At 39.8% G+C, this 72089-nt stretch overlaps 1 protein-coding gene across 1 annotated transcript; it reads right to left on the bottom strand.

Moving 5' to 3' along the window:
* Positions 1-22822: 22822 nt before the first annotated feature.
* CCL20 (C-C motif chemokine ligand 20) lies at positions 22823-26409 on the bottom strand. Its single transcript, XM_064585800.1, has 4 exons — positions 26271-26409; positions 25045-25156; positions 24260-24337; positions 22823-23227 (listed from the first exon to the last, which is right to left on the bottom strand). Exons 1-4 carry the CDS (start codon positions 26347-26349, stop codon positions 23206-23208), a joined length of 291 nt encoding a protein of 96 aa, XP_064441870.1. The 5' UTR covers positions 26350-26409; the 3' UTR covers positions 22823-23205.
* Between the last annotated feature and the right edge of the window lie 45680 nt (positions 26410-72089).

Below are 72089 nucleotides of genomic sequence, written 5' to 3'. Positions count from 1 at the left end.
CCCCTTTCCAACTATTTTACACAGGGCTTGGTTATAATTTTGCCACTAGGTTATAGTAAAACAACCGAAGCTGAGATTGAACTGAAAGAGGACAGACACTCACCCGGAGACGACTGCTGACACTGGGTAACATTGGAGGTCTCCATTTTGCGGAATGGTTTCATGACAATAATGAGGGCATTTTTTGTTGCCGTTGTTGTGGTTTGAAAGTTTACGTGTGGGAAGAAGGGTATCTGTGGGTGTTGAGTAGCTAAGGGTGTGGTCTGCAAGCACTGGCTATGGGGTCCTTCTAGTCCATTCCAAACCCCTTGGGTTGGATCAGGCCTTAGCAAGCTGGAGGCTGTTCTAGAAACCAAGACTGCACCTCCCAGACATCCTTCTTGCACACATTTTCCATGTGATCTCGCCACCCTAGCCCTCTCTCAGAAAGACTAGGAGGAGGGGTGTTTAAACCCTGACGTGGGCTATGTTCTCAGCTGCAATGGAAAGGTGGGAGGTGTTAGAGTCAGAGGACTGGGAGCTTGAATCCCTGCTCGACTCCCCAAACCTGACCTTCCCAGAGCTGAGCCTCAGCATCCCGTGTATATAATGATAACCCCTCCCTGGAAGGATTATTGTGAGAAGTGAGATCATGTGTGTAAACCACCTAATATAGTACCTGGCACACATCATCGACTATGGTTCCTCATCCCTTAACAATTGACAGATCTGTTTGGCGGTTTGGCAACTGGTCGTATCTTTTCCAGAAATACAATGAGTAAAAAAATGTACAACACTGTAGGAACAGTAAGCAAAGAATTCATGATATTATCTAACAGGGCATGGAGCCAGGGGAAATATCACACCAATCTGATTTCTTTTTAGAGGTAGAAAGTTATCTGGGCACAAGCCCCTTTTAGAATGCAGGGTTAATATCCCATCAAAACTTCTGGACTACGTCACAGCTTCCACCAGAGATGTTCATTAAGTAGTTTACAGATGGTAGAACTGTGTTCTTGTGCGGCCCCCTGCTTCCTCTACCATCTTGATTTATTTCCCTCTTGGAGCAGAATGTGCTATTTAATACGTGGCAGTTGTCGAGAGTGATCTTTTTTTAGTCCTTTCCAAGTGAAAGTTCCTAAAATATGTTGTTACGTGCTCTCCACTTTCATGTTAAAGCAGAACTATTTGAAATGCTTGTTCTCAGAATTCACTCACAATGTTAACCTCCAGAAGTGAAAAGAATAAAAATTCAAGCTGCGTTTCTTCATAGTGGAAACCACCACTTTTGAAACAATGAAGTGAAATTAGCTTTCAGGGCTGGTTGTCCTGTTGTTCTAGAAATGTGGGTACTTGATAAACCAGAGCAGAACAAGAAAGCTATTCATTGTTGAGTAACAAAACATACAATATATGATACATTGATGGTATAACGTATTTAGTACTTCCCATACCCAAGGCGGAGAAAAGTTCACCTTTAAGAACTGGCTTAGAGGAGAGAACAAATCTATTTACTCTTTTATTTAAATATTTCTATTCTTCTAACTTAACCAAAAATACAAAAACGATGAGCAGATATTTCGATTTATGCCTACATAAATATAGTACTTAGATATTGTTTAATATAGGTACTAATTTCACCCATTTATTAGTGGGTGATAGGAAGGAGGTAAAAGGGAAGAACAGGGGATAAAAGAGAGAGAAAAGTCACAGAAACAGATAGTTAATGACAAGGAAAGAGGAGACATTAAAAATAGACAGAGGGAGGGAAATATATCGGGCATATGAGAAAGGGGAGGAAAAGAAAGAAACGGAGAGAGAGAGGTTGGCTCTAAAATATAAAAGGAAACATCATGCTAAGTAATCTGAATCCAAATTCTAGGTCCCAGGAACAAGTGATCATGAGTTAGGCATGAAGCTGTCCATTTCTCTTTCCCTCCTACTTGCCAGGTCTGTGGGTTCACCACCATGTCCCTCATGCCTAGCCTGAGGACAGTAAACCCTTGTTCACTAATTGAATGAGGATCAGGAATCGTCACAGAAGGTCACTTGCAAAGACCTTGAAAGGTACCCCCCTCCCCAGGCATGGTTCAGCCTATCTTGGTTCTTTCCAGGAATAAAGAATTCACTTCTCAAAGCAGAGAGTGTTCTGATGGGATAAACCCTCAGTCTGTATCCACCCGCAGTCCAGCCCTGGAAACAAGACTCAGAGGGTCTAATCAATCTTCTACAAGACAGCACACTGCAGCTGATTCTCTGTGCCCTACAAGGTCACCTTGAAACCCTGCGGGTTCCTCACGCCCTCTTCTCATCTCCTTTTCCAAGTACGGCTCATTCTCTGCGTGTGGTGTGAACAACACAAAGGAAAGGGGCTGCTACCTCCCTCATTCTAGAGAATGATCTAGAATGAATCATTCAATTCAAATGATTTTCTGTGGGCAGCCATGTGGTAATAGGAAGAGCTCACCATGGAAGAGCAGTCTAGTTCGCCTGCCTTACACAACATAACAGTTTCCTTCCCCTTCTGTGGGTACAAAGCTCAGGGAAATTATTCAAACAGGATAAGGACATTTGTCTTTGTCTCAGCTTCAGCTGCCTTCATGCACCAATTCTCTTTCCCTCCAGGGATGCTCCAGAGCATTCTTTTCCTTCCTTGCCTGCCTTTCACAAGGGTCCCCCTGGACTCATGCCAATTGCCAAGGTGTTACAAGCTTTTACAATAGCTGCCCTCTTTAACCATCTTCCCCCCAACCATTTCCCTGCTGAGCTTCCTCCTCCTTCAGAGCATTCTGGGGACGAGGGCAAGTGCGGAGCCACACTGCCTAATGACTCAGCTGCATGAATCCAGGCAACTGAATTAACCCTTATTCTCCCTCTTGTAAAACAAGGAAAATACTAGTGCCAACCTCCTGGTACCCTTGTGAGATACAGTAATACATGTAAACCCCTAGAACAGGACTAGGCATTCAGGAAGTATTCAGAAAGCACTGCTTTTATTACAAGGCTTACTCTGGTTCTGCCTCCTAAAAAAAGCCCACGTAATTTATAAAGTCACACCAAGGAATAGTTGACTATTGGCTACAAGTGTCATGTGTGGGATTCGTTAATATTGGGCTCATGAAATGGTATGCAAAATTTTGTGGATACAAGCATTTTTTCCCTGTTATTCTCAACTCTGGCAGCACATTAGAATCTTCTGGAAAGCTTTTAAAACTATGGATGTCAGGGCTCCCTCCTGCACCAGATATTCTGATATAAGTAGTCTGGGGTAGGGCTCAGGCATTTCTCCCTAAGTAAATATACTTATGGGAATCAGTGAGAACCACCGAGGCATATAGTAAGGTCCTTAATTAGAATGGGCACCAGATCATTTTGTGGTTTAAAAATCAACAACAAAACAAAACCATATGTCAAACATATCCTTTCCAAAACCAAACCAAGTGCCTGAACATTTCTAAAACCGTAGAGGTGATTCTGATACGCTCTGGAGAACCACTGGCCAGAAAATTTTCCTCACATTTCCAAATGTCATGAAGAAAGGCTGGCTCCCAAACAGACGTCTGAGATGTGGTTTCTGTCGGGGATGAGGTTTTCCCCTGTCCAGGCCTCTATCTGGATCCAGATGCTTACATTCAGCTCCCTGGCAGCCAGCCCTGGGTGGAAGTGGTCACCAGGAAGGGAGGGATCCCTGGAGCCTCTGGCTCTTTCTTTCCCAATGGGGCAAATCACCAAGCAGAACCACTTCCATCACTGAGGATGAGAAAAATCAGGAGAAACGGCTGGAGCCATGAGGTCCTTTCTTTATCTTTATGCAGGATATTTTAAATGGAGAGAAATCGCCTGAAGAAAGTTGTTTCTATTTCTGTCAACATACGCATCTGAGAACAGATTTTCAGCAATAACTGATAAACATTACATCCAGGAAGAAATAGGACATTGTCACCTCATTTCACACCACTTCAAATATAAATGTGCAAATTGACAAGCTTGTATAAAGGAAAAATACACTAAAATACAATAAAATGCTATGTTGTTCTTTATTTTTACGTATCTACATGCTTTAATATATTCTCTTTTCAAAAAGACATTCAGGTGTCATCAGAACTTTACTTCCTGTGCTTTCTTACAGGAGTTTCCACTACTCTGAAATTATTCCTCCCATATTAATGATGTGAAAATGTCCTTTTTTAATGAAATGATGCCATGTTTACTTGTTCGTTAGTCTAATGATTTTGCTTTGAAAAATAAAGAATTGGTAACTCTGTTAGTCAACAACCCTTCAGTGTGAATCCCCCACATCTTTTTTAAGACCATTCTGTGAAATCCCAGAGTCTGGGAAACCAGTGGTTTCTACAAAGTGCTCCTCAAAGTACTTAAACAGTATTCAAATATACAAAGAATACAGAGTACTGAAACAATATACAAATAGTAGGTGTGGGGTGGAGCTCTTAACAAGTGTCCCAGATGGGTTTTGCCTATGGAAATCTGACAACCAAACTAGAGATATTGCATTTTTTTATAAGATTTATTCATTTATTTTAGAGAGAGACAGAGAGTGCCTGTGAGCTGGGGCTGAGGAGAGAGAGAGAATCTCAAGGAAACTCCCACTGAACATGGAGCTCGATTCCCCCAACCCTGAGATCATGACCTGAGCCAAAATCAAGACTCAGACACTTAAGCCACTCAGGCTCCCTTGAGATATTGCGTTTTTAAAAAGGAAATTTCTTTATCCAAATAGATCTATACCTAGTGACACACCATAATGAAAGGAGGGACAAAATGATTAAATTGAGAGGGGGGAGTGAGGACTAGTGAATCTCAAAAGTGTTCCTTTGGAATAATTAACGAAAAAAACAGGGAAGACTATGTTAGATAAATGATGGATGGATGGATGGGTGGGTGGATGGATGATTGATGGATGGAAGATGGAGAAAAGAATGGGGGCTAGAAACAGGAAGACTAGAAAGATTTTGGAAGAAGGAGACAAGGAGATGAAGAGGAGGAGGAAGAAGACGAGAAATATAAGAGAGTATATAAATAGCGTGGAGGAAAGAACACAGAGCTACTCTCTAAGTGACATTCCTCATGTCCTCAGTTTCCTCATCTGAAAACAAGCAAATTAGTTCCAATTATCACTAATATCCTCTCCGGTGTTGGCATTCTGTGTGTCTAAGGGATAAACAAGGAAGGCAGAAAAGGAAGAAAAACAGAGGAAAAGAGGTTCAGTAGTTCCAAAGTGTTAGGCTACATATTAATTCCTGTAACAAATTACCACAACCCTAGTGACTTAAAACATAAATTTACTTCCTTACTGTTCTGGAAGCCAGAGTCCTAAAAGCAAGGCAGCCCTCCTGTGCAGTTCTCACGCAAGCTTTGATTCAGAGACATGGGCTCCTTTCATGTTTCGGCTCTACCTTGTTCTGTTTGTGACCCCCAAAACTGCCTTGGGGGTACGGTGGTCAGATTTAGCAAATAAAAATACAAGATGTTTTATTAGTTTTGAATATCAGATAAACAGCACATAATATTTTTAGTGTAAGTATGTCCCAAATATTGCATGGAACATAATAATGCTAAAAAACATATGTTGCTTATCCAAAATTCAAAATTAAGTGGTTGGTCTCTATTTTATCTGGCAACCTTCCTCGGGCGATTATACCCGTTTCGACCAGGCAGACCGGGAAACGAGCAGATAGTCATGCTCCCAGGGGAGTTTATGGATGATGAAGTTTGTTCATCAGTGAGCAGCTTCCCATGCTAGACCTACACTCAGACCAGTTTCTTCCCCATCATTCTGCCAGAGGCTCTGGTCCCTTCTAACCTGCTTCAAATGTCGAATCTGAGCATATTACCAATCTTTATAATCCCCACAAACTCCGTCATGTTGCCTGGGAGTCCCTGCCCCCAACCTCCTCTGCAGCTTCAGTTAGTACTCACTCCTCCTCAATTACCTAACTCCCAACACACGGTCTTCCTTCAGCCCCTCATAGAAATCTCTGAGCCCAAATGGGGTTTATCCGCACTTCCATGATCACTCAGAGAAGAAGAAATGTCACAATCAAAAGGCTGAATGTCTTCTCTAAGTTAACACCCAGGACCAGGCCAGAAGGGGCTGCGAGTAAGTCTTCTTACTATCTTGTGAATTTCCACTTTCTTTCCAATTCTCTGTGGATTCAGAGTCCGGGGTCTCCGGCTGGCTCAAGCAGTTTTCATGAGCATCTCCAAAAAGTTAGAAAAGAAACTGAATATGAAAAATAGTGCAAAATATGAATTTGTTTAAGGGAGGATGGTTTTTTAGGCTTCCTCTTTAAAAAAAAAAAAAAGGTCTGACCCAGTTTTCAACTAGGTCAAGATGTGGTAGACTGAGTTAAATCATGAAAGGCACAAATTACCCTAGAGCAGAGGAAGATTTTTGTGAGGTCACTTCCTAGCTGTTCCTTTAGTTTGAGTGGAACTTGCTTTTCCAGTTGAGGGAGTGTCATGCCCCCAGGAAAAGTGAACTCATGATTTTCCCACCCTCCTTCCAGGGTGAGGAGAATCTCCATTCCTTCCGGTTTTAATGACTTCAAGTGACCCCAAATGCTTGGCTTTGTGTTGTTTCAACTTCCTTCTTTTCTGTCCCCTTTTTTCTTTTTTCTTAGCAAAGTAGGAAGTAAGGACACCAGAAACTTGGAAAAATCTAACCATTTTCATCCTTTTTTCCTTCTATTTTTTTCTAGTATTATAACTAGTAAATATTTTTTGTCCCGTTTCCCTGATCGTTTCCCTCAGCATCTGCAAATGAGTAAATTAATCAGACTTTTATGACCATTCTTGTTTTTTTTTTCCTAAAGGCTTTTCCATTACTTGGTTTTTTTGATCTTTGAAATATGAGCCCCCTTGATTTCCTGTAAATGTTTGTTCTTTAAAAAATAAGCCTCATTTTATTCTTGCTCCACGAACTTTTAATTTTCTCAGTCCCATTAGACATGTCTGATCAATTTCTCTTCTTTTCTGTTAAAACTTTCTCAATTCTCTTTCATGTATCTTTCCCCTTCCTGCAGCTGAGAGCAAATGGAGTTTATCAACCCTCCTCTCTCTCTCACTGTAGCCCTTCCTTATACTTTTAGATTTTATTCCTTTCATATATTTTCCCTCAGATTTCCTCCTGACTCATTCCCTACCCTCTTTTCTCCTTTGTGTCTATGCCTCAATTTTCCCTTCTAAGTTTTCCTTGGTTTCCTCTTTTTTTCTTTAGGTCTTTCTGTTCTTGCTTCATAACAAGAATGCCCTTAATTTAAAAACAAAACAAAAACAAAAAAAAACCTCCAGTAGATCTCCTAAACACAAGCGGGACATCTGGCCTCTGACCTGCCTTGCCAGCCCCTTTCTTATGCTCTCACACACAAACCTGGAGTCCTGGCCCATCACTTACTCTCCAGGAGCAGTCTTACCTCTGCCCAGAATGTTTTCCTCTTTTCTCTAAGTATCTCCTGCTGCCCTTCTAAGACACCTTCCCCCAACCTTCCTAGCATGGTTAGTCAAATGTCATCTCTGCTTCTATCACCCCGTGGGTTTAACCTCCTTATCAGTAAAAATTCAAGGTGGGATTATAAATTGATCTGTTTTTAAAAATGTCAGATATAACAACATATGAAAAGAGTGAGTAAAACAAATATACAGTATATTGAGTACTTATTTTTAAAAAACCTGGGTCAGCACTCCCCAAAACTTCATGTATCCTTTTTTATCACACACGGCTTCCTCCCTCCTGAAAATAACTGTTATTCTTGCCCTAAATGTTAATCACTTCCTCACTCTTCGTTAGAGTTTTCCCACCTTTGTATGCCTCCTTAAACAACAAAGTTTCATTTTTCCTGATTTCAAATTTTATAGAAAGGGGATCTTCCCATGGACAGAGCATAAAGATCGCTCTCTTTTGTCTTCTTTCTTGCATTCAGGGTTGTGTTTAAGATTCCAGGCTACGGCGTTGAGCTATAGCTGACTTATTTTCCCTTCTCTCCAGATTTCTATCGCATGAGGCATTCTGCAATTTATTCATTATAAAGTTGATGAACCAGTTTGGAGCTACTGTAAACATTGCTGTTGAATACATTCTTGTACAAGCATCATGGCACATGTGTTGCATGCATTTCTCCAGGTCAGGAATGAGAAAAAATTGCTGAGTCACAGAGCATGCTTGTGCTCAGCTTTGGTAGGAAAGGCCAAACTCTCCCTCAAAGAGGTGGTAGCAATTGACATTCCCACTGGCAATCTATGGAAATTCCTTTTGATTCAAAGCCTCGCCTTCTTTGCCCATCTGATGGGTAGGGATGGGCATTTTCATCTCTAAATGCCCAGAGCTACCCAAATGACTGGTTTATAGAATGTGTTCTCATGCATGTATTAATTCATAAAACTCCCTTATGCTTATGATTCATTACAGATTTATTCTGTGTCTGAAAACTTTCCAAGGATCTACCTTAGGAGAACTTGGGTCAAGTGTGCATGGATGACACATCCTCTGAAAATTTCTTTTTTTTTTTTAACATGTAACAAGGTTTGCTTCATCAATACTGCTGGTATATGGGATAAAGTTTGTATAAGCCTTTGTCTGGAGCAGGGTGAAGGAAGCTGTGGTATACATCCCATGCCAATGCCTTCAGCCCTAAGATAAAGGACGGACAGCACCCATTGAATCTCCACATTCCTGAGCTCAAGAGGGGCCTTTCCATCCTGCCTTTCCATTCCAGCAGTTCTGAGATCAAGAGATCTGGGCTTTCCAGGGACTTTCTGTGGAGTTCTGCTACCTCTTGAGGCAGGATGCAAGCAGAATAGCTCGTTTCTACTTATGTCATGGGACCCCTCCTGAAACTGCCCCCCTCCTGTCAATTAATAGATGCCCACCAGTAAATTTTCTACAATTACAAGGTTTTTTTTTTTTAATTTAAATTCAATTAGCCAACATATAGTACAAGTCTTTATGGATTGATTTCTTTAATTAAAAGATGCAAACGGAGACACGGGACCAGACCTAACATTGTGTCTTCATACTTCTTTGGAGATCATTTACTGGAGAGACGGTAGAAGCGAGACGGAGTGAAGTTTAAACATGTTAAAGAACTGCCATCCTAAACATATGTTCAGGGATTGTATTTTAATGCCAACAAAGTATTGCTAGTAAAAATTTCCCCGTTTAAAAACAAACGTCTCCCTTAATTTAGATGTTAATTGAATGTATGAGTTAATGCTTTATAGCTTTTTATTTTTTTTATTTATTTATTGTTTTAAGAATTTTTATTTATTTATTTTGACAGAGAGACAGCAAGAGAGGGAACACAAGCAGGGAGAGTGGGAGAGAGAGAAGCAGACTTCCCTCCGAGCAGGGAGCCCGATGTGGGGCTCGATCCCAGGACACTGGGATCATGACCCGAGCTGAAGGCAGACGCTCAATGACTGAGCCACCCAGGCGCCCCTGCTCTATAGCTTTTTAAATGACTTTTGGTTAGGGCATCTGTGAGAAGCCAGTTTAAAATTCTCATTTTCAAATCTCTCCCACCTTTAATATTTCCTCTATTGGACAATGAGGGTTTGAAAAGTTTCTTCAAGTTGAAGGCTAAGTACATACCTATCAGAGAAGTTATGTCAGAGCTTCCTCAAAAGTTGATAGGAAAAGAGAATGTTTGTCATTAGAAAATCTTTGTGAATTGTTATAACACTCTCAGAAAATGATGTTTGAGATACATGAAAAGAAGGACTCTACAGGCTTCCACCCATCCCATTATCTGCCCCTCCACTTTCATCAAATTCCTTCCTAATTAATGAATAAGTCCTTTGTAGTTAATTATAGTTATGAATTAATGGAACATAAAAGAGATTAAAACTTCAAGCAAAATGATTGCATTTGTCCTTACAGTCAGCCATACTGTTTTTTTAAAGTCAAGAATAAGCAACTTTTGCAAGAAGGGGAAGTCATCACTAAAGGGGAAAAGCACATGATCAAGTGGAAGGGGCATTGTAGAAAAGAAAGCATTGGGATGGAAATCTCATAGTTCACACTCTAGAATCTTCTTGGTATATACTTGGACAAGCTCCCTGAGCCTCATTTTCTATACTTACAAAAACTGCTAAATTAAATAATACCTAAAATCACATGCAGGCTTTAATTTCCTTGATGGGTTGAGGCCCCAGCATTAATAAAGAAATAAAACTTTTTAAAAAATCAGGAAAAGATCATAATATTTTACACACTCAAAAGATAAAACTACACAACAATAACAAAATCCACTGCACACTTACTGGAATAGCTAAAAAAATTTTTTTTTAATGACAACATTTAATACTGACAAGGATGTGGAATTCTCCTACATGGTTGGAGGGAGTTTAAAATGTTATAATCATTTCAGAAAAAAATATGGCACTTCCTTATAAGGCTAAATAAACATTTAGCCTCTGATCCAGAATTCCACCCCTACTTAACTTATCCAATAGAAATGAAAATGTATGCCCACAAAAAGACTTTACAAGAATATTTATAGCAGCTTTCTTTGTAAAAACCCCACACTGGAAACAGCTTAGATGTCCATCAATAAGTGAGTGGATAAAGAAACTGTGGTATATCTATACAAAGGAATATGACTCAGCAATAAAAAAGAAATGAAGTATTAATACATACTTCAATATGGATGAATCCCAAAACCTTTCAGAGTAAAAGAAATCAAACACAAAAGAGAATATATCTTGATAACAGTTCAGATTCTTCAAACGTATCGATTTGTCAAAACCTATGGAATGGTATGTTTAAGATTTGTGCTTTTATTTTCCCATGTAAATTGCCTTAAAAAAACTGGAGTATTGGAAACAAATATCCAAACATAGTTCTTGATATACAGGCTGGAATTGTTGGGAGTGGGGTGTACTAATGTCTGCAAGTTATTTTAAATGCATCAAAAATAGGTCAGATTGATGGATGGAGATGGACAAATAGTGTTAAATGTTAATCATGGTATCTAGTTAGTGGGTATATGGGTATTCGTTATACTTTTTTGTTTCAACTTTTCTATATGTTTGAAGAACCTTATAATAAAATGCTAGGGAAACAAATAAAAAGAAAAAGAGGGGCGCCTGGGTGGCTCAGTCGTTAAGCATCTGCCTTCGGCTCAGGTAATGATCCCAGGGTCCTGGGATCGAGCCCCGCATCGGGCTCCCTGCTCGGCGGGGAGCCTGCTTCTCCCTCTTCCACTCCCCCTGCTTGTGTTTCCTCTCTAGCTGTCTCTCTCTCTGTGTCAAATAAATAAATCTTAAAAGAAAAAGAAAAAGGAAACAATGCACCTAATTATTTGTCAAATTGATAACAACACAGAGAAAAATATTTATTTCAAGTGATTTTGAACCTAGTCTATATAAACTTAGTGGGATATATTCTATGTAGACCTAAAAAGAAATTATAAACTTCATTTATTGGTTTTATTGTTAATAACAACATTGTTACTATTTTGAAACTATTTCATATATACTGTAAGATAAAGCAAGTAAATACACTGTTATTGTCAGGAGCCAAGATTGACAGCATAAAAAGAGAGACCAAAACTAAAATCCAAGAAGTTAAGTATAAACTCTGCAATATTAATTACAATGGCAAAATGTAATATTTAACTGAAAAATATCAATGGGAACTCATATATTTTTAGAAATATATTCCCTGGTTCTTTTCCCCTGGAAGATGTTCGAAGCAGGACACCCAGTTACAATCAGTACCTTAGAACAAAGATCTTGGTTTCTGTAGACCCCTCCTACTTCCCCAAACATAACTATGATTTCTTGGAGAAATAGCAGATTCCAGTTCTGAGGGAGAGAAAGTGCAAAATAAGCCTGGGACATCTTGTTGCTGAAAGCAAGGAATGTGCAAAGATCAGTGGGTACATATCAAACACACAGGGGTCAAATTTTAGGACTATGGGTTCCATAAATACTAAGTGATTGAGACACATTGAATAAATAAAAATCCACACTATTGGCAGTATCTATCATACCAAAGCATTACTCTGAAAATTAATACCTTTTTGGGAAAATCATCCCCATGTGCTGAGGAATAGCTCTTCTTTACAGAAGAATTCCAGCCAATAATATAGAAGGAATAATACGAGATTTACAACTATCGAAGAAATAATTGATTCATGCAGGATCATCAGCGGATGTAAAACTATGTAAATTACACTGGGGATATTGACGTGACATGATGCCAAAAGTGTCACCCCACAGATTGCTTACTATTTACAAAGAGAGATAGCTCCTTTACAAGAAAGAGATGTCTGTCATCGTCTGAGCCAAGTGACCAAATTAGCATCACTAATTGTGGGACAAACTGGCATTATGTGCGTTGTGAAGGGAAGCATATGATGTTAACCTTACTTATGAAATCAGGGCAGAAAATTTTACCTGAATCTAATCAGCTTTTAGACTTCACTCCCAGTCTAAAGGGAATATGAAGTACAGAGAATAAAAGGACAGTGAAATTAAAAGAAACAATCGTCAAATGCAGAATGTGCAATTTTATGAAACAATCATTCAAACAATCAATATGACAAAAAAAAAGTAAATGGAGCAGGTCTGGCATAAATGTTTGATCGAAAGACTTAAATCCGCAAGCACAATGTGTAAACCTTTGTTGGAAATGAATTTGAAAGAAAAAAATAGCCAAAAAAGCTATGTGGAGCACAATTTGGGGGAAATATAATATGGATTAGGCACTAGGTATATTATAAAATGATTGTTAATTTTATTAAGTGTGATAATTGATCTATTGATTATGGAGGAGAATTTCACTGTTTTAGGAGATGCCTGCTAAATTCTTATGATATGATAGCATGATATCTGCAACTTACTTTGAATAATTCAACTCAATAATTCAGAGAAAGAGACAGACAGATTGAAACAGAGCAAGAGAACAATACAGCAAAATGTTTGTAAATGTCAAAACAAGTTATTCCATACATGGTGTTCATACTAGCCTTTCAACTTTTCTATAGATCTGAAATTTTTTATAATAAAAATGTTAATAAAAGGGAGGATTCTTTTTTTTTACTTTTTTTAATTAATTAATTTATTTATTTATTTTTATTCTTGTGTTAATCCCCATACATTACATCATTAGTTCTAGATGAAGTGTTCCATGATTCATTGTTTGTGCATAACACCCAGTGCTCCATGCAGAATGTGCCCTCCTCAATACCCACCACCAGGCTAACCCATCCTCCCACCCCCCTCCCCTCCAGAACCCTGTTTGTTTTTCAGAGTCCGTCGTCTCTCATGGTTCGTCTACCCCTCCGATTTCCCCCGCTTCATTCTTCCCCTCCCGCTACCTTCTTCTTCTTCTTTTTTTTTTCTTAACATATATTGCATTATTTGTTTCAGAGGTACAGATCTGAGATTCAACAGTCTTGCACAATTCACAGTGCTTACCAGAGCACATACCCTCCCCAGTGTCTATCACCCAGTCACCCCATCCCTCCCACCCCACCCCCCACTCCAACAACACTCAGTTTGTTTCCTGTGATTAAGAATTCCTCATATCAGTGAGATCATATGATACATGTCTTTCTCTGTTTGACTTATTTCACTCAACATAATACCCTCCAGTTCCATCCACGTCCTTGCAAATGGCAAGATCTCATTCCTTTTGATGGCTGCATAATATTCCATTGTATATATATACCACATCTTCTAAAAGGAAGGATTCTTAATGAATAAAATAATCTTTAAAAACTCATAATAGAGAATATCATTTAAAATAAGATAGTATCAAATATTTTTAAAATAATATTATTGAACATGCTAAACAAAGCCCGTGATTCCATCCACAGTGAGCAACACAGAGTACCTGGTGTCTAGTCCTGCTCTCCTCTGCCCTATCCCACTCCCCGCAGCCAAAAAGATCAAGTCATATTATTCACCCTTCAGTGATTAAGAGTCAAATCCCAAGTTCCCTTCCATGTCTCCTGACACCCTCCTGTTTGTATTCTGCACGATGGTCAGACAAGTGACTTTGCTCTACTTGATGGAAATGCTTTCGTACAGGCCATGTGTTCTGACGTGCTGCGTATCAGAGATGGGCCCCCTCAGCCTGCCCTCTACCTTCCTTCTTGCAATCGGAGAGGTTGGAAAGCTAAAGCCACATTTTCCAAACCCCTTTCAGCTAGGTTGCTAGGTGTGACAGGATCGGCCTAACAGATGTACTCGGTCAAGATTTGGAAAGCAGAAATAAGGCGGGGTCATCCTTATTTACATTGCCCTTCTCCGGTTTGTACTCTCCGGCAAAACCGTGAAATCACGAGGTTTGTGCGCCTTTGCCAGCATCCACATCCATCTCTAGCTTGAAGGGTAAGAAGTTATTGGTGCCCCTTGATGAGGCTTCCTATTCCCTGGGTTGCAGCCCTGGGCACCTATTTTCCAGCTTCTAGAAAGTCTAGAGGTGGTTGAAGCGGAGACAGCACAGTCACTAACAGCAGTGGGTGATTTCAGTCGATATTCTCGATTCCCACGGTGGGTCGATTCCTTTTGGTTCTCAAATTATTCCTGGAGACCCAACTTTGAATACATTCTGTCAGTCCTTCCAATAATGGTCTAAGACCTGATTTCCTGTTTTACAGCCTTTTTTGATCAAAATACCTATGGTGGTTTTTATCATCTGCACTGAACTCGGACTGATAAAGTTTTCTGATTCTGAGAAACATGCATCCTGAAATATAAGATATTTTGAAATACCAGGAACTTATGTTTGGGCAGGGATTCCAAAATCTGGAACATCAAACCACCTTGGACACTTGAGAGAAAAAAACACATTACCAGACTCCACCCTACAGTATAAGAATCTCTCTAGGTGGAGCCTAGCATGTATTTTTAAAATCTCTCCAGGTAATTATGACGCAGTCTGCCTAACACGGAAACCCAGGGCCAGGTATGTAGGATTTTAAGGTGTTAAGGTTTATAGACATCATGAGGTCAATGTTCCGTTTGGTGCAAGAATCTCCATGCTGACATTTTGATATTTCCAAACTTTCCTGTCCTACAGATTACATTATTGTCTTCAATAGTTTATCAGCCTAGCAGGAACTCTCTCTGTTAGGAGAAGCCAGCTTTGCAGAAAGAATGAAGTAACTTCTTTCAAAACCATTCAATAAAGGAAATGCCCAGGTTTAACTGTGACTTAAAAATCCACGTTTTACTTTAGAGAATATAAAGTAAACTTATAACGGCATATGATGCTCTACCAAGCTCTTAAAAAATATATATTTTTGTTAGCTGAAAGCACATTCCAGATATTGTTAATATACCAAAACAGGATCTCAAAGTAGTGCATCATAGATTCATGGAATTACAAGATATAAGATTAGAAGCAATCTTAAAGATGACTATTTTATGAGTATTTTATAGTTTTCTGAGTACAGATCCTTTGTCTCTTTGGTTAGATTTATTCCTAGGTATCTTATGGTTTTGGGTGCAATTGTAAATGGGATCGACTCCTTAATTTCTCTTTCTTCTGTCTTGTTGTTGGTGTATAGGAATGCCACTGACTTCTGTGCATTGATTTTATATCCTGCCTTTATTTTTAAGATTTTTTTTTTAATTTATTTGAGAGAGAGAGAACGAGCATGAGCGGGGGCCGTGGGGGTGGGGGCATCAGGCAGAGGGAGAATCAGACTCCCCGCTGAGCAGGGAGCCCGATGTGAGGCTCCATCCCAGGACCCTGAGATCATGACCTGAGCTGAAGGCAGAAGCTCAACTGAATGAGACACCCAGGCGCCCCTAAAAATAATTATTTTAAAACAGGGACCTAGAGTGGAAGGCACAACTTAAAAATAATGACACTTTTTGAAAGTGACCTCAGAGGCCTTTACTTTCGTCTTTTACTCAGTTGTGGCCTTAAGCAAAGAGCAATGTATTTAATTCATTCAGACCTCTTTTCAAATAAATGAGTTCATGTTCACTTCCCTACTTAATCATTCTTTCGTTTTTCCTGGGGTCTCACCTTGAGATGCTCACTAGCCTTGCCCTTCTATGGATCCGACTCCAACCTCAGCAGTTGGAGAGTTGATTAAAAATGGACAAGAAAACCGAGCAAAACAAAATAAGAGAAACTTAGCAGAAATCTGTAATTTTGGAAAAGACAAGTGATTACGGGTATGTGTATAATGAACTTAAGTCAGAAAGCAAAGGTGGAAGGGCAAGTTTCCTCTAACATCACCTTTGAAAGCCTGAGAAATAATTGAGAATGGACGCCTGTCTGCTTCCAATATTCCGACTCTGATAGTGACATGGGGGTGCTGCTGTCTGCTGAGGACAGAGGAAGACCACAGATGTGCCCAAATTCCTTGTAATTTCTTAGCCCTCTTTTGGGTATGAACTGCATTGAGTTCTCCGAAAATTAAAAACTTGATGTTAAAAAAATCACAGGTTTATGGTGTTGTAAATGAGCAGGCAAATTCATAATCACTTATTAACTTGGCAGGTATTTCCTGGGGACCTAGCATGTGACAGGCACTCTGTTGAGCTCTGGGATAGAGTGGTGAACAGGGTCCTAGTTTTCTGGATATGATACACGTGCCTGGAATGCTACCAATAATCTGATGGTCTCATTCTCTTCAGTAGCAGTCTCACCTCCTGCTGACCATGTAATCCTGGTCCCCATGGTGGACATGTCCAACATGGCACCTCCTTGAAGCAGGGAGGGACCTGACCCCACTGTGTAGGGAAAGAAAGCTCACTCATTTCCTTCAGATGAAGAAGGCCAACCCTTGGGGAAGACAGCAAAATTTTTCTTGCTTTAATCAACTTTTCCTTAATCAACCTCCCAGTTTAGAGACCTTTTAAGATAGGACTCCTCTAGGGTTGCCTGGGTGGTGCAGTCGGTTGAGTGACCAACTCTTGGTTTCAGCTCAGGTCATGGTCACGGGGTGGTGAAATTGATCCCCGTATCAGGCTCTGTGCTCAGCACGGAGCCTGCCTGGGATTCTCTGTCGTCCCTCTTCCTCTGCTCCTCCTCCCATGCTCTCTCTCTCTCTAAAATAAATAAATAAATCTTAAAAAAAAAAAAAAAGATAAGACTCCTCTGGGCTGACCCTAACCTCCACAGGGATAAACAGATCTGTTCCCTTACTCATGGACTTTTTCCAGAAGCCAAATTCACTTGATCATGAGAATCTGCTGGGCACTTGTAGAAATAGAGATTCTTGGACCTCACTCTAGACTTAATAAAGCAGAATCTCTAGAAATTTCTATTCTTAACAAGTAAGAGATAAAATCAGGTGGCTATTTCTATTCTATTTCTGTTTTTAAGTAAGTCCAGATATTTCCTGGTGAATTTTTCAAAAAGAAAATGTTAAGAAAAAACACAAAATCTACCCCTTATTTCAAAGGCTGGCATTAAGAAAAATAATCAAGGGGCGCCTGGGTGGCTCAGTCCGTTAAGCGGCTGCTTTCGGCTCAGGTCATGATCCTGGAGTCCTGGGATCAAGTCCCACATCGGGCTCCCTGCTCAGCGGAGAGCCTGTTTCTCCCTCTCCATCTGCCTGTCACTCTGCCTACTTGTGCTCTCTCTCTGTCTCTCTCTCTGTGTCAAATAAATAAATAAAATCTTTAAAGAAAAAGAATCAAATTGGTGTTTCTCTTTTCATTTTTTTTCTATGAATATGCATATATATTTTTATAACAAGAGATCATACAATAAATACTGTTTCTTTTCTTGCAGATTTTCTTTGTCCATATGCACATATACTGTGAACACATGCCTGATTAGTATTTTACAGAAATAATTTCATTTAACTATTATGTATTGAGAATCTCCTCTAAGCAGTCACTGTTTTAAGTGTTGGGGATGCAGAAGGGAGCAAGTAGAAAGAAATCTGTGAAGCAATGAGCTTCTATTACAATAGCAGAAGATGCTCAAGAAACCAGCCAACTGATACATAAATGAATAAATATTTACAGTTAGTGCCAGTGGCAGGAATGATAATATTTGGGTGTCTACGAGGTGCTAAGAATGGTTCCAAGTATAAATTCATTTAATCCTTATAGCAACTCTATAGGGCAAGCGCCAGAATTACCCCCACTTTACAAATGTGAAAACAGAAGCTCCAACAGCTTGCCAGCATATCTAAGTATTTACAAGGTGCTATGAAATAAGTAAGTAGGAAGACCAGCTTAGATCAGATGGCTAGAAGCGGGGGCGACCCATCGTGAGGTTTTGGTAGGCCCGGCCCAGAATTGAAGCCTGCTGATAGATTGAAAGAAAAGGTAGCAGGGCACCTGGATGGCTCAATCGATTAAGCAACTGCCTTCAGCTCAGGTCATGATCCCAGGGCCCTGGGATTGAACCTCACATTGGGCTCCTTGCTCCCCGGGGAGCCTGCTTCTCTCTCTCCCTCTGCCTGCCACTCCCCCTGCTTGTGCTCTCTCTCTCACTATCTCTCTCTGTGTCAAATAAATAAATAAATAAATCTTTAAATTTAAAAAAAAAAAAGAAAAAGAAAAGGTAGGAACCAAGAAATTCGAGACATGCATGAGATTAAAGCAAAGCAGGTGTCAGAAAATGGGATTAGGTAGCAAGAAGAGAGGCAGCTACACTCAGAGAAGGGGCAGCCCAGCCTGCCCAGGTCACCCCATGTTGTTGGGGGGTTTCTGGTTTGGTTTTGGGGAGACAATATTTTTACCCCGCTTTGTTGTAAAGTGGAAAACACTCCTTCACTGCAACTGCAAATGTCACTTCACTGACATTTCCACCTAGGCTGACTCACCCGCGGGCAGGTTTCGCACCTGAAGATTGTCAAGCCAATTTGTAGAGTGAAGGAGGGAGTGGGACAGGCTGGGTCAGGCCCAGACAAGGTCAGCGCCCAGCTGAGCGGCGTGCTGGGGCCAGGAAGACGCAGGTGGTGAGGGCAAACTCTGCCCAGAGAGCCTTGGGGGTGGAGACTGGGGAAATGGAATTCCTCCAAGTGGTGAAACACAGCATCTGAGCCAGGGGAGACCACACCCGCTGTGCTGAAGGCAGGGAGCCACTGGAATGATGACAAACCGCCATCTAATGAGAAAGAAAAAGCCCAGCACCGTGACCTGCATCTGGCACTGCCCACATCACAATGGGAGCTTACTGACTTCTTGAAGAAACTAACTTTTTAAGTCATTTTGATACCCCAAAAAAAGTCTAAAATGTTCTATAGTCTAACACGTTGATACTTTCTTAAAATAGCAGAGCCTATAGAGGACTATGAATCCAACAAAGAACCAGAAAAAGAACCAACATTAAGAAGCGTCAAACACAATGTGGGGGGGGGGGCGGGCCGTGCGCCAGGGTGACTCAGTCAGTTGAGCATTGGACTCCTGATTTCGGCTCAGGTCTTGATCTCAGGGTCGCGAGATCAAGCCCCGCATCTCTGCTTGAGATCCTCTCTCTCCCTCTCCCACTGTCCCTCCCCCACACTCTCTCCAAAATAAATAAATAACTCTTAAAAAAAAAGAAAGAAGCATCAAACACCACAGGTGCTGCTATCTTCATTGACACAGAAACACCTTTATATCTGATGCCTGCGCGGAATGTGAGACCAACTGATTCCATCGTATCTCACAAGACTGTATGACACTGGGTAAATTCCTTAATTCCTTTGACCCTCAGGTTCTCTATCTGCAAAATGGACACAAAAGTAGCGCCTACCTCATGTTTAAATGAGATAATACATCGGCAATCTTAGCAGGTGCCCAAACCCTTGCATTCATCTGTCCTTTCTCAGACTTCTCATGCCCCCACTCCAATACTGTTGTGTGCCTCCAACTCATCTCTATGATGTCCCCCTCTGGCCCCTTCTGGCAACTCCTTCCTGTCCTTCCATCTTTCCCTCCTCTAGCTCCTTCCCTCACATGAAACCTGAGTCTATGGCAAGAACATCATTGCCCTTTATGGTCTTCTCAAGACAAGCACAAGTTTAGGAGCAGATGGGAGACCAGCACTCTTATGCTTCCACAATGGCACTTCTCCATTCCTACCACCCTTCCCCATCACCCCCTTTGAAATACATGCATGTCATTAGCCCATGCACTCTCCCCCACCCCCAGCTGTCAGGTGAAGGTCTTGATCAATTCTTCACATTCTGTGAAGGCTTGGGCACAAGCCCAGTCTCCCCTTTCACACCTGATGCTGACGTCTGTTCAGGCAACTTTATGGCGACGTGGCACAATGTCACTTATAAAATGTCCCCCTCCTCAAATCAAGCTTCAACTCAGCCTCTATTTATAACTCAGAGTTAGGGAACATGCTAAATCACAGCATACGAATGCACATCAACAAGACCCAGAAGATGAAAAACTATAGAACACTTCCCTGGTTTCTCCAGAACATAAATCGCAAAGGTGAGGGGGGTAAGAAACATAGATTAGAAGTAAAAAGAAACAAATCAAACAAATGCAGTGTGTGGGCCTTATCTAGATTTTCTTTTTTTTAAGGACTTTATTCATTTGAGAGAAAGAGAGAGACAGAGCACGAGCAAGGGGAGAGGCAGAGGGAGAGGGAGAAGCAGATGCCCCACTGAGCTGAGAGCCCAACGTGGAGCTCGATCCAAGGACCTGGAGATCATAACCTGAGCTGAAGGCAGATGCTTAACCATTTGAGCCACCCAGGTGCCCCCTTACCTGGATTTTCATTCAAACAAATACAACTGCAAGTATATACATAAACAAGTAAAAACAACTTTTGGGGGGAAACAAACAGGGATTTTTTTTTTTTTTCAAATAGGAATATTTTAACACTGACTGGTTATTTGGTGATATTAGGGAATCAGTGCTGATCTTTAAATCTATGATAATGAAAGTGTTCTTGCATTTTAATTAAATATTTATAGACCGAGTACTTTGGTATCTGGGAATTGCTTCAAAGTAACTCAGGGGGTATGTAAGTGGGAAAAAATGAGTTGTGTGTTATAGGTGTAACAAGATGGCCATTGGTTGGTTGAAGCTATGTGATGGGGCGGCGGGGCGGGAGGGGGCGTGGGGAGGGGCTCCTTGTATGATTCTCTGCTTTTGTATTTTGGTTTTTTTCTAAAGATTTATACACCTGTCTTTCTACCCGGGCTTTCACTGAGTTCTCGCCATTTCTCATCTTACTCACTGCTGCTCTCCCTACTACTTCTACTTCAGTTTTCCTCCCCACATCCCTTTCCCCCTGCTTGGACTTTTTCACAGGTTCCCCAGTGTTCCCCTGTTCAAGTTCAAACCACTAGACTTGGTTGAGGTAACAGTTTCATTTCACCTGCAACTACTCCACCCCACTCCTACTCCCTGCATACTTTCCACCTCGTCCAGTGTGCCAAACTGATGGCACATTGACATTTTGGATGGGGCAATTCTTCATTGTGCAGGACTCTCCTGTGCATTCCGACAGGTTTAGCATCCCTGCCCCCTGCCCACTAAATACCCATAGTCCCTCACCTTCAGACATTATGAGAACTAAAAAGTACCCCCAGATATTTCCAAACACCTCCTGCTTTTCCAGCTGGGTGGTTCCTACTGGCCACTAATACCTCAGCTCAAATATGGAACTAACTATACACTATTGTCATCCCCGTAGTTCAAGAACATCGAATATTGGCTATTTAATATGATTCAACCAAGTATTCTTTCCTTCTGCAAGCCCTCACTACCGATGCCCTACAGAACTCTGTGACTCTCTTTATCCAAGTGCTTACACCATGTGTGGTAAAAGCTGATTTTCTTGTCCCCTCCCTCTCACCTCACTGTTCAGCCCTAATTACCTGGGAGCAAAGACCAAGTCCTAATTTATCTCTTGGTATCACAAGCTTCACTTGGCTCAGTACCTGGCACATAATAGGTACGAAACCCGTGTTCGATGAATAAACAAACAGGTTATTGAGAATACTTTCCCTGATGACTCGGTGTTATTATTCCTGGGCATAGAGCTGACTTCTGGGCTGATTGGGCCATTTACGGCTCTTGGCTCTACACCGATGACCCATCATTGCCCTGCTTTATGGGTTTGTGTGTCTGGATTTTGCATCATATCATCAGTGTTCCTGCCTCCAGCGATCCTTCATGGCCTTTGGAGTCTAGGGCAGATAGTCCTGAGTGCTGTGTCAAGCCACGGACTTTGCTACTTGAAGCCTGTAATAGTAACTCCCCTGGTTCAGTACCCTTTCTTCTTATGTCTGGGTTCTTGCTAAGTTTCACACACCTCAGGTCTCTCCTCCCCTTAGTGAGGAATCAGTTCCTAGAACCCTCTGCATTGTCATTTCTTTTTGGAATCTGCTTAAGGATGACTCTGGAGGACTTTTGAAATAGAGAAATGTTTCTGTGCTGAGATGTCCATTGCTAGGTCCTTCGCTGGGTGACAATGATGGACAAAGGGATTTCTCAAGGTATTTTCCCAGTGGTTATTATGTCCCTGTAATCACAAAGTAGATAGATACCCTTTATTTTGAAAAGTTTTATATCAATAAACACTGAGCTATGGATCTCTAATGGAGCTATGGATTTTCTATTTTTTGGTTTTGATGACTGAATTTAAAAAAAAAAAACAACAAAAAACCCTTTCCATTATAATTCATATAGAATGAAAACCAGGACCATGAGGAACAGGGATAAGGGGAACAGCTAGGCAGAAGCGAATAGGGAAATACGATTCCCACCCCCCACCACCAATTTTAAGATTTACTATACCTTTAAATATTTAAAAAATGTTAACATGTATCTTAAAAAGTGCTATATAACTCCATCAATGAGCAATTTTTAGTTCATTCCTTTATTTTCAATACTTATTTTTATCATCATGTTTCTCTTTTACAGGATAATTACAATGGTTTAGGAAACAAAACTATGTAGAAGAAGAATGTTAAATAGTTTTTTACAAATAGCTTGTTGCTTACAAGAAAGTCCATATAACCTCATTCCTCCAAACATAGCGTTATATCTCGTACTAAATCAAATAGCTTGTAGGAAATTAGTATTAAATAGCAAAAACAGACACACAAAAAAACATATATATATATAAATAACATAAAATAGAGTTTGACTCTAATGTGATGCTTAACAAAGCAAACTATGATGCAATATGTATCAACTTCATTAATTGGACAAATCCAATGAAGCACAAATCGAAATTGGGCATGTGCTACACTCTCAACCACCAACTCCAGCTAGATTCTTTTTGTTCATGGGCTCTGTCCAATTCCATTCCAGAGAGCATTCGTTTTACATCTTCTTGACTCTGTGGCTGTAAAGAGAAAAAGAAAAAAAAATTAAGCAAAGACAGGGCAACCAGCAGGGAGGAATGGCTTTTGTACCTAAAGATTGTCCCTAATCTCATCTCAGGATGCTGGCAGCCCAAGAGTCCAGAGGAGCAAATCAAGATTCAGAGAGGAAGGGCCTTGCCCAACATAACTCAGCTAGTTAATGACAGAAACAGGACCAAACCCTTGGGTTGCGTCTTTAAATTCAGTGTCTACAACACCTTTGTGTTAGGTGACCTCTGTTCATATTAATAAAATACAATGTTACATCACTGTGAATCATAACCATCGATTTCTTTTTGACTTTATTTTTCAGTTTTTAACAAACCGATGTCATGTAGTCTGTAAATTACATAAATAGGAGGCATCTTTGCATCAAAAGCCAAGCAGCTAGCGACTATCGAATCCATAGGAGAATCTTAGACATCATGGGGAAATCACTAAACTAAAAAAAAATTTATTTTTTTTATTTTTTATTTTTTTTAAGATTTTATTTATGTATTTGACAGAGAGAGACACGGCAAGAGAGGGAACACAAGGAGAGGGTGTGGGAGAGGGAGAAGCAGGCTTCCTGCTGAGCAGGGACCTGATGCGGCGCTGGATCCCAGGACCCTGGGATCATGACCTGAGCCGAAGGCAGACGCTTAATGACTGAGCCACCCAGGCGCCCCTAAAAAAATTTTTTTAAATGATGTATAAGTGGAAAAAATGAATTTTTGCTTTCATGATCCAACTCAAATTTCCCCTTTAAAATTCTACACTGCTGGGGCGCCTGGGGTGACTCAGTTGGTGACGCAACCAACTCTGAAGTTCTGCTCAGATCATGATCCCAGGGTCCTCTCCCTCTGCTCCTACCCCCGCTCTTTCTCTCTCTAAAATAAATCTATAAAAAAATAAAATAAATAAAATTCTACAGTGCTTAGGCTAAAGGGTCCCAGCCAGCCTATGATCCACCACTCTGCACATGACCTTTGCCCCAGACATTTGAAGAGGGGCTGATGGTAAATGTTCCATACCTGAGGATATGCACAGCCTTTTTCACCCACTTCTTCTTTGGATCTGCACACACAGCCAATCTTTTCTTTGTGTAAAAGCTTAAAAAAAAATTTTGATTTGTGATTAGAGTTTTCAATTGCTATTTCACAGAACATGCAATGGAAATTTTGTATTCCAATGGACTGCTCTACCCACTAAACATTTTATTTATTTCCAAGGTGAAACAAAATACAAAAAAAGAATTGTTTCTGATAAATCTTAATGCAGGAAATGAAAGTGATTCTCTCCTACTTTCTCTGTATTTTAACAAATAGCTGTGCAATGACTGGAAAATAAGTCTCAGAATTATTATTTAATTTTGTTGTTGGTGGTTACACAAAATATATGTATATCCAACCAATTACCTATATCATTCTGAAGTATAATATCCTAGAAGGATCAAGATTATTACATGTGAAAGTATAATAACTCTGAGTTTTTACTTACAGCCCCAACCATTCTCTGGTAGAAGATGCTCATTTCAAAATTTATGTCTCCCATATTTTCCTGAGATGGCACGTTAGTAGCTTATAAGTTTATCTTAAAAAGTGATTTTGCACTCAACTTTGTTCTTTAAAAAAAAAAAAAACTAAACTTTTGCCTTATTCCAGTCCTATTTAAACTTTGGAATACATATGTACTATCAAAACAAACATATCTTTGCCCCATCAGTTATTTCTGAAACTCCAAAAAGGCAAAAATTTTTTAAACTTGAAATTCCCGTGTACTCCTGACACAATCGAATGACAGTCAATGAATAACTTACATGACAGCATTGATGTCGCAAGCTTCATTGGCCAGCTGCTGTGTGAAGCCTGTGATAAATTTGGGATGAAGGACATGTTCTGTATATCGAAGACAGCAATCAAAGTTGCTTGCTGCTGAAAAGAAATTAAAGGTATTGAGTATACATGAATGAATTTATCCTGTAATAGGTATTATGGAACTACTCAAAGCTGTAGTTGTATATGGTAAAGAAACTATTTAGAGAAACAGTCCCAATGTCTTTGAGACCTGATTTAATGTAGTTTCCAGCTCTTAAAAAAAGAGGGGGAGAGCTTATGTGCTGGGAGATTTTGGTTCAATAATAGTTTAGAAGCCCGTGACTTCTAACAAAAGGAATATCTCTAGTGAGAAACACAAACTGACAGTGCTTTATTTAAGTTCATTATAATCACTCAAGAATATGACTATCTCTCACTTGAAGAAACTCTTGTAGATAAACTTTCAAAATCAGAAAATGAATAAATATGGAGATTTTAATCTATCACTTAGTACGGAGCATTGAGAGGAGGGGAATAATAAGAAGTTACAAAGGAAAATGCAATTTATAGGAGCTTCAAAAGCACTTTGAAATTGTGATATTAGTGGAAATATTTTGGTCGTAGAAGTTCAACACATGCATTTCCAGGAATGCACCTGTTGCTAAAAGTGATGTATTCTCACAGCCATAAAACAATACTCAGACATTCCCCCAGGCTAAATTATAACCTGCTGTAAGGTAAGGGATAAATGTTATCTCTAAGTTGGCAAGAAATGGCCCAAAGCCATGTAAGGATGGAGAGGTCAGATGCCATAATCTGCCCCTAAAGGATGAGTTTTGAAGTTTACTAAAACTATTTAGGTGGGAGGTGAAAAAGTTGGAAACGTGGGAGTGTTTCCTACGTTTCAGAATGACAACCCCATTCACTAGTAACCTGACAACTTACATCACTCCCCAAAATAGCACTTTGGCCTTGTTGTGGAGCTTGGGGGGGTCTCTCAGAACCCAGCCACCCCAAATATCTGCTGGGATTGAGAGCAGAGGGAAAAAAAGCCTGATCAGCAGCAGTAACCATTTGCTCCTCACTCATCAAAGAGCTGACAACTCCCATCACTTCTGAAGACTTTCCAACAGGCTCCCATTCTTTGAGGACCCCCAGGGGAGCTCAAGGCTTAGAGGAGAATGAAAACAGTTCTTTCTCCTGTGTCAGCAGAAAGAGTGATACTTACCTTCTGACTTGCTGCAGAGATGGAGGAACAACACTGACATCAAAGCAGCCAGGAGCAAACTCTTGCTCCTGCACATCATTTTCAGCTCAAAGAATAGATCTGCTCAGAGCTGGGTACCCAGTGCTTTGGGAGTGCTGCTAGGTTCTGATAGTAGACTGTGTCTGGGATGGCCCTACTTATAGCAAATATTGGGAATGTACACAGAAGGCGTGTTCTGACATGGGTTTTCCCCCATTGATCAACCTGCCCCATCATGTCGTCACAAAGAGAAACCACAGGGAAAACTTCCTGCCTTTCCCTAATGTTGGGAAGCTGTGAAGGTCAGAGTTGGGCGGGGGGCGGGGGGGGTGGTATTTGACAAGGGGAAAATCCTGTTAAATCGTTTAGGTTTGTAAAGAGGGAAAGCAGCCCAGCCCTGTGGTTCAGAAATGGGTTTCATGCAGTTTTAACTTAATCTCTTGTCTCTGAAAAGAGAGGACAAGGATTAACAATGATACAAAGGTCAGCCCTACACAGGAACATTACAGGACTCTATTGTTACACTCTATTTGCTTTCCAGAGTCAATTGGGAGCAGGAGGATAAGATAGGATGCCAGGCATACTTGGGGATGCATTTATAATTGCACAGTTGGTGCTCAGCTATCACCAAAGACCTGGAATTTCTAGGCTACCATTCAGATTAGGTAATATGACAATGCTGTAGTAGTGTTCCCAATGTTGGTGGAAAACACCAGCCCTTAAATAAGACTCAAGCCTCAACTTCATCTTGATGTCATGTCAATTCTTCTAAGAATCTTCTACATTTGAATGACTCTAATCAATACTGTAGCCCAGAAAATAACCCCCAACTGCCCTTAACTCTGCATTCTGAGATAGTTACATAGCTCCACACAAAGCCTCAGAAGGGTTGAAGAAAAAAAGACAATCAATAAAATTAGTGTCAAATAATAGTGATAATGATCATAATGTAATATGAATCCCTAACCTATGATGGTATAATGAGAACTCTCCACAAGGGAAAATATCATTCTATGCTAGGGATTAAGTTTTCAGGAAGGGAGTTTTTGGAGTTAATGTAATTTTTTCTATCCTACCACAGGCACGGTTACATATATCTACACATATGTTAAAATCCCTAGAACTGTACATCAAGAGAAAAAAAATGACTTGTATGATTATTTAAAAATAAATTTAAAAACCATTTAGATCATTAAACAAAAACTATTCACTAAACATAAATATGTTGAAAGTAAATAGGTCAAAAAAGGTAAACCATGTAAGCAGTTAAACAAAAGAAAAGAAAACTGGAGTTGCTATATCTGGCAAAATAGATTTTAAAACAAAAACTGTTACTAGAGATAAAGAGGGAGTTCCATAATCATAAAGGAGCAATCCATCGGGAAGATACAAGAATTATGACCATACATACATACGTAACACCCAAAAATACATGAAGCAAAATTGACAGAATTGAAGGGAGGAATAAACAATTCAACAATAGTCAGATACTTCAATACCACATTTCCAATAATGAACAGAAAAAACAGACAGAAAACCCACAAACAACACTGTAAACCAACTAGACCCAATAGACATCTATAGAACACCCTACCACAGAACAGGCATCCTTCTCAAATGCATATAGAACATTCTCCAAGATAAATCATATGCTAGGTCACAGAATGAGTCTTAATAAATTTAAAAGGATTGTAATCATACCAAGTATGCTTTCAAAACCACAATGGAATTAAATTAGAATCAATAACAGAAGGAACTTTGGGAAATTTACAATAATATGTGGATATTAAATGATATATTCCTGTATAACCAATGTGTCAAAGAAGAAATCATAAAGAAAGTAGAAAATACTTTGAAATGAATGAAAACAAAAACACAGTGTACCAAAATTCATGTGGTGCAGCGAAACTACTGCTCAGAGGGAAACTTACAGCAGGGATACATGAAATAAGAAAGAGCAAAACAATAGAGGAAACCAGTGGAACTCGAAGTTGGTTCTTTGAAGAGGTCAACAACATTAACAAGCTTTAACTAGACCAACCAAAACAAAGCAGATGTGGGGGTGCAGGGAACAAAAGAGGGGTCATCACTACCAACTATAAGAAATAAAGAGGACTATGAACAACCATATGCCAACTAGTTAGATAGTATAGAGGAAAGGGACAAATTAGTCGAAAGGTACAAATTCCTGAAACTAACCAAGAAAACAGAAAGTTTAAAAAGCTCCATAACAAATAAAGATATCACATTGATAACTAAAAATATTTCCAGAAAGAAAAGCCCAGACTCATACGGCTTCATAATAAATTCTACCAAACATTGGGAGAAAAATTGAAACCAATTTCTTCAAAAACTTTCCCAGTATATAAAAGAGGAGGGAACAATTTCTAGCTCATTCTATGAGGACAGTATCACACTGATATCAAGGTAAGATAAAGACATCACAAGAAAATGAAACTACCGGCCAATATCCCTTATCAATACAGACACACACACACACACAAATACTCTATAAAACATTAGTAAATGGTATCCAGAGACATATAAAAAGGATCATGCACAGAACCAAGTGGGATTTATCCTAGAAAATGCAATACATAATATTAACTGAATAAAAAAAGTATGAAAAGCATTTGACAAAACCCAACACCCTATGATAATAAAAACACTCAACATACTAGGAAGAGGAAAGAACTTCCTCAACCTGATAAAGGTCATCTATGAAAAATCCCACAGCTAATCTCATACGTATTGCTGAATAACTGAATGCTTTCCTCCTGAGATCAAGCCCAAGACAAGGATGTCCATTCTCACCAGTTCTATCCAACATTGTACTGGAGATTATAACCAGGACAACCAGACAAGAGAAGGGGAAGGCCCACCGACTGGAAAGGAAGAAGTAGCTATCTTATTTGCAGATGACATGATCGTATATATAGAAAATCTTAAAGAATCCACTAAAAAAAACTATGAGAACTAATAAGTTCAGCAAGGTTGCTAGAGCTGAGATCAACATACAAAAATCAATTGTATTTCTATAGACTATCAATGTTCATTGATAATAATGTTCACCTGAAAATAAAATTAAGAAAACAATTACTTTTACAATAGCACCAAAAAAAAAAGAATAAAATACCCAGGCATAAATTTAACAAAAGATGTGAAAAAATGTAACTAAAGTTACAAAACATTATTAATTAAAGAATAAAGAAATTAAAGAAATTAAAGATAAAAATAAAGATGAAATTAAAGAAGACTTCTAAATAAAGGGAAAGACATCCCAGGTCATAAATTGGAAAGACAACATTGTTAAGATGGCACTACCTCCCCTCAAAAACTGATCTGCAGATTCAATACAATTCCTATCAAATAGCAGCTGGCATTGCAGAAATGGAAAAGCCAATACTCAAATTCATATGGAATTACAAGAGATCACAAATACTCAGAACAAGCCCAACACAGAAAAGGAAGAACAAAGTCAGAGGACTTACAGTTCCTGATTCCAAAACTTCCTACAAAACTACAGTAATTAAGACATGTGGTACTGGCATAAATGTACACACATAAATCAATGGAATAGAAGTAAGAGTCCAGATATAAACCCCCCTTGTATAGTCAACTGATTTTTTTTTATGGTGCCAAGACCATTCAATGGAGGAAAGAAAAGTCTTTTCAACAAATGGCACTGGGACAGCTAGATATCCACATGTAAAAGAATGATGCTAACCCCCTACCTCACAACATGCACAAAAATTAACTCAAAATGGATCACAGACCTAAATATAAGTGCTAAAAGTATGAAACTCTTAGAAGAAAACATAGGAGTAATCCTCATGCTCTTGGCAATGGTTTTTTCAAATATAATACCAAATCTCAAACAACAAAATAAAAAACAAGTAAGCTGGATTATATCAAAACTGTAAATTTTTGTGCTTCAAAGGTTACTATAAAAAATGTGAAAAAAAAAGCACAAATATATAGGAAATAATTTGCAAATCATATTCCTGATAAGGACTTTTACTTATTTCCAGAATATATGAAGAACTCTTATAAATCAGTAATAAAAAGATAAGCAACCCAATTGAAAAATGGACAAAATACCTGAATAGACATTTTCTCAAAGATATGTAAATGGTCAACAAGCACATGCAAAGATGCTCAGTGTCAATAGTCATTAGGTAAATGTAAATCCAAACCACAATAACATGTCACCTCACACCCACAAGAATGGCTATAAGGAAAAGATGGATAAGAAATGTTGACAATGATGTGGAGAAATTGGAACCCTCATACACCGTTGATGAAATGAAAAATGGTACAGTCACTTTGAAAGAAAGTTTAACAGTGCCTCAAATGGTTAATCATGGAATTACTATATGATTCTGAAATTCTACTCCCAGGTATATACCCAAGATAAGTGATAACATATGCCCACACAAAAACTTGCCCATGAGTGTTCATGGCAGCTTTATTCATAATTGCCAAAAAGAGGAAACAATCCAAATGTCATCAACTGATGAAGAGATAATTAAAATGTGATAAATTTGTACAATGGGATATTATTTGGCAATAAAAATGAATGAATGATGGATACTACAACATAGATGAATCTTGAAAACACTGTATTAAGTGAAAAAAATGAGCAAAAAGGCCATGTATTATATGATTCCATTTATATGTAATGTTCAAAAGTGGTAAATCTATAGAGCCAGGAAGTAGAATAATTATCTAGGGTAGGGTGGAGTGTCAGGGGAAAAGGAGGGGAATGGAGTATGATTGCTAATGGGTATGTGGATTCTTTTATAATCTAAAACTACGTGGTGATAAGGGTTGCATAACACTATGAGTATACTGAGACACAAATTGTGCACTTGGAAAGAGTGAATTTTATGGTATATGGATTATATCTCAACAGAGCTCATAACAACAATAAAAAATTCTCCACCTACCTAGATCTAACACCCGCACCAGCCCACAGATTCTCTCTCCTTTTCTAGGACTGCTCTTGACTGCTTGCAGTCTCTGCATTTTTCTTTCTTCCTCCATTCCTGTTGTCTCTCCTCTTCTCTTCCTTCTCTCTCTCTGAATCACATTAGTTTTTTGAACTGATTATTTGGGTACTTTTTTATATTTATTGAAATTGCATTTCCCAGTGCTTACTTTGATAGATGTCACTTAAAAATTTTTTTAAATGTGACCTTCAACTGATTTTTTTTTTTTTGGTCAATGAACATGTTAATGGGAAGTTTAACATAAAATTATTTCAAACCTAATTCAGTAGAAAGCTATTTATCACACTGGAATTTATTTTCTAGCTATTCTTTTCAAATGTCTCAGACACATTCCTAATAAGTCCTAATTCCTACATGTAGTAGAGTCTTGTGTCTTTCTCTTCCCTCCCCCCGCAACCGACAAGTGTCGTATGTGGCAAGTACTTAATGGTATATGCAGATGGCTAGAACATGATCAAATTCAAGAGAACTTGCAATAACAGAATTAAACACAACACAAGTAACTATAAAACAAGGCAATATGGGGTAAGTGTCATATTCATATTACATAAAACATTTGCATAGAAATTGTTCACAAAATGTGATCATTAAAAAGTTACTTAACTCCCCTTCCATTTCTATGACAGATAAACATGTCATCCTGACTAATGGAGTGTCCATCAAAAACTGTTTTCTTTCTAATAGGGTTCCATGAAAAGTTTTTTAGAAAATGATAGGAGTCCCCTTTAAAACAGCCTGTATTGAGTACCTACTAGGTGCCAGATATTTTAGTAGAGAATGTGCTGTGAAAGCAAAGAAGGATGATGTTTGATTCCCACAAAGAGAGGTGTACAAAAGACCAGCAACCCTGAGCCCTCTGGCTTCCACAGAATGGGACCTGACTTCAGCTGAGCTCCAGTGACAAAAATGGTTCTACCATGGTGTTTGAATAGTACAAATTATAGAACTTCTAAGCTAGAGAAGCACAGAGACCTTCTAGTTCAAGACCTAATTTTAAAGATGAGGATACAAAAGCCAAAGAGATGTTTGACTTTGTCATTGTGGAACCACAAGGGCCAGAGCTAGATCTAGAAATCACACCTTCTCTCTAAGTCAGAGAATTGTTCCTCATTTCCTCCTCAAAGATTTATTATCTAATTTCCAATGGATGATATTACATATCATTAGCCTTCACTTTCATTTCTTTCAGATAGTAATACAAGTTGTAGCTTCCATACAGGCTTAATCATACACACCAAATACTGAGGTACTATAGAGATCACTAAAAACAAGAATAACAAACCACAACTTCAATGGAGGATAGCAACAATACGAATTCTTACAATGGCTACTTAAAACAAACCAAGTATCTTGTTTCTTGGCATCTCAGTTTGGATTCCCTGAAAGCAGAGCCTCAGGTGCAGATCATTTATTTGATAAGCCCAGGAAACAAGAGTGAAGCAGGAAGGTGGAGGGAGGAAAAAGCTTTCAAGGTCATTCTGTGGGTACTGGAAAATTGATTCCACTGGAATTTCCTGAGAAACAAACAGATGTCTTGGAATTATCCCCCTGAAAGATGGTGGACAGAGGGTCTGTCAGCTGGCTCACATCCCTCATTAGTTGAAGGCTGTCCCCAGGAGTATTAATCCCCCTACATATTTAAGCTTTCCTTGGGAGGGGAAAGATTAGCCTACATGCTCCCTCAGCCCTGAGAATTTCCTAGAGCATAAAGACAAGCAGAATTTAAGGTTAAGTTGTTGTCAGTGTGATGTGATCTGAGCTCATTCCACCACAGCTGAGGCTGAAATCAATGATGGCTGAAAGCATGTGACATGGGGTCCAGAGATACATGCTACAATTGGCTTAGAAAGGATTTTTTTAGAAAAAAGAAATTTGGGGTAGGTAACTGTGAAGAACTTAGCTATCATATGTGCTAAGGTCAGATGATTCCTTCATAGACCCCAGGAAGACAGCCTCATTTTGTAAAAAGTCTTCTCCAGAACACACTGCATATCTACAGCTCTGTTTTCTTGTGTCCCATTTATCCTGGGATAAAAGCTTTGGCCTATAAATTCATTATGCTGAAAGGATACGTAGTCATACTAAGAAATACTTATTTACTGGATTCAGGAAAACCAAGGCCTAATAGTTCTGAGATTCACAAAAAGGCCTCAAAAGATCACCATTACCACTAAAGGGATAGTCAAGAGAAGAGTAGCCAAAGGGTGTCACTTTGACCTGCAGCAACAGCCAGAGACAAGGTGCTGGGGGTCAGTGCAAGCATCACAAAGCAAAACATCAAGATAAAGAAGGCTTCTACCTTCAGCTTCAGTCTCAACATTAAATAAGATACACTCATTAAATATGATAGTTTATCCAATTCTTACAGGGAATAGGTCAGATACCAGTTTTCCAAAAATATATGATGTTATTCTATAATAGCTACTGGCAGACTGACGCCACATTGCTTCTTTTCAAGAGCCAAAAGTGATACTACTGAGAGATTGTTAAAGCACTGGTTGCACATCAGTTAGAACAGGGAGCCAACTCTCGTCTGAATTCCTGCACGGTTGTTTAAACCAAAGTAAAGAGCCTATATTACTAGTCCTATGATAACTGGCACTATTATCTCAAGAGGGCAGCCTTGAGGGTCACCATGTAAATTTTTGAGTGAGCATTTGGACACCCACCTGAATCAGTGGCCAAATAAAGGGGTGTGCATTACATGTGTGAAAACAGTATACTTCTCTTTTGGCCTACTGAGAGCCCATCCAGTTGAGATTTAGTTTCTCTGTAGAAAGACGAATTAACATAAACTTCAACTAATTCCTCTTTGTATTGTTTATCCTGACCGAAAGGCTCTTTAATTGCCTCCAGATTCCCAGATCTTCAGTTTCTGTGTAGCCACAGCAGAGGAGTCCCCAATAATGACATAGGGGAAGAAATCAACAGGGTTGCTTTAGGAGTCATACATGTAACCAGCAGATGCAAACCAAGCTAAAAGTTCCTGTACAGGGCCTAGAATATCACCTTTCCCAAAGACAGCAAGGTCAGGCATCAAACAGTCTGAAGATGGTGTAATGAGGCTGGTCAAAGGAGAAGATGACAGTCCTTCTCTACGTTGACATCTTCTCTAGGAGTAAAAAAAAAAACAACTGCATTTGGTGGTCCGGCATCCAAGCCGGTGGTGGGCTGATCCAGAAACAGGACAGTTGGATCTGTAATCATTTCCGTTCCAATGCTGGTCTTCTTTTTGTCTCCTCCAGACACACTCCAAACGAACTGGTTTTCCACTTGGAGTCCACCACTTTGAGCACAACTCTTGGATAATTTTGTGAAATGTGTTCATTTTCTTGTCTGACTGCCCACATTTGCCAAAAGGCTGCTGAAAACCCCATTTGCTCTTACCATCGAAGTCCCCATCATGTTATCATCTTGGACTTTATAACCTGTGGTACTTTTGAAGTTGGCATGTTGTGGGGTTCCATTTAGCAGAATATCTCCAGAGACACACAGGGCTCCTTCTTTGCAGCCATGATGCCTCACAAGGAGGATCTGCCCCCAGTAGAGGGTCCCAGGATAGCATTAAGACCAGATTTCATCACTCCATGGACATCTTCCAATAATCTCTTCTCAATGGACTAAGAAGTCACTCTTCCCTTTCACGCAATAGCAAATATTAGGAAAACTTAGCACAGGTCAAACAGATAATATCCCAAAGCCTTTGGAGGGCCCAGAGGTTGGTGTTTGTTACTGACATTGGGAAGATGGAAACTTTCTTTGTAGACATCTAAAAAGTTATTATCTCCACTGTGCTGTTGTGGGATGGAATGAATCTTTCCCATAGAATTCTAGATAGAACTCTGACTTATGGAATTGCTGGGCCACTTCTTTCCTGCTATGGAAAATCATCCCTACTTAGTCTTGAATTTTAAAACATACACATGTATATACACACAAATACACACACACACAAGTACCTGCACCCACACATATACAAAGGGCAAAAGAAGAAGGAAGGGACAAAGAATGTGTAGTATAATCACTCAAAGGAAAGATCCAGAAGGGATACCTCATTTACATGAACCTTCCTATTCACTGAAGAGGAAGTAGAGAAATTCTTTTATTCATTCAATGAAGATTTATTGGGCATATCTAAGGAGAGTGATTAACAGGTTTCTCTGGCTGGCTCAACCAAGATCTATGCCTTGGAATCCAGGCTGAAGAAGGGTTAAAAGCTACACAAAACATCATGAGATTAAAATTCCTGTAAAAAAACAAGATAAATACCACACGAGACACCAAAATTTTCAGTGTTGATGCTGAATGCGTGTTTCTATGTGTGTAACAATGAGAAGACACTTAAATTTTCTAGGTGTATGCTGTTAAAACATGCGCACCAATTGACAAGTTATGCTACAAAAAATATTCTTGATTTTCTATATCTGCAACATATATGTTAACTTAAATTTTAGCAGGCTAATACGAGGTTTTACTCCTTAAACACACCAAAGCATTGTATTTTGATTGTATTTTCCTTAAAAGACTTTGTTGGAAAAAAAAAAAAAAAAACTTTGTTGAAATGCCGTGCTTGGTTTAGTAGAGTTTTCTTAAAACAATATTCAGTGGAAAATGCAATAAATAATACTCTAGAGTTTTATGATTGATTTCAGTATGATGGTTCCCAGGTGACAAATAGAAGTCAGCCTTTTATGAAATGTGCGAGAAGGATTCTGAGGCAGGGTGCAGGACACTGAGGGATCACAATGTAGTAGAAGAGGCTGCTGTGAGACTCGGGGATCTGACATGAGCACAGCATACCTGTGGTCCCCGGAGTCATAGCAGCTCCTGAACTGTTTGAGTGGTTTTAATGAGATGGTTGAATATTTAGTCTTTTCTTTGCAAAAAGATTTTGTCATGAAGACAAAGTATATATGTCAAGCTGAAGACATACATCTTCAAGTGACTTTTCTTGAAAGTTGAAAAAAATCTATAAGGCACAATGTAGAAAAAGCAGAGCTTTAAACATCTTCCTGCATTTTTAAAAAAATATTACCACAGGGGCACCTGGGTGGCTCAGCCAGTTAAGCATCTGCCTTCAGCTCGGGTCTTGATCCAGGGGTCCTGGGATCGAGCCCTACAGTGGGTTCCCTGCTCAGCGGGAAGTCTGTTTCTCCCTCTCCCTCTGCCCCTCCCTGCCCCCTGCTTGTATTTTCTTTCTCTCTCCTCAAATAAATAAATAAAATCTTAAAAATTTTTTAAATATAAATAATTAAAAATATTGCTATAATGCATATTTTATTGAAAGAAAAATGATATTAAAGAAGTCAAAAGAGAAATTATAGATTAATTATTTTAGATTATTAAGATTTAAGATATAGGTTAAGATTAATTATAAACTCATCATCATAGAGAATTACAGTGCTAAAAAATTTTTGTATAACTTTCTAGACTTGTGTCTATTCATATATTTAAACTTAAGTTGGAGCATAGCATACATGTATTTAAAAGCCTATTCTTTTCATTTAAGAATCCAGATATAGTCAAATGTTCATATCAAAAAATGTACTACCTGTACCATCATGTTAAATAGTAATATGGTTTCTCATTACCTTGTTGTCTGTGATTTAATTCCCTAGGTTGGTTCTAACTTTTCGGTTGTTGTAAATAGTACTATGAAGAACTTCTATAGATGAATCTTTGCACATATTCTTAATCACTTTCTTAAAATAAGTCCAAGAAATGGAATTTTAGGGTCAAGAAATGTGTACCTATTTAACAATTTTGAAATTGCAGAGCTACCTACCAGAAATCTGAGTGAATTGACCCAGTTCCTTGTACATTTCACAACATAAATAAATAGAAATAAATGCATTTGCTTAGGGCTTTGTGGAAGCAATGAGATCTACTTCTCCATTAAATATAAGTCTAAATGTGGCAAATGCCTGAATACTGTCAGCTACTGTGATATGTCCTAGCCTCTACCTCATTAACTGCTGGGGACTTTTTTTTTCTGGCACAAAGAGAACATGCTGTGAAATGTATATGCCATGCCCTGAACCCTTAAAGTAAATATTTTGCCAGGAACATCGAAGAACTGGAAGAGAACCAATGAAAAGGAGGAGGGCAGTCCCTATCAATCCCGTACTTTCCAAAGGAACCTCTGGGTACTGAGTGTATTTACTTAACAGATTAGAGGTTTTAAATATCTAACTGAGTTATTGCTCCAATGATGAAATCTTGGTTGCTCCCTACTGTAAACTTGAAAATTCCCCTGCATGCTTTCATAAAGCTGACATGAAGGAGCCAGCTATAATAATCTGAGTAGGCAGAGAATAACTTGCTAAGGAATGCTGCTTAGTTAGGGCTCAGATGGGGACCTCGGCCACATGTTTCTTTGGAGCTCACATTTTCATATTAGAGTTAGCAATTCTCATTTGGTCCTTACAAATGACATCAGCTAAACAACTAGCATGTCGACGTGTTCCAAGTTCTATTATGTGACATTTAGGTACTTCAATATTATGCAAGTTCACAACCCTTCTGCAGAGAAAGATTCAGTGTCCATTTATTAGACATTTCTGGAGTTATTCTGGGAAAGACTAAACATCATCATTTATGATGATCGTGTACGTTTGTAAAATGACATGCAGAACTGTTCATTGTAGTCCTACGTAGAGTAGAAAAGAAAATGAAAATACCCAAATTGTTAATAGAGCAGTGATTAAAATAATTATAGGATTTCCATAGGATTGAATAATATGTTGCCGTTTAAATAATTTTAAATCATTTTATGCAAGGAGGAAAATGTTAATGGCATAAAAATAGAGTAGTAGGAAACAAAATTGTGAATAGTATGTTAATCCACTACGGGATGTTGTGTATATTTGTACTCATGCATTTAAAAAAGACTGGAAGGAAATTCACCAAATGAAAACAGAAATTATCTCTGGAGTGGGAGGCTCTCCCCACATGTTTTTTTTCTGTATTTATCAATTTTTATAATAAACAAATATTGCTTTTATAATCAAAGAAGAATAAACTATTTCAAACCACATATTTAAAAAAATCCTCATTTCTGCAACTGATGAATCATTGAACACTGTATCAAAAACTAATGATGTACTGTATGTTGGCTATTGAACATAATAAAAAAACAAAAAATTTAAAAAATTTTTAAAAATTTTTAAATCCTCATTTCCTACTATAATGAACTTAGAAACATGATTTTAAAGAGCTACTTTTATTCATAGTTTTAATATTTTTAGTAAAAAATACCACTGGAAGAGAATGAACGACCTTATTTTTTAGAATACCTTGTAACAGGCTTTCATGACAATAGTACAGTAAGTCTTGCAAAATTTTCACTGCCCTCCTAACTTATAGTCCTAGAAGAAACATAAGTATTCCAGGAGAACATCAATAACATATTTTGTGCTGGAATTTGCAGGATAAAATAGGTAAAAGCTAACTAGAAATCATTTACATGAGCTAGTAGCTGTTTTGAAATTTAAATGTGAAGTTGCTTTTTTAGGTTAGGGAAATGTGTCCATAAAACAGTTTCAGAAACACAGACTACTTGGCTGGTGGGGGTCAGTTTGTTCTCTGGGTCTTAACATCTCCATCAGAAAATAAGCAATGTGCAAATAACTCCTCTCTGAATTCTCTTTTGGAAGTTATAAACTATTCAATGACATAAAATAATTATTTTATAGATCTTACTAATTAGCACATTCATTTCCATTAAATAAGAAGAAATGTCTATAAACTCTTGTAGTATTATAGCCTTATGATTTTTTTTGTGGTGAGGATATTTAAGATTTAGTCTCTTGGTAACTCTGAAGTATATAATACATCATCATTGACTATAATCACGATGCTGTGATGCATCTTCTAACTGCAAGTTTGTGCCCTTTGACCATCATCTCCCCAGTTCGCTAGCTGCTAGCCTCTGGTAACCACCATTCTACTCGGAATAGCCTTATAATTTTAACCAGCTTATAATAAGCCAGTTTAACCAATAAGCTTATAAACACTTCCTTGCATTCCACCATGGTCTGACCCTAAGCAAGCATCCATTTTGAATCTTGTTATATTTCTTGACTATGTGACATTCCATTTTAATCATCCTTCCGTTCATAGTAGAAGTTAGGCAAATCCCAAAATATCTTGTCATTTCCAACTACATACATTATCATTTATAGCACATTTCCTCAGAGCTCACAGGTGCCCATTGGGAGTGAACCCAATGAGAGAATCAGATAAGCAACTAGAATGCTCCATCATGCCCTCCAGCTCAAGCCAAGAGCTACTGATTTGCCTGGAGCCTATATGTGAGTTCAGGAAGATTAAATGAATCCATTGGCTTAGTTCAAAGATGTTTCGATTGCGGCAAGAACTAGGTAGGGTGATACGGTAGCTGGCCAGGGGATGAAACCAACAGGGCCAAAGCTTTGGACTCATTACTGAATGCGCTCATTGATTTGCTTCTGTCCTACAGACCTTAATTCAAGCCTGCCATTTGTAAGGGGGCTGGGGTGAGTGATGGTAGATGGGCCAGAACAAAATGTGGTCTATTCTGAAGTAACAACCAGTACAGCATCTCCAAAATAAACCCCAAAACTGTTATGAAGCTCAACCAAAAGGATACACCCTAATCAATATCATGACTATTGAGTTTAGGCACCTTTTGAAATGTTTCCACCCTTTCTGAGGACTGCTGTGTTCCCTAGGTAGAGACTCACAGGTGAAAACCATCAGACTTTCAAACATCTGTGTCATAAAGTTTTCTAGTAAAGAACTTTCTCCCAGAGATGAGTCAAATGCCACAGATGATTTTCACCCAAGCTGAAGGATGAGCAGGACCACTATAATATGATTTTAAGAAATTGTGAATCTCACTGTGAAAGTCACTGCAGACTTTTCCACCCTAAAACTATGTGTTGCTAATTCATAAAGATACACAATCACTTTCAGAAAGATGGTTATAAAAATAGGAATGGGGAAGTCAAAGCACCATTGTCCCTGACGAGCACATGAAACACCTTCATACAGAATCTCTGGCATATATTCCTCTTACTCTCCATTTATCTTATTTTAATGTCACATCTGCTTTCTTTAGGAATTTGAGCTTATTTTCTCTCTCCTTTTTCCTCTTTATTTTCTGTCTCCTTGTCCTTTTTCCTCATCCTTCTCATTCTCATTCCTCTTAACATATAAAATAAAAGATGTACTTTGCCCTCTCTTTCCACTTCTCTTTTCCTTTCTCATTTTCTGTGCCCAAGATCCAGGAGTATAATTTGCTTAGCCATCTCTAGAAAACATGTTGGTCCTTTTACTTATTGACAAGTGTATATATGTATGCATTTACTTCTTACCTCTGTCCCCAATAGAAAAATATATTATCTGATCCTCCCACAGACTCTGGGGAGTTTAGAGTAAGTTGGTAGCATGCACACATAATTTTAGCCATTACAAATAAGAAAGCTTTTGTTTTAGAGTGAAGGCGACTAAGAAAATAATTCAGGCTTGATGTTCTTCCTCCCTCCAACTCCAAGGAATTCGGACCCTTGTTGAATGTCATAATAAACAAGAGAATAATTACAGGAATATAAATAATTACCTTAAGCACCCAGAAAACTAAATTTAATGAGAGAGTTCATTGAATGAGGATTGCAGCGGTGGAGAGAAAGAGACCGAATGTTATGCTTCCTACAATTTTTGGCAATAAAACACATTAGAAAGACTGAAAACTTCGTCTTTTAGGAATTTCAATCATGCCAAAATATATAAATAAGAAATCAGCACCAAATGACAAAAATGGCCAAATGACTTTATAGAATGTGAAAGAAGAAACATTTTAGAGACACACATAAACACACAGGAGTAGGGGCGCCAGAGTGGCTCAGTCGGTTAAGCATCTGACTTTTGGTTTTGGCTGGGGACATGATCTCGGGGTCATGGGATCAAGGCGTGTGTGGGGCTCTCCCCCTCAGCACGGAGTCTGCTTGGGAATCTGTCCCTTCCCTCTCCCTCTGCCCCTCCCCCTACTCTCTCTCTCTCTCTCTCTCTCTCTCATGAATAAATAAAGCTTTAAAACACACACACACATGGGGGCGCCTGGGTGGCTCAGTCGTTAAGCATCTGCCTTCGGCTCAGGTCATGATCCCAGGGTCCTGGGATCGAGTCCCACATCGGGTGCCCTGCTCAGCGGGAAGCCTGCTTCTCCCTCTCCCACTCCCCCTGCTTATGTTCCCTATCTCGCTGTGTCTCTGTCTTTCATATAAATAAATAAAATCTTAAAAAAACACACACACACACACACATGAATATTGGTTGAACATGTGTGGTCAGGTTGGCTGGAGGAAGCAGGACTGGGCCAGAGTCAGAAGGACTAAGTTCTCATGTTACCTGGGGCACACAGTGGCCACGTGGCCCTGACCAAGCCACTGAGTTTTAACCTCAGTTTTGCCTCCACAAAGGGGGGATAAATGCGTGTCCAAGGATCACTGAGGGGGCTGGTGAGGCAATGCAAGGGAAAGCACTTTGTGCCGTGCAAAGTAGGAATCAAAGGCAAGCTGTTGGTTGCAGTATCGCTTTCAACCACACTAAGCAGTGTGGTCAAGACAAAGATGCAAAAGAGAGAGTCCCAGTGCTTGAGAAGTTTCTACTTCAGGTAGACAAAATGTGAATCAGTGAAAAAGTACATTTACATAGCAGCTTATTGGCAGGTACTTTTGTAAGTACTTTATGTGTATTTATTTGCTTAATCATTGCAATAACTTCCTAAGGGAGATACTACTATTACATATATGTATTTATACAATAATGACCAGTATTATTTCCATTTAACACGTAAGGAAACTACAACCAAGAAATCCAAAGCAACTTATCTAGAGTCACAGGTAGTCAGTGATGGAAATGAGTTTGGAATCCAGGAGTAGAGGGGACACAATGTGGGGGAGGGGAGAAGGAGAAGAAAGATAAGCAGAAAGAAGTAAATGAGGTTCTCAACTCGGTGTTTCAGATTCTATGCTATTAAAAGAGATTGGTTATTTAGGCAACCAATGTCCTATAACTCTAAGGAGCACTCTCAGGGAAACAAAGATATCCAAGAACTCCTGTCCTTCAAGAACATGGCAAACTGTGAAGATATTAATAAGAAGGTGGTGGGATATGGAAATCTAACGTGTGACACTCTGCAGAAAAGGAGAAATGAAGTTGTTCACTTTCTCCCTCACTATCATCTCAAAAGTTGTCTAAAATATTAGCAGATGCTAACGTTTCCTCAGCTAAGAGAGAAAATAGATACTAGAAATGGGGGGAATGCTAAAAATAAATAAATAAAAGATTCTCACTCAGTGTTGGTGTGAAAGACTTTTAAAAGATCCTCAATATGAAGAAATTACCTCCTGTCACCTGTAAAGATTTCTCATGTGCAGCTTCTCAGAAAAAAAAAAAAAAAAAAGGCAAGCCTCGCTCCTCTCCTAACCCAACATTCCAAGAGCATTTACAATCCACTCACAGTGTACGTGACACCCTCTGACAGAATTTTCCCCAGCACGTGTGCCATTCTGCCAGGAGGTTTGGCAAGGACTCCACCAACTTCCCCCTCGGCTTCAACTCTTGCAGTTTAAAGATTGCTGATCTTTTCACTCTTGCCTTTCTTGTGACCTATTTACTATTTCCTGTATGCCAGGAAGAGACTTGATTTTGGAGTACAAAGTAATCTGTCAGCAGCAAGTCATAGTAAATGCTTTAGAACTTGAAACGAATCCAGTTCCCAGGAGTGACTAAGAGCAGCTTAGCATGATCACACATGAACTACCTGATCCCCTTCTCCAGGACCGTGAGAATGATACTCACAAACTCAAACAGGGATTCAAGATGAGCTTCTTGGGATCAAGATGCAAGAGGAAAAGTTGGTGTGATCCCAAATGAGGATTTGGATATGAAAAGGGAGGGAAGACATTGCTTCAGAAAGTAAATGCAAAACCTCTTATCAGCCTCAGACACAGACAGAGCCAAGAGTTGGGGAAATGGAACTGATGGTGCTTCTGGGATTGTCCCACCCTCCTTGGAGCCAGGCCTTCAGGGATCCCACCTAGGAAGGTTGTGGCCACTAGACTGGACAACATTCACCATCATATCTACAGGCTGGGAAAGACTCTCAGAAGGTGGGAGGGTCCTCACTTTCTGGAGCCCTACCCATACCCCTCAATGTACAAGGTCCCAAGACGTCTTTAAGAAACCTAAGGTTCCTTCTGGTCTTATCTCTCACCCAACAATATGGACATATTGATTCAAGGACCTTTATCCAGTATCTTCCCATTCCTGAAATAATCCCTTTTACTCCTTTCCCATACCTGGCCCATCACTGGTGGTAGGTGGTTATATCCTATTTATCATTCAAGACCTAATTCAAAGGCTACTTTACTCAGGCAGTTTCCATAATTGGATGAAACAATTCTTTACTTTGAACTCCCATGGGACTTTGCTTTCCACACTGGTAGAGGTTCAAGAATGTGTGTCAGATAAATGAACAAATTGAAGTCACCTTGATTATCCCCACCCTTCTGTCCCATGTCTATTAGTCACTAATTCTTTTACACACTTGGCTTCCAACTCATTTTCTTCTCTCCCACCACAGCTGCCCTGGCCTCACATCCCAGAAAAACATTTCTGAATTAATACCATAGTTTCTTAAAGCAGCCTCTTCACCCATCACAGAATCAGAGACTACTGTGATAATGACATGAAGACACTTGCTCTCCATTTTGTTCCAGTTGTTGGTCCTCCAGGAGAGAAAAAGGGGATGGTGGACCCGTCTACCTTTCCTATAGGGCTGTTTTTAAAAACAAACAAACAAAAACAAAAAGGATCATTTTGTATAAGCTAGATCTTAAGAGAAGACATAAATGAGAAAGAAGAATGATCATGGAGAGAAAATATAAAGAAAATGAGGTGAAGAGATTTATTTTGGCACTGAAAAAACTCTGAGTGTGAAATTTTAGAGAAAGGAAAAAATTAAAATAGCTCCTTAATATTTGTAATTTGGAATTATGTCCTTCATAGATTTACCACTTCCTCTCAAGCTAGGATTTGAACCCAGATCAGTCCAGATCTCCAGCTCATGCTGCTTCTCCATCACTTGCTTCTTCCACATTGTCCATAGAAAGAGAAAGATGGGAATTATCACTGCATACTTTACTGTCCAGCATCATGCTAAGGCACACTTGTCCAATTTCACATACCTAGACCATAGTAGAATTGAAATTTCAACTCTGATCAACTTTATTCCAAAACCCAAACTTCTTCAGCTGTTCTGCTTGGATTTCCATTTTAGTGACCTTGCTCTTCTCTGTTCCCCTATACCCTTTCCCATCTTTTCTGGCATCGCTAGAGGTAACTCTTTTTTCATGAAAGCTTTCCTTACTATCCTCCTTTCATAATTATTTATTACTTACTGAAGTTTGTTACAATACTTCTAAAGTAAAGGATTCTTAATCTTAATTTTGTGGATTCCTAGGACCCATGGATGATCTTCAAGATATTTATCAAACCCCAGAAATGGTATGTAAAATATTAGGTCTAGCCAACACAATGTTGAAGGAGAAGAATAAAGTTGGAGGACTGACAGTACCAGATGCTAAGACTTACTCTAAAAACCACAGTAATCAAGACAGCATGTCATTGGTGGAAGAATAGACAAATAAATCAATAGAATAAAATAGAGTCCCGAAATAGACTCACATAAATATAGTGAACTGATCTTTGACAAAGAGGCAAAGGTAATATAATGGAACAAAGATAGTCTTTTCAACAAATGATGCTAAACAACTAGATATCTGTATGGGGAAAAAAGAATCCAGGCAGACACCTTATACTCTTCATAAAAATTAACTCAAAATGGATCATAGACCTAAATGCAAAACTACAAAACTTCTAGAAGATAACAGGAGAAAATCTGGATGACTTTGGGTGTGGTGATGACTTTTAGAAACAATATCAAAGACACAGAACATGAAAGAAATAATTGATGAGCTGGACTTCATTAAAATTAAAAATGTCTGCTCTGTGAAAGACAAGGTCAAGAGAGTGAGAAGACAAGCCACAGACTGGGAGAAAATATTTGCAAAAATTATATCTGATAAAAGCTGTTATCCAAAACATACACAGAACTCTTAAAACTCAACAATGAAAACACAAACAACCCAATTAAAAAATGTGTTGAAGACTAACAGATACCTCACCAAAAAAGATATACATGTGGCAAATAAGCATATGAAAAGATACGTCATCAGGAAAATGCAAAGTAAATCAATATTGAAATACCACTCCACACCCATTAGAATGACCAAAACCCAGAACACTGACAACACCATATGTTGGAGAAGATGTGAAGCAACAAAGACTCTCATTCACTGCTGGTGGGAATGCAAAATGATAAAGCCAGTTTGGAAGACAGTTGGGTGGTTTATTATAAAACTAAACATGCTCTTACTACACAATCCAGCAGTCATGCTCCTTTAGTATCTATCCAAAGGAGTTGAAAACTTATACCAAAAACTTGCACACAGATACATATAGCAGCTTTATTCATAATTGCTTAAACTTGGAAGCAACCAAGATGTCCTTCAATAAACTGTGGGGTACACTCAGACAATGGACTATTATTCAGTGCCAAAAATAAATGACCTAACAAGCCACACACACACACACACACACGGAAGAACCTTAGATATATGAACCTTAAATAAATAGTTCTAAGAGAAAGAAACCAATGTGAAAAGACTATGTACTATATGATTCCAAGTATATGACCTGGAAAAGATAAAACTATAGAAACCGTAGAAAGGTCTGTGGTTACCAAGGGTTGGAGGTGGTGGGAAGGGACAAATAGGGGAAGCATGGAGGATTTACAGAGCAGTGAAACTACTCTGTGTGAAACTAATAATGGTGGATACATGTCATTAGACATTTATCCAAACCCACAGAAAAAACAATGCCAAGAGTGAGTCCTAATGTCAACTATGGCCTTTGGATGGTAATGAGGTGTCAACGCAGGTTCACTGATTGTAACAGACATTACTCTGGTGCCAATATTGATGGCGGGGGAGGCTGTGTATGTGTGAGGACAGGGAGTATATGGGAAATTTCTGTACCTTCCTCTCAATTTTGTTATGAGTCTAAAACTGCTCTTTAAAAAAAATTGTCTTAAAAAAAAAGGTTGGGTCTATGTGTGTAGGTACGTATTTCTGAGGGGGCAGATCACAGTTTCCACCAGAGTCTTCAAGGAATCTATAATTTCAAAAAGTTAAAGAATCACTGCCTTGGAGCATTTCTGCAAACCCTTGGATTTGCTCTGAAGAAACTTGCATGTTCATTCCTTTTGATTCATTTCCCTGAGCCCACCATGCAAAGGACTTTCAACCCACCGGAGTCTTTTCTTGGACACAAAATGGGCTCCAAATTGCCTGCTCTTATTTCCTATGGGCAGAATTCCAGGATTCCTCTTATTCGAGATGGTACTTTCCTAGCCTTGGCACTGTTCTCTTTCTTTCCTTTAATCTCTTCAGATAATCACATGGTGTTACTTGCATGCTATTTGATTCCCCTTTCTTAGAAAATCTAATTGATACCCTGTTCCCAGGCTCTTTATCTCAAGCCTTCCCTACTGTGCCTGGCTGGTCAGGTAGTTTCCTGGTGCTTGGACCAGAGCCAATCAGTTCTGGTGCTTTTTCTCTTTTACTTTCTTTTTTCTTCTTAATCCCCAAAAGGAAAACTCAGACCTATTGGAAAATGTGATAAATGTGAACTGATTTTATTTCTGTCATCTATTTTCATCAATTCAGAGCTTCAAGTTAAAATATACACTTGATTTGGAGGGAAGAGAGTGGAATGTTCAAATCCACAGTAAGATTTCAGTGTTGTGAGTGACTTTAGAATTCATTCATTCACCTCAACAAATAAGTCAACTACACACCCAAGAGTTTTGTCCAAGTCTTAAAACTAGGCAGTTGCAGAGTCAAGAGGTTTTTTCCCAAACCATGCTGCACCACCAACTACAAGATATACACATGCTCTTTTCTTGCTTAAAGTAGCATTTTTTTCTAATTCTACCAAAGCTTCTTAGCCATAAAACCACGAACATGTGGACACATTGCATTGGAGTGATTTTCCTGGCTACATGCCTAAGCTGAAGAATACAGATTAGATAAGCAAACTGTGGTAGCACCCACTCTGAGAAGATTTATGCTTCAGAAAGGAAGAAAGAAAGAAAGAGAAAGAGGGAAAGAGGGAGAAAGAAGAAGAAAGAAAGAAAGAAAGAAAGAAAGAAAGAAAGAAAGAAAGAGAGAAAGATACCAGTCCTTTATCTGTAGTGTATTTGCAAATATCTTCTCCCATTCTGTGGGTTGTCTCTTTGTTTTGTTGACTGTTTCCTTTGCTGTGCAGAAGCTTTTTATCTTGATGAAGTGCCAAAAGTTCATTTTTGCTTTTGTTTCACTAGCTTTTGGAGATGTATCTTGAAAGAAGTTGCTGTGGGCGATGTCAAAGAGGTTACTGCCTATGTTCTCCTCTAGGATTTTGATGGATTCCTGTCTCACATTGAGGTCTTTCATCCATTTTGAGTTTATCTTTGTGTAGGGTGTTAGAGAATGATCGAGTTTCATTCTTCTGCATGTGGCTGTCCAATTTTCCCAGCACCATTTATTGAAGAGACTATCTTTTTTCCATTGCATGTTTTTTCCTGCTTTGTCAAAGATTATTTGACCATAGAGTTGAGGGTCCATATCTGGGTTCTCTATTCTGTTCCATTGGTCTATATGTCTGTTTTTGTGTCAGTACCATGCTGTTTTGGTGATCACGGCTTTGTAATATAGCTTGAAATTGGGCAACGTGATGCCCCAGCTTTGTTTTTCTTTTTCAACATTTCCTTGGCGATTCGGGGTCTTTTCTGATTCCATACAAATTTTAGGATTGCTTGTTACAGCACTTTGAAAAATGTCTTTGGAATTTTGATTGGGATGGCATTGAAGGTATAGATTGCTCTGGGTAGCATAGACATTTTAACAATGTTTATTCTTCCAATCCATGAACATGGAATGTTTTTCCATCTTTTTGTGTCTTCTTCAATTTCTTTCATGAGTGTTCTGTAGTTCCTAGAGTATAGATCCTTTACCTCTTTGATTAGGTTTATTCCGAGGTATCTTATGGTTTTTGGTGCTATTGTAAATGGAATCGTTTCTCTAATTTCTCTTTCTACAGTTGCGCTGTTTGTGTATAAGAAAGCAACTGATTTCTGTGCATTGATTTTGTATCCTGCCACATTACTGAATTGCTGGGTGAGTTCTAGTAATTTGGGGTTGGAGTCTTTTGGGTTTTCTACATAAAGTATCATGTTGTCTGTGAAAAGAGTTTGACCTCTTTGCCAATTTGAATATCTTTTATTTCTTTTTGTTGTCTGATTGCTGTTGCTAGGACTTCTAGTACTATGTTGAACAATAGTGGCGAGAGTGGGCATCCTTGACGTATTCCTGATCTTAAGGGAAAGGCTCTCAGCTTCTCCCCATTGAGGATGATATTCACTGTGGGTTTTTCATAGATGGATTTTATGAACTTGAGGAATGTTTCCTCTATCCCTATGCTTTGAAGAGTTTTAATCAGGAAAGGATGCTGTATTTTGTCAAATTTCTTTTTCCACATCAGCTGAGAGGACCATATGGTTCTTCTCCCTCCTCTTATTAATGTGTTCTATCACATTGATTGATTTGCGAATGCTGAACCACCCTTGCATCCCGGGGATAAATCCCACTTGGTTGTGGTGGATGATCCTTTTAATGTATTGTTGGATCCTATTAGCTATGACACTACAGATAAAGGGCTGGTATCCAAGATCTATAAAGAACTTCTCAAACTCAACACCCAAAAAACAAATGATCAAGTCAAAAAATGGGCAGAAGACATGAACAGACACTTTTCTGAAGAAGACATACAAATGGCTAATAGAGACATGGAAAAATGTTCATCTTCATTAGCCATCAGGGAAACTCAAATCAAAACCACACTGAGAATACCACCTTACACCAGTTAGAATGGCAAAAATTGACGGGGCAAGAAACAAATGTTGGAGAGATTGTGGAGAAAGGGGAACCCTCTTACACTGTTGGTGGGAATGCAAGTTGGTACAGCCACTTTGGAAAACAGTGTGGAGGTTCCTCAAAAAATTAAAAATAGAGCTACCCTATGACCCAGCAATTGCACTCCTAAGTATTTATCCCAAAGACACAGATGTAGTGAAAAGAAGGGCCATATGTACCCCAATGTTCATAGCAGTAATGTCCACAATAGCCAAACTGTGGAAAGAGCTGAAATGTCCTTCAACAGATGAATGGATAAAGAAGATGTAGTCCATATATACAATAGAGAAAGAATGAATACCCCACTTTTACATCAACATGGATGGGACTGGAGGAGATTATGCTAAGTGAAATAAGTCAAGTAGAGAAAGTCAATTATCACATGGTTTCACTTATTTGTGGAACATAATGAATAGCCTGGAGGATGTTAGGAGAAAGAAGGGAAAAATGAAGGGGGGGGGAATTGGAGGGAGAGATGAACCATGAGAGACTATGGACTCTGAGAAACAAACTGAGGGTTTTAGAGGGGAGGGGTGTAGGGTGATGGGTTGGCCCAGTGATGGGTATTAAGGAGGGCACGTACTGCATGGGGCACTGGGTGTTATACGAAAACAATGAATCGTGGATCACCACATCAAAAACTAATGATGTATTGTATGATGACTAACATAACATAATAAAATAAAATAAATAAGAAAGAAAGAAAGAAAGAAAGAAAGAAAGAAAGAAAGAAAGAAGAAAGAAAGAAAGAAAGAAAGAAAGAAAGAAAGAAAGAAAGAAGAAAGAAAGAAAGAAAGAAAGAAAGAAGAAGAAGAAGAAGAAGAAGAAAAAGAAGAAGAAGAAAGGAAGGAAGGAAGGAAGGAAGGAAGGAAGAAAGAAAGAAAGAAAGAAAGAAAGAAAGAAAGAAAGAAAGAAAGAAAGAAAGAAAGAAAGAAAGAAAAAGAAAGAAAGAAGAAGAGGAGGAAGGAAGGAAGGAAGGAAGGAAGGAAGGAAGGAAGGAAGGAAGGAAGGAAGGAAGGAAAAAGAAAGAGGGAAGGAGGGAGGGAGAAAGGAGAGGAAGAGAAGGAGGGAGGAAGGAAATAAAATAAAGACCAAAGTTATGGACACATCTAAACAGTGCACAACTAAAGATTTGCAAAGTGGTTTCATGGTTCAAGATCTAGCAACTATTTGCGAGCTCAGCAGTAGGACCCCAGCCCCTCATTAAAGTATTAAATCTGCAAAGACAGCTCTCTGGCAGGAGGCAGGCAGCAGTTTCTGCTGATTATGGGGTTGAGGAGCCCTCCAAAAGCAAGGCAGAGGCTCTTCATTCAGTAGCTCTTTACCCTCAACTTTCTTCCACTAGGAATTGATCCACCCCAAAAGTTCTTTCAATTCTGCCAAACACCTCTCTCTCCCAAATGCAGCTCCCCCAGGAGAGATGAAAAGGCAAAACCACTAGATAGTTTCTCATTTTACTCATTGGGGGCCACCATAGAGTCCACTTCTGAGAAAATGCTGACATGGTGCACTCTTGTCCTAAGGTGTTGAGGATTATACCTCCCTGGTATCATATGGATCTGGGCAAGCGAAATAAGAGACAGGAACAGGTTCAGGAAGAAAGGCTCAGACACTGGAGTTGAAGTTGAGTGGATAAAGCAGGGCAAGATGGGGGATATTCTAGCAAGAAGGGTGGAGGTCTTTAAGATAGTACTAGAGATGAAGGTGGGTACATCAGGGATTGCTACATGGTTTGAGAATCAGACATACACTTGTTATCTACTTAGCTTTTCTTTCCTGTGGGTGAGATGACTTCTTTAAAGGACAATTAAATTTCACCTCTCCGCTAGCACAGTGATCAGCTCTTCCACACTATTCAGAGCTCTGGTTATCTTCTGTGGCCCAGTGTCAGCAAGGTGGAACCCAAAGTCCTGCTGTAACTAGCAGCCCCATGTAAGTGATTTTTCCAATTTCTTCTCTAAGCCAATGGCTCATAGATCCTTACTATTCAGAAGGAAGAAGATAGGGAAATGTCTTTGTTTTTTAATACTTACATAGTACTTATGCACCATATGTACCAGGCCTTGTTCTAAGTGATTTTCAAATACTAACTCATAACATACAAAAGTTCTGTGCTAGGGGATTTCATATTTATTTTTATTTATTCCAGTGTCTCTCAAAATGATATTTGGGAACTACTCATGCCAGAATCAGGGGATTCTTGCTAACAATGATGATGTCTCAATCAATGCTTATTATAACTATGTGATACAGGCTCATTAGTGCCCATTTTATAGATAAGAAAAATGAGACTCAGGGAAAGTTTCATGCAGTCCAAGGTCACACAAGAATGAAATGGCGGGGCCAAGATCAAACCCTGAGTCTGCCTGGTTCTAAAGCTCGTATGTCTTCAGCCACAACATAGAACAGAACTAAACCCTTAGGATGAGCATTGATACTACTCTGCTGTAATTTCAAATCTTGTGTATCTACTTTGTGCAATACACTCCAGAAGGGCACTGTCATATCTCAAACATTGTACCTTGGGATCAATAAATTGCTGTGGGACAAAGGAGCCTAGGTTACTGGGACTAGGATGTGACATGTGCTTGAATCTTAATACAGTTGTCAAAAAAAAAAAAAAGATTTATTGGGAACCTCCCACATACCCTATTCGCCCTGGGAACAAAGAAAATTCTTGCCTTCCTACCTGCCCAGGGTTTGAAGAAATAGGCACTCTTTTTTTGGTTAAGTCATTAAAACTCTGAATTAGGAAAAAATAGTCCCTTTCCAGCTCTACCCCTAGAACCCCTACCCTTGCTAAAATAGAATGATTTGCTAGACATTCTTCCTAGAAGCCAACTGTCTTCTCCTAGGCATATCCTGCTATGTTGACCTTGAGACAACATTGACCCATTGGGTAGCATTAGAACAGATAATGGTGAAAGACACTGCCATTTACCAGGTATTTGGTGGGTCATCTCTTATTAAGAAAAGGAAAGAAAAGAAAAAAAACACTTTTATGAAAGTATTTTTATAAACTAAAATAAAATAATAAAACTACAGACAATAAACAATTGAAAAGACTCAGGGAAAGTTTCATGGTTCCCTAAAAAAAGTTTCAAGTTCCCTAAAAAGACTCAGGGAAAAAGACTCATGAAAAACAAAGAGAGACTGAGAATCTGTCACAGACCAAAGAAAACTGAGAGAGATGAACTAAATGTTCACCTCGAGGAGATCCCAGAATAGAACAGGGCCATTAGTGGGAAACCTGTGAAATCCAGTGAAGTCTGCAGTTTAATTCATAAGAAACTGCCGTGAAAAGGTCTCAGTCTTACTACATGTGCCAGGGTTGTGGAAGCTGGCCTCATGGGGACAGTTGGCTGAAGGGGACACAGGAACCCTCTGTACCATCTCTGCAACTTTTCTGCAAGTCTAAAATTACTCCAAAATAGAACAGAAATTTTTAAAATAAATAAAATATTGATGCACAAACTTGATGGCAGTCAAAGCAGACTATTATTATTGTCTTAGCTTAATCTTGCATTTCTCCTGTTTTCTGGGGGGGGGGGGTGGAATTAACTTTTACAAGACCTTACTTCTCTACAACCAGATGCAAGAACCAGTTCTTCCACACATGGGTTCCAAAGGCCCCACCTAAGCCTCTCTGTTTTCTCTCTCATGATGGAAGATTTCCTTTCATCTTTTTCTTGAAGTCTTCAAGGGAAGAAGAATCCAGAGAAAATCAAGTCACTCTGGGACATGACAGTGAGATATGTTTCCCTGGGTGGCTTCGACTTACTTCTACCTCTGTTACGTACTCCTCACCACATTCTCCATCTCAACAAGAATCAGATAATGCTGCAAACACATATAATCCCATCTGCTTCTTACCAGAGTCTCTCTGAAGGTCAAACCACCCCTAGCAACCTAAAATTTGGAGCAGAAACCATGAATTTATACTGGCAAATTCTTGTCAGGGTTTTGTTTGTTTTAAACAAATGGCTTGTGTGAAATGATGCCAAGTAAAGAACAACACGTGAGAATTAATCATGTGGATTGTGACTGCCCATGTCAGCATGTAGGAAGGAAGAAAAAAGTGAACCAAGACGTGTAAATGTCAACATTTTTCTTTTCGTTACAAGAATAATTTTTACTGGGATGACTGGGTGATAGACACTGGGGAGGGTATGTACTCTGGTAAGCGCTGTGAATTGTGCAAGACTGTTGAATCTCAGATCTGTACCTCTGAAACAAATAATGCAATATATGTTAAGAAAAAAAAAAGAAGAAGAAGAAGGTAGCGGGAGGGGAAGAATGAAGCGGGGGAAATCGGAGGGGTAGACGAACCATGAGAGACGATGGACTCTGAAAAACAAACAGGGTTCTGGAGGGGAGGGGGGTGGGAGGATGGGTTAGCCTGGTGGTGGGTATTGAGGAGGGCACATTCTGCATGGAGCACTGGGTGTTATGCACAAACAATGAATCATGGAACACTTCATCTAAATCTAATGATGTAATGTATGGGGATTAACATAAGAATAAAAAAAAAGAATAATTTTTACTGTTAGCATTGCTTTTAATGTCAGTTTTCAAGTTGTGGGAGAGATTTTTTTTCCAGTTTATACAGGGGGAAAAAACATCGAAACACCAAGGATAAATTTCAACATCAATACTTCTTAGAAATCAGCATTGACAGTGTTCGCACACTCTACCAAAGCACCAAAAAAGATAAAAACGTAGAACCCTCTTATAACTTCGGGTGGAATAGAAATGAAAGATTATTAATAAACAACAAAGACAGAGGAGAGGTCCAATGCCCTTTCCATGATCAATGGAAATTCTGATAGACAATACCAGAACTTTGATTTTAAAAACTGAGAAATGGAAAGCTACAGACTCATCATTTCCTCTCTTATATTCTTTGTCTTTCTTTTTTAAACTGACTTACATAGATTTGAAAAGTCTTTCTAGGGTCAATTTAGATGTGGAAAAATCTACGAAAAGTGACCTACTTAAGGCTCAGTGATATTTTCACAGAAACTTTAGAGGTCGTCTGGGACAACCACTCATGTTTCAGATCTGAAATGGAGGCCCGAATCAGTTGAGTGGCTTTTCCAGGGTGAGTTTTCTAGTGAGAGGAGAACCAGGACTCCAGTGCAGATCTTCCAGTGCCATATTTGATGATCTATCGTCGACTGCTTGGCCTCTTTTCTGCTGATTTCACTTTGGGTGAAAAAGATAGAATGTTCAGATATGGAGAAAGGGTAAAGTAATTCATTATTGTGTTCAAAGAAAAGACATTTATAACCCTAAGAAAACCAAAAATGAAATAGGAGACAATAATTATTTGCTACTGAAAAGCAACTGTTTTGTACTATTTGGTTTAGAAAAAAAGTGATGCTTTCGGGCGCCTGGGTGGCTCAGTTGGTTAAGCGACTGCCTTCGGCTCAGGTCATGATCCTGGAGTCCCTGGATCGAGTCCCGCATCGGGCTCCCTGCTCGGCAGGGAGTCTGCTTCTCCCTCTGACCCTCCCCCCTCTCATGTGCTCTCTCTCTCATTCTCTCTCTCTCAAATAAATAAATAAAATCTTTAAAAAAAAAAAAAGAAAAAAAGTGATGCTTTCAAAGCAAGATGTTTGAGCCCAAGATCTTCTTACCCTAGACAGTCTTCATCATCCCCTCTATGAATATTATAGGCTAAGTACATAGAGAATAAGGATGCCATACCACTATCTTAATACCTGCTGCCAGAAATACTCTCAGTGAGGGACCTGTTTTCACAAACAAAAAAATGTCATGGTAAGTGGGTAGACTCATCATATGCAAAGACAAGGATACAAAAGAGAAACCTAAAGTGTTTGTATTAAAAATCAACAGAAAATAACACCCCAAACCATAAAACTCCTAGAAGATAACATAAGAGAAAAATCTACATGACCTTTGGAAAGGCAATGATTTTTGAGATATAACACCGAAGTCTCAAATCATAAAAGAAATAAGTTGAACTTCATTAAAATTAAAAACATATGCTCTGCAAAAGACAATGTCAAGAGAATGAGAAGGTAGGCAGACTGGAAGAAACTATCTGCAAAAGAGACATGAGATAAAGAATTAGTATCCAAAATATGCCAAGAACTCTTAAACATTAATAACGAAAACACAAACAACAGGATTAAAAAAATGGACCAAAGACACCTCACTAAAGAAGATACACAGATGTCAAAAAAGATATGAAAAGTGCCCCATAGCATATGTCATCAGGGAAATGTAAATTAAAGCAACATTGAGATATCACTCCACGCCTATTAGAATGGCCAAAATCTAGAACACTGATGGCACTAAATGCTGGTGAGGGTGTAGAGCAACAGGAACTCTCATTCACTGATGGTGGGAATGCAAGAGGGTACAGCCACTTTGGAAGACAGTTGGGTGGTTTCTTTTAAAAACTAAACGTACTCTTAACATATGATCCAGCAACTGTGCTCCTTGGTATTTATCCAAAGGAGTTGAAAATTTATGTCCACACAAAAACCTGCACATAGATATTTATAACAGCTTTATTCATAATTGCCAAAACTTGGAAGCAATCAAGATGTCCTTCAGTAGGTGAATGGGTAAAAAAACTGCGGTACATCTGATAATGGAGTATTATTTGGTGCTACAAGGAAATGAGCTATCCAGCCAATTAAAAACATGGAGTAACCATAAATGTATGTTACTTAGTGAAAGAAGCCAATTTGAAAAGGCTCCATACTGGGGCGCCTGGGTGGCTCAGTTGGTTAAGCATCTGCCCTCGGTTCAGGTCATGATCTCAGCGTCCTGGGATTGAGCCCCGTGCCAGGCTCCCTGCTCAGCAAGGAGTCTATTTCTCCCTCTCCCTCTTCCCCTCCCCTCCAAATAAATAAATAAAATCTTTTAAAAATTTTAAGAAAAAAGAAAGAAAGTTTCCATACTGTATGATTCCAACTCTATGACATTCTGGAAAAGGCAAAACTATGGAGACAGTAAAAAAATCAGTGGTTGCCAGGGGTTGGGGCGGGGGGGGAGGGATGAAAAGGGGGAAGACAGAGAATTTGCAGGGCAATGAAAATACTCTGTATGATACTATAATAATGGTTAAATTTCATTATACATTTGTCCAAACCCATAGAATGTACAATACCAACAGTGAAGACTAGTGTAAACTATGGACTATGGGTGATAATGACATGTCAATGGAGGTTTGTCAACTGTACCAAACACAGCACTCTGGGGTTTTGGTGGGGAGGCTGTTCCTGCGTAGGGGCAGGGGTAGTATGCAAAATTTCTGTACCTTCCTCTCAATTTTGATCCGAAACTAAAATTGTGCTTTAAAAAAAAAGTCTTAATTTAAGAAATTAATAGAAATGTGGGTATGATGAGAGAATAAGTAAGGACAGTCAAGTCACCTGGAGCTGGACAAAACCCTTATACTGTCAGAAACGCAGAAGAAGGCAGCAGACCTAGGAAGTAGGACCCCGCTGAGCAGATCAAGTCAGAGCCTAAGGAACTAAGCAATCGCTGGCTCTCCCTCTATAGACATATATCATAGCATGTGGTTAACGAAAGAGGGTCTGGTTTAGTGTTCAGCCAGTGGGGTGGGTTGTGTGGTTTGCAGGGCTTGATGAGGCTACTGAGAAGAATGAACTTCACTCATACAATAGCACCTGCCCTTTTCATCATATAGGCCCCGGAGCAAATAAGCAGGACTTCCTGGCGCCCCTGGGGGCTCAGTCGGTTAAGCATCCAAGTCTTGATCTCAGCTCAGGTCTTGATCTCAGGGTCGTGAGTTAGAGCCCCACATTGGGCTCCAGACTGGACATAAAGCCTACTTAAAAAAAAAGGAAAAATAGGACTTCCTACAGCTTTCAAACCTTCCCTTGTTTGTTTTCGAGATTTGTTTGCCTTGCACGTTGAGAGCTCATTCATGTTACTCTGGGGAATCTCAAGGAGAAAAGTACCTAGAGGAGGATCTCAATAATGACCCAGAAGGCCTCATAAGGCCTTTGGCAAATTAGTGAAGAAACCTGTCAGAATCGACTTAACTTATAAGAATCCTAGCGTGGGAGAGGAGGAAGGGGACCCACAGATAATGTAGGAAAGTGTTTTTTCTTTCAAGTGAGGAACCAGTGACCACAAAAGGCAAATGACTGGCCCCAAATTTGTCATCTGGTTAGAGCCAGATCTCCTGACATTCAAATCAGTGCTGAAGACAACTGCATTTACTCCTTTTAAAATGTGCCTCTACCTCCACAACCATGTTCTCTAGGACGTTCACTGTTTCTGACATGAGAAAATGAAACACTCCTCCAGCATCCAGCCATCTCTTTCCTCGGTGGAAGCACATTCCCTGCACTAGCTCGTGTGAGCACAGCACCACCTTGACACAGCTCAGAGCTCCATGACTCATGATCAGAGGGGAAAGGAGTTCCAGAAATTAGGAGACTCTAAGGAAAACACCTCTCAGACAAAGCCGGGGGAAACTGGTGGATGTTATCATGACATCGCCAAAGGTAACAATATATAAAATAAAAGTATCAACTGCAATAAAAAGCTGTCGTTCAAATAAAGTGCAGTTTCAGCAAATAAATGTCTTGCTTGTTAGCAGGAAGCTTTTTCTTTATCCAAGTAGCACTTCCTAAAGCTAAAACATTTGCTTTCAGCATAGTTGTGTCAGCCTCCAATTTTGCAAATATTTTCAGACTTTATGAGGATTTTCCCAAGACTAAACATGATCCTCTGAGTCACCCAGTTTGACTAATGTTGAAGGAAAAGTGCTCCAGTCGGCTGAATACTGGCCCCAAAGATAACCAGGTCCTCATCCCTATACCCTGTGAATGTCACCTTACAGAGCAGAAGGGACTCCACAGACTTGATTAGATTTTTTTTTTTAAGATTTATTTATTTATTTGAGGGGGTGGAGAGGCAGAGGGAGAGGGAGAGAGAGAATTCTCAAGCAGACCCCGCAAAGCACAGAGCCCGACTCAGGGCTCACAACCCTGAGATGGTGACCTGAGCTGAAATCAAGAGTCGGGCACTCAACCAACTGAGCCACCCAGGCGGCCCCAATGAAGGCTTTTGAGATAAGAAAATTATCCTGGATTATTAGGGTGGGCCCTAAATATAATCACAAGTGTCTTCAGAAGAGGGAGCGAGAAGATTTGATTACGGAACAGGCAGAAAGTGGAGCGACATGGAAGCAGGGGGTTGGAGGGACGTGGGGAAAGACCTGAGTCAAGACATGCACAAGGCCTCCAGAGTCTAGAAAAGGCAAGGACATCTTTCTCCCCTCAGAGCCTCCAGAGGGAACCAGCTCTGCCCACACCTTGACTTTATCCCACGAGACTGATTTCAGACTCCAGGCCTCCAGAACCGAAGGACAACTGATGTGTATCAACGGGAGCCACCACGTTTGTGGTTCTTTGATACAGTGGCAAGAACAAACTAATATGGGTGCTGAACAGGACTGACTTCCACGCCGTGATCAAGGCGCATTTCCATTTAAAGACAAAGAAGCAGAGACACACTGGGTAGAATCCCACAGAGTTGATACGGGGCCCGCGGGAGCCCTGCACCTCTGGTTTGGCCTCAAAGCCTCATTCAGCATCTGTTTGCACACTCGCCCAGGACATATTTCTCACACCACTTTCCTAGGTGCCCTAATCAGGAAGGCTTCGGGCCCTGGAGAATTTCCAAATTGATCAATGAGCCAAGACTACAATGTTACTGACAAACAGCAAACCACAAAGGAACTATTTCCAAGCAATTGCTTTTAGATACTGTTATAAGAGGGACTCTTCCCAGGAACTTTAGCAGAAAAGGAGTGTCACAAAGTTAAACTATTCTGCATCCTATAATTCCAGATTTTTCTTTTGAAAAACTGGTAGCAGAGAGACTACCACTAGGAGTGAGCCAGTCCTGTCCAGTTGGTCAAATGCCACTTGGACGGGAGAGGTGGTGTCTATCCAGGCGCTCACCTCCAGGCCTGATGTCTGGTCTCTGTGTGGGGGCCCAGGCCTCAACACCTCCCAGGAGAAAGAGCACTTCCTTCCTGAAGCTCAGGGAGGCGAGGCCGTCTGAGCGTTGGTCAATGGCGGGATAGCTCATTTCATCCCTTACTTATTTCTTTCACCTCTGTTACTTTGTAAATAGAAAGAGCTGAGAAGCAAAGCAGTGAAGACAGTTGACAAAGGCTGAAGGCATCTGTCAGAGAATGGCAAAGAGTTGAGCTGCTTCCTGTTTTCCCCATTTCACAGGAAAGCACTTGCCAGCCCCCCCACCCCACCCCACCGCATCCAAAGTCAACAGAAATTAGTATCTGGCCAGCAGGGGAAGGAATGTGAGGAGGGAAACCGTTCAACAGTTCTTGACACAGAAGAATGATGAATAGCATCATTGGCCCCGCAATCTGCATTCTGTTCCTCTCACTCACGTCTTATCTTATTATTATAAAACATTTAAACATTGATTCCTATGCCACCCTCATATAAGCAAATAGTGCTGTTTTTTCAAAACCAGTGGAGAAACTGAGTCAACTAGCATTCTCAAACCACAAAGCTTATTTCTAGTACACGCGAGTTTAGCTGTGCTTTACCCACACTGCCCTGCTTTGTCATTCATTTCATTAATATCTTTGGCATTCAGGAAGGGTGTCCTGTGGGTAGAGGATCTCCATGTCTTAGTGCATCATCTGTCTAGACTCTAACCTGTGGTTTTCCTAGCTAAAATTGGTACCCCAAACTTGCATACTCTTTTCTTTTTTTTTTCTTCTTTTTTTTAAGATTTATTTATTTAGGGGCACCTGGGTGGCTCAGTCGTTAAGCGTCTGTCTTTGGCTTGGGTCATGATCCCGGGGTTCTGGGATCGAGCCCCGCATCGGGCTCCCTGCTCGGCGGGAAGCCTGCTTCTCCCTCTCCCACTCCCCCTGCTTGTGTTCCCTCTCTCACTTTCTCTGTCAAATAAATAAATAAAATCTTTAAAAAGAAAAGATTTATTTATTTATTTGAGAGAGAGAGAGAGCGAAACTGAGCTGGGGAGTCCGGGGGGGCAGGGAGGGCAGAGGGAGAGAAAAACCCAAACAGGCCCTGGGCTGAGCGTGGAGCAAACACAGGGCTCCTTCCCAGGACCCTGAGATCATGACATGAGCCAAAACCAAGAGTCAGACGCTTAAGCCACTCCATCACCCAGGTGCCCCGTAAACTCTTTTCTTAAACCTTGGCTTTGCCTCAAGAAAAGAAAGTAACGTATTAGAGTCCACGCAAACTTTCAATGTATGAAGAGTCTATGAATAAGGCAGGTTTCTCTCTTCCCTCCAGATTCTCCTGCATATGCAAACAAGGAATGGTTCTTAAGAAAACTGTTCTCAACAGTCAGCCCAGTGATGTCAGTTAGGGGAAATAGGTTACTTTCACTCAAACAGCATGGTGCGATGTGCTTCTGCCTGGGCTTCCGCTGTGGCCAAGAGCTGCTGGGCAGATGGAGGGGTCCACAGGCATCCTGGAGAAGCAGCCACTCCCCTCCACTCACCCATCCACCATCGTGGGTTTGCAGCCCTATTCTTGGAACTGCAGCTCATAGCACCAACAGTGGAGAAGAATTCATGTTTTGTTAAGAATCAATTCCCAAAGTCAGGTGTTGGATGGCCAGCCGGTGAAGCTGCAACTCCCATGAGCCTCCTGGTCCACTTCTCTGCTCCTAAGAAGGCAGCCCTGGAGAAAGGAAAGGAGAAAAGCCTTGAACCTACTCTCAGAATGAACTAATACCCCCTCAAAGAGAATCTTACTCCCATTAGTCGCCAGCTTTCTCGAGTGGCTTCCTCAAAGATAAGGCTGTAATCTAGCTGTCTAGGCCTCAGAATGCATTTCTTAGCTCACAGAGGCTGACTAACCCCTCCTGTGGGGCAGGGAACCCTGAATGAACACTGCCCTTTGTGGGATGCACTGGGAATCTGCCAGGAGCTCAGGGCCTTGTTTCTGTAAGATAGAATTATTCTGCTCTGGCTCCCAGAGCAGCATGGCAGGGACAGGCTGCATGACCGAGCCAGCCGGTGGCCTGCCCTGGGGCTCTGACCCAGCAGCCACACAGGTGACACTGAGCTGCATGCTGAGGCTGGCCCCATTGACATCTGGGGTCACATAATTCTTTGTTGTGGGGGTGTCCTGGGCACTGTAAGATGTTCTGCAGCAACCAACAGAGCCCACCATCAGTTATGAGAACCAAGTATGTCTTGGACATTGCCAAATATCTCCTGGAGTCAAAATCTTCCCTGATTGAGGGTCCCCGCTATGGAGCTTCAGAAACAATAAACAACTGTACCCGTGTCTTTCCCCTGGTGTCCCCGAACCTGCTCCTCCTGCTTCTTCTCCACTGCGGATCATCATGACTGCAGACCCCACCCTCACTCCTCACCCTCTGTCTCGTCCCCCCACCTCACATCCACTCCCAAGCTCCCACCACTTTGCCCCTGAAACCCTCCTTGACCACCCTGCCTTCCCTGCCCTCCACCAGCAGCTCATCCTCTCCCTCAGGGGGCTCTGTTGACCTCCTGCCCTGGTCTCAGCTCTCCCATCCATTTTCCTGCTTCTTGTAGCAACTGGGCAATTTGTGTCAAATGGGAATCTCGCCCCATTGCTCCTGCGGTTTGCTCTTCAGTGGTTTCCCACCAGCTCATGTTCAAAGTCCCAGTCCCTAGGAGGTCCCCTATAACGTGCTCTCTATGACCTCTCCACCTCATCTCCTGACATGTCCCACTTTCCTTCCGGCTCACCAGGATGATGATGTTCTCCGCGCAGGGCGCCAAAACTGTAGCCTTCCTGCCTTGGCACGTGTTTCTCCTTCTCTCTCAAGTGTCCTCCAGCACTTTGTCTCAAATGTCTTCCCACCTTCTGCTCCAAGTTCCCATCCTTCTGGAGCCTTCGCTGACCCCTTCCCCCCCCCCCCTCCCCGCACTGGCCCAGACACAACCCTACTGTTGCACTCTCCGTGTTCAGCCACCAGGTGGCAGCGCAGGGCTGTGTTTAAGAGCTGCAGCTCAGGGGCCAAGCTACCTAAATTCAAGAGCCAGTTCTGCCTACTACTAGTTAAACGACCCTGGGTAGATCACCTAATGCTGCTGTGTGCCTCTTTGTCTTTACCTGTAAGATGGAGGTAAACCAGAATTTATATCATGGAATCGTTGCATGGATTCTATGAACTAATATATAAAGAGCGCTCAGAAAGTCCCTTGGTAGCCACGCAGTAAGAGCTAACCGTTGTTATAATTTTCTGTTGAGGTGTCCACCTCTCCGAGCACGCAGTTTACTGTTTCATGCTTAAACATGAACACCAGAAAGTCCACTTCACAAGAGCCTCTTAATTCTCTGCTAGGGGTTTCACATTTTCCCAATTTTTTGCAATGTTTCCTGTCACACATACCCCTGCCCAGTGACTCACTTGTTCAAACCCTTTGCTTTGGTTATTTCCTCATCAGAGAGGACTTTGGAGAGTTCAGATCTGATCACACCACTCCCCTGCTTCAAAGTCCTGTCTGGTTCACGACTGCCTGGAAGATGAAGTCTGGCTTTCCTAGGCTTAGCAAAGATCCTCGGCGAGGTGGGGGGGGGGGGGGGGGAAGAGAAGAGAATAGAAAAGAAAAGCATCAAATCACAAAGGAAGAGAGCAAGAGAAGAAGAAAGGAATGGAAAACTATAAAAATAGCCAGAAAACAAGTAACAGAATTTAAGTACATACCTATCAATAATTACTTTAAATCAATCAAAAGACATAAAATGGTTGAATCAATTTAAAAAAAAAAAAAGACCTATCTATATGCTGCTTACAAGAGACTCAATTTAGGTGTAAGGACACACAGAGACTGAAAGTGAAGGAATAGAAAAAGATATTTCATACAAATGGAAACCAAAAGAAAGCTGGAGTAGCTATACTTACATCAGATAAAATAAACTCTGAAACAAAAAACAATAATGAGACAAAGATGGACACTACATAATCATAAAGAGGTCAATCCAATGAGACGGTATAACATTTGTAAGTATTTACGCACCCAACATAGGAGCACCTAAATACATAAAGCAATTATTAACAGACCTAAAGGAAGAAATAGTTAGCAATACAATAGTAGGGGATTTTAATACCTCATTTACATCAATGGAGAGATCATACAGACAGAATCAATAAGGAAACATTGGCCTTAAACAACACATTGGACCAGATGGGTTTAATAAACATATAAGGAACAGTCCATCCAAAAATAAGAGAATACACACACATTCTTTTCAAGTGTACATGGAACATTCTCCAGCATAGATCATATGTTAGGCCAGAAAACAAGTTTTAATAAATTTAAGAGTACTGAAATCGTATCAAGCATCTTTTCTGACCACAGAGGTATGAAACTAGAAATGAAGAAAACTGGAAAATTCACAAATATGTGGAGATTAAACAACATGTTACCAAACAACCAATGGGTCAAAGAAGAAATCAAAAGAGAAATCAAAAAATACTTTGAGACAAATGGAAATGTAATACACCAAAACTTGTGAGATGCAGTTCTAAAGGGAAAGTTCATAGCAATAAATGCTCACATCAACAAACAAGAAAAATCCCAAATAAACAATGTAAATTTATACCTCAAGGAACTAGAAAAAGAAGAACTGTAGCCTAAAGTTAGTAGAAGGAAGGAGATAACAAAGATCAGAGCAGAAATAAATGAAATAGAGACTAAAAAAACAACAGAAATGATCAATAAAACTAAGAGCTGGTTCTTTGGAAAGATAAACAAAATTGGCAAACCTTTAGCCAGACTCATCAAGAAAAAAAGAGGACTCAAATAAATAAAATCAGAAATGAAAGAGGAGATGTTACAACTGATAACATAGAAATACAAACGATAATAAGAGACTTTTACTTTTTTTAAAGGGTAGTTTATGGTAGAATCTGTATGTCCATATGTTCAAGGATGCTCACTGAAGCACTGTTGACAATATCAACAAACTGGACACAACCTAAATGCCCATTAATGGTGAGAAAGTTATAAAAACAACTGTAGTAAATCTATAAGATGGAAAACTTTGCAAGAATTTCCAAAAGATATGGAGAGACCAGAGAGATGGCATGCAGTACCAGCAAGTGAAAAACGGAAGTTGCACAGAAGTATATAAATAGAACTTAGTCTCGCTTTGCAAATATTAACTACATGTTAGTAAAGGTGTAGAAAAAAGAAAAACAGAGTAGCTACCAAATGTAAATGTGATTATATTTAAGTGATGAGATTCACAGTGAACTTTTGCTTTTTACTTTGTCCACTGCTGGACCATTTACATTTCTCCATTATCATGATTTACTTTCATGATATAAAATCAACACTGGTTTAGATAGAGTGGTAGACAGATGTACACATTCTCTGTAAGGCTGCATTGCCCTATAGTCTGTCTTAGCAGAGTCACATTACCCAGGAAGAAATAAGACATGAATGTTCACTGCAAAATCTTAGCAAAGTTCAAAAGTGGGAAGCAAACTGTAAAAGTCAGGGGAAAACATCCTGAGCATGTTTACTCTCCCGTCTCTCGAGTACCCGCTGCATGGAGAATGGCCAACCTCTTCATCTCCTCACCTTCTGAAAATGACCCATGAATTCCCAAAGAACACAGCCTTGGCTCTCTTCTTGCAGGATCCTACCTATTTTCTTTCCTCATCTAATCCTTCTCTGTCCTCCAAACACAAATCAATTTTGTCTTTCTGAACTTCTTTCAGTTTTCCACTCTCAGAACTGGCAGACAAACTCAAAACCTGAGGGGTGGAGGGGAGGCCATGCATATTGATCCATGACTAGCATGTATCTGTGGAACACATGCTCTCTCTCTCTCTCTTTTTTAAAAAAAGATTTTATTTATTTATTTGACAGAGAGAAAGAGAGAGAGAGTGAACACAGCAGGGGGAGCGGAAGAGGGAGAAGCAGACCCCCCACTGAGCAGGGAGCCCGATGTAGGGCTCGACCCCAGGACCATGGTATCATGACCTGAGCAGAAGGCAGATGCTTAACCGACTGAGCCACCCAGGCGCCCCCACATGCTACCTCTTTTATAAGGTACGATACCTACACCTACATACCATAGTAATTCCACTTCAGTAATTTTCCCTATAAATAAGTAAGACACAAGAAGCTAAGAGCACAACGTGCCTGGGTGGCTCATTCGTTAAGCGTCTGCCTTTGGCTAAAGTCATGATCCCAGGATCCTGGGATCGAGCCCACATTGGGCTCCCTGCTCAGCGGGAAGCTTGCTTCTCCCTCCCTCTCCTTCTGCTGCTGCTCCCCCTGCTTGTGCTCTCTCTCTCTCTCTGTGTAAAATAAATAAATAAAATCCTTAATTTAAAAATAATTAAAAAAAAGAGGCTAAGGGCAAAAAAAAAAAAAAGAAAAGAAGAGATCTTCTAAGGTGGTTATCACTGTTTGATTTAAAGTGCCCACATTTAACAAAATAGCTCATGCTCTTTTGAAAACAAAGAACAGTAACAGTGTTAAACGATTAAGATACCATTTTCCCTGCTAGAAAAACAGAGCCTGGGGAAATGGCCATAAAGTTGCATTACAGCCAATTATTAAACTTTGCCCTTTACTGAATATGGCGCACTCTCCTCTCTTGGGCTATGTGCCAAAGGGTTAGCGCAGAAATGTTGGATGATTATCTAGTGTGCCATTAACTCTTATTTTGCATAATTATTATTTAAGCAGATTAACATTCTATGTGCTCTCTCTGCAGGCAGCTTTCCTCTCGAGACCAGAACTTGTGCAGAACATCACAAAAGTGCTTCAGCCCCAACTAGTAATCACAGTTGACATTCCTGCAAAGGCACACGGTTCCCAGTTAAAATATTAAATGAAACCTTGCGTGGGACTAGTCACCTTCAACTTTTAAGAAGTGACTTCTGTTATCAAATATTTCCTGAGAGTAGGTTTTGAGAAAGAAAGGGAACACATGAGTCACTGAAGACAGGTGAAAATGTGAGCCCTCCCCAGCACCACCACCAACCTAAGGCACAGAAGAGGAACAGGAGTGAGGACACCAACATCAACCGTGATCTTCCTCACCTATTGCTTCAAGTTAATCCTTCCAGAGCCTCTCCTGGTCTTCAACCAATTGCCCTCATAAATTAGCACCATCAGGACACACAGCACTCCTGCTCACACCTATGCAGACATAGTCATCAACATCAGACACTGCAGAAAGCTTCTGTCTAGGGGATGTGCTAAGAGTCCTCCTTTGTAAACTTTAGACTGAAAAATAGAATTGGTGCTCAGTGAATCCCAAACATGTCAAGAAATGTTGCTGTGATCAGAGTCTTAACCAAAAAATGTCCAACGAAGAGAGTTGTCCTTGAATGCAGAATATGCTGTGACAATGTGATTGTGAAGATATACACTTAATAAGTGTATATTTTTAAAAACTATTTTTAAAAACTAATGAAGCTTTGGGTGCCTGGGTAGCTCAGTTGGTTAAGCGACTGCCTTCAGCTCAGGTCATGATCCTGGAGTCCTGGGATCGAGTCCCGCATCGGGCTCCCTGCTCAGCGGGGAGCCTGCTTCGCCCTCTGACCCTCCCCCCTCTCATGCTCTCTCTCTCTCATTCTCTCTCTCAAATAAATAAATAAAATCTTAAAAAAAAAAACTAATGAAGCTTTATTTTTTATTATCAAAAAAAAAAAAAGCCACCAGAAAAGTTATTTCTGTCTGGGAAAAGAAGAAAAAGTATTTTTCTAAACATTGCTCTCTTTTATTAGTTATGTGCCACTTTATTTCATATATATATGTACATACATATATATCCATATATTTCATATATACATATATATTTCATATATATGTATATACATATATATACGATTTTTTTCAAGTGCAGAAATATGAATGAAGGAATAACAAGGAAAGAAAAGAAGGAGCGAAGTCAAGAGTGAGTTTCATTCAGAAAAAGGACACCGTGAGGTCTTAATAAGAAATCTCAAATTTAGACTTGATATCTCCAAAAGCAATCTCTGCAAAACAAGGATGAAAAAACATTATGGAGTTGTAATTTGGGTTTTTGAGACCAGTCACAGCATGAGAAGACACAGAGGCAGATGGCTACACCTCCAATCAGATCTCAGAACAAGAGGTTGTGTGTGTGTCTCGGGGGCCTTTGGTCAAACCATTTTTCTCTTCCACTTGAATGGACCCTACTCAAAAGTCTTTGTTAGCAAACATGGCCTTGAGAGATGGCTAAGTAGGATAAGAGAAGAACAATTTAAAATATGTGAAAAAGATGTCTACTTTGAAGAAGAATTTACATGGATCATTGAAAACATGACATCTGAATTTCCACAAGATAGGACTGTGAAAATCTATCTCTTCTGGACAAGACAAAAGGTCATTTATCATGGTACAGGTGAAGTTCTTCTCCTCCAATCTTACCTGCCTCTCTTTGGCATTATGCACAATGTAGTGTTTGGAGGAATTATTGGGTCCATCTTTCACTATGCATCAAAATAAGGTAGATGGAAGAAGGGGGGAAATGCACATAAAGAAAGGTTTTTCATAATGGATGTATTTTTCCTCTAGGAAGAAAACTGCTCAGGGTGGACCAGTAGGAACCAATTTGAGAAGCTGAACTCTGGGAAGCTCCAGGAAGGACAAGTAACTATCAACATTTTACTTGGCTGAAGTGCCGATGGCTTTTGTTTGATTATTTTCTTGCTTGCTTATTTATACTCCACTTGATTTCACAAACGACTTGAGATGGCTTACAAAAAACACACAGAAAGATAAGGAGTTGAAAACATGATGGCAAGGGAGCACTAAGAGGAAATCACACTAAGAGGAAAAACTAATATAGAAAAACAGACATGATGCAGTCCTGCTCTTCACTGGAGTGGACAGAAAAATTGACTCTAAGCTTCTCCCCAACCAAAGTCAGGCAGAGAAAGCTATGAGACCCATTTAACATTTTATCCATAGTGTGTTAAGTGCATGCACAAGAAATGTGTTCAGAAGAAACTTTTTTTTTTAAATATTTTATTTATTTATTTGACAGAGACATAGCGAGAGAGGTAACACAAGCAGGGGGCAGTGGCAGAGGGAGAAGCAGGCTCCCTGCTAAGAAAGGAGCCCAATGTGGGACTCAATCCCAGGACCCTGGGACCATGACTTGAGCAGAAGGCAAATGCTTAATGACTGAGCCACCCAGGCACCCCCAGAAGATAACTTTTGCAGGGAGGGATACCGGATTATGACTTCCATTCAATATGTTGGACTAACTGATTCCTTCTTGGGCCCAAAAAGACAATCATAGGGGCTCCTGGGTGGCTCAGTTGGTTAAGCATTTGACTCTCGGTTTTGGCTCAGGTCATGATCTCAGGGTTCTGGGATCAAGCCCTGCGTGAGGTCCCACACTCAGTGGGGAGTCAACTTCTGTCCCTCTCCCTCTGCCCCTTCCCCTACGTGCCATGCAAACATATATGTACTCTCTCGCTCACTCTCAAATAAATAAATAAATCTTAAAACAAAACAAAAAAAAAGATAATCATAATGTTGCTGTGCCTTTCATGAACAGACATTTCTCCAAAGAAGACATACAGATGGCCAACAGACACATGAAAAGATGTTCAACATCACTCCTTATATCAGGGAAATGCAAATCAAAATCACAATGAGACCACCTCACACCTGTCTGAATGGCTAAAATCAACAACACAAGAACAACAACTGTTGGTGAGGATGTGGAGAAAAAGGAAACTTGTGCACTGTTGGTGGGAATGCAAGCTGGTGCAGCCACAGTGGAAAACAGTATGGAGGTTCCTCAAAAAGTTCAGAGTAGAACTACCCTACAACCCAGCAATTGCACTACCGGGTATTCATCCAAAGAATACAAAAACACTGGGCGCCTGGGTGGCTCAGTTGGTTAAGCGACTGCCTTCGGCTCAGGTCATGATCCTGGAATCCCTGGATCGAGTCCCACATCCGGCTCCCTGCTCGGCAGGGAGCCTGCTTCTCCCTCTGACCCTCCCCCCTTTCATGTGCTCTCTCTCTCATTCTCTCTGTCTCAAATAAATAAACTCTTTAAAAAAAAAATTAAAAAAAAAAAGAATACAAAAACACTAATTCAAAAGGGATACATGCACACCTATGTTTATGGTAGCATTATTTACAATAGCCTTATGGAAGCAGCTCAAGTGTCCATCAGTAGATGAATGGATAAAGAAGATATGGTATATATATACAATGGAATATTATTAAGCTGTAAAAGAGAATGAGATCTTGCCATTTGCAACAACAGGGATGGATCTAGAGAGTATAATGCTACACAAAGTAAGTCAGTCAGAGAGAGACAAATACCATATGATTTCACTCATGTGGAATTTAAGAAACAAAACAAATGAACAAGGGAAAAAATGAGAGACAAACTAAAAAACAGACTTTTAACTGCAGAGAACAAACAGATGGTGACCAAAAGGGAGGTGGGAGGTAGGTGAAATAGGTGAAGGAGATTGACAGTACACTTATCTTGATGAGCACTGGGTGATGTATGGAACTGTTAAATCAATCACTATATTGTACACCTGAAATTGATATAACCCTGTATGTTAACTACACTGGAATTAATTTTTTTAAAGTTGTGTCTTTCTCATTTTAAAAATAATTTTTAATAATTTCACAGTATGTATATGTATCCATATCAATTATATAGTCCTATTGAGGAAGGTCTTATATGGTATTAAACTGTACATAAATTGCATAATGCTTTATCTTGCTGTATCTACTCCCTGTTTGTGAGATCTATATCCATATTGACTCAGTTGTAATTAGTTCACGTTTTGTTTCCTCTTTCCCTCTACTGGGAATCAATTTGTTTAACTTCTTTATTAACCTTGCATTTTTGAAAATTATCAACAAATACACATACATTTTCAAGTACCCCTTTCTTAGTTAACCCTACCAAATTCTTTAAAATACTTAATTCCTTATTTATAAAATTGTTCTAGGAAATATTTTTTTAAAAAGAAAGCTGCCTGGCTCATTTTATAAGGCAAGTTTTAATATTGATTCCATACTAGGTAGGGACCATACCAGAAAAAAAAAAAATGTGTAGGGCCATTTCACTTACAAAGTTCACTACTTCGATGGACTGAAGGAGAAAAGTTAAGACTACTTCAACTTATACATAAAAAGCATCTCATAAAACTGGACAACTTTTTATGGTTTTTTTTTTAAAGTACCCCTTAGCTACCTAGAAATGTCCAAGTAATCTACAGTGAACCTTAAATTTAATGGAGAGGCTTTAGGTATATTGCCATTACTATCAGGAATAAGACAAAGATTCCTAGAAATAGTAATGGAATCAACTGAGAAATCATTAGAGTTAGTGAGAGAGCTCAGCACAGTGACCACATATAGGACCAAACGAAAGAAATCAATAGCAATTCTTTATATACTACTCTTAAATGCAGGGTACTTAACCCCTGTATTAGCTTCCTAGGGCTGCTGTAACAAGGAATCACAAATTGGGTGGCTTAAAACAGCAGAAATTTATTATCTCATAGTCTGGAGGCCAGAAGTCAGAAATCCAGATGCCTGCTACCTCTGAAAACCACGGAAGAACCCTTCCTTGCCTTTTTCTAGCTTCTGCTGGTTTTCTGGCAATCTGGCATTCCTCAGCTTACACCTGCACAACTCCAATCTCCAAGGCTGTTACCACATGACATTCCCCATGTGTGTCTGTCCTCACATGGCCGAGTTTCTCTAAGGACGCCAGTCCTATGGTATTTGGAGATAAGACCTTTCAGGAGGTAACTAAGGATAAATAAAGGCTTAACGGTGGGGCTCTAATCTAATATGAGTGGTGTTATCCTTATAAGAAGAGAAAGAGACATCAGGGGTGCACACACCCAGAGAAAAGGCGACGTGAGGACCCAGCCAGATATCTTCAAGCCCAGGAGAAAGGCCTCGGGAAAAACCAAACCTCCCCAAGCTTAGATCTTGGACTTCCAGCCTTCAGAACTGTGAGAAAACAACTTGCTGTGACTTAAGCCATCCAGCCTGTGGTGGTTTGCTACCACAGCCCTAGGAAGCTAATATAGTATGCCACTCTTGGCAGATGATATCCTTACAAGAAGTAAGTTACAAAGTCGTTGAGTATGTTATATTACATTTCTTAGTAATTGATCCTTGACATTTACCTAATATAAAAACTAAATATTATAAGACTAATTTTCTTTATCACAGGAGGTTCAGTTCAATATCATCTGATTTTAGTTTAATTAGTCTAACAAATATAAAAGAGAAATAATTTACTCGAATCAGCTGAAAATGTAGGAGACATTTAAGGCCCATGTTATTACTTCAGGGTCTTGCGAAGGCATAAAGACACTGGCTTGTTGAGAGAACTTGAATCATAGATTAAACAGAAGTCAGTAAGGCTCTGTTTTAACTTGAGGCATCTTTATCCAACAGGTCATATAACCTCTAACAGCAAAGAGAACCAGAAGTCAGGTCCAAAGAAAAAAATTGAGATAGACCAAATCTTACCTATCCAACATTGAAAGGCAAGCCAAGTCAACCATCATTGTCCACCTGTTCATCCTTCCCAGCACACTCCCATCCTTCTCAGTGATGTTCACCTTCTTCCTCCCCAGACAGCCAGTAA

Source organism: Mirounga angustirostris, unplaced genomic scaffold (assembly GCF_029215605.1).
Source record: "Mirounga angustirostris isolate CCGP_5_RB_7025 unplaced genomic scaffold, mMirAng1.0.hap1 SCAF_3, whole genome shotgun sequence".
NCBI classification, from domain to species: domain Eukaryota; kingdom Metazoa; phylum Chordata; class Mammalia; order Carnivora; family Phocidae; genus Mirounga; species Mirounga angustirostris.
Note: the sequence above shows the minus strand (reverse complement) of the source record. Positions and strands in the feature narration are given on the sequence as shown.

Coding starts and splice junctions, on each gene's coding strand:
- CCL20 (XM_064585800.1), bottom strand. CDS start 26,349: ATGATGTGCAGGAGCAAGAGTTTGCTCCTGGCTGCTTTGATGTCAGTG. Junction 25,157..26,270: donor TCTCTGCAGCAAGTCAGAAG/GTAAGTATCACT, acceptor TCTTTTCAGCAG/CAAGCAACTTTGATTGCTGT. Junction 24,338..25,044: donor TGCGACATCAATGCTGTCAT/GTAAGTTATTCA, acceptor TTTTTTTTTAAG/CTTTTACACAAAGAAAAGAT.